At 44.0% G+C, this 72,089-nt stretch overlaps 2 protein-coding genes across 10 annotated transcripts; one reads left to right on the forward strand and one right to left on the reverse strand.

Moving 5' to 3' along the window:
* Positions 1-3,751: 3,751 nt before the first annotated feature.
* On the reverse strand, positions 3,752-16,927 carry HNRNPK (heterogeneous nuclear ribonucleoprotein K). Of its 5 annotated transcripts, none has more exons than XM_073670928.1 (15): positions 16,771-16,927; positions 14,020-14,104; positions 13,777-13,874; positions 13,603-13,659; positions 12,665-12,708; positions 11,768-11,840; positions 11,580-11,693; positions 11,369-11,497; positions 10,980-11,287; positions 10,825-10,882; positions 10,537-10,552; positions 10,369-10,433; positions 10,083-10,252; positions 9,327-9,405; positions 3,752-7,956 (listed from the first exon to the last, which is right to left on the reverse strand). In XM_073670928.1, the coding sequence occupies exons 2-14, from the start codon at positions 14,072-14,074 to the stop codon at positions 9,366-9,368; spliced, it is 1,227 nt and encodes a 408-aa protein (XP_073527029.1). In that variant the 5' UTR covers positions 14,075-14,104; positions 16,771-16,927; the 3' UTR covers positions 3,752-7,956; positions 9,327-9,365. The 5 variants fall into 5 exon arrangements, with proteins under 5 accessions (XP_073527029.1, XP_073527033.1, XP_073527030.1 ...); XM_073670932.1 differs by lacking the exon at positions 3,752-7,956 and adding an exon at positions 8,417-8,782 and having other exon boundaries at positions 10,825-10,861; positions 11,580-11,687; XM_073670929.1 differs by lacking the exon at positions 3,752-7,956 and adding an exon at positions 8,417-8,782 and having other exon boundaries at positions 11,580-11,687.
* A 111-nt stretch (positions 16,928-17,038) lies between these two features.
* Positions 17,039-55,407, forward strand: RMI1 (RecQ mediated genome instability 1). 5 transcript variants are annotated; one of them, XM_073670924.1, is made up of 4 exons: positions 17,039-17,328; positions 25,727-25,771; positions 29,194-29,520; positions 29,605-32,075. In XM_073670924.1, the coding sequence occupies exons 1-4, from the start codon at positions 17,144-17,146 to the stop codon at positions 30,473-30,475; spliced, it is 1,428 nt and encodes a 475-aa protein (XP_073527025.1). In that variant the 5' UTR covers positions 17,039-17,143; the 3' UTR covers positions 30,476-32,075. The 5 variants fall into 5 exon arrangements, with proteins under 5 accessions (XP_073527025.1, XP_073527026.1, XP_073527024.1 ...); XM_073670926.1 differs by having other exon boundaries at positions 17,290-17,328; positions 25,727-25,794; positions 29,605-32,074; XM_073670925.1 differs by lacking the exon at positions 25,727-25,771 and having other exon boundaries at positions 17,129-17,328; positions 29,605-32,073.
* Positions 55,408-72,089: the final 16,682 nt, after the last annotated feature.

The following is a 72,089-nucleotide window of genomic DNA, read 5'->3' on the forward strand; positions in this document are numbered from 1 at the left end:
GAGCACATGTGACAGATGTGACAGAGTCTGAAGACGCCGTGGAGAGCGATCTGCTGCCTGCAACATCCTTCAGCATGACCGGTTTGGCAGTGGGTCAGTAATGCTGTGGGGTGGCATTTCTTTGGAGGGCCGCACAGCCCTCCATGTGCTCACCAGAGGTAGCCTGACTGCTATTAGGTACCGAGATGAGATCTTCATACCCCTTGTGAGACCATATGCTTGTGCAGTTGGCCCTGGGTTCCTCCTAATGCAGGACAATGCCAGACCTCATGTGGCTGGAGTGTGTCAGCAGTTCCTGCAAGATGAAGGCATTGAAGCTATGGACTGGCCCGCCCGTTCCCCAGACCTGAATCCAATTGAGCACATCAGGGACATCATGTCTCGCTCCATCCACCAACGTCACGTTGCACCACAGACTGTCCAGGAGTTGGCGGATGCTTTAATCCAGGTCTGGGAGGAGATCCCACAGGAGACCATCCGCAACCTCATCAGGAGCATGCCCAGGCGTTGTAGGGAGGTCATACAGGCACGTGGAGGCCACACACAATACCGAGCCTCATTTTGACTTGTTTTAAGAACATTACATCAAAGTTGGATCAGCCTGTATTGTGTTTTTCCACTTTAATTTTGGGGGTGACTCCAAATCCAGGCCTCCATTGGTTAATAAATTTGATTTCCATTGATGATTTTTGTGTGATTTTGTTGTCAGCACATTCAACTTTGTACAGAACAAAGTATTCAATGAGAATATTTAATTCAGTCAGATCTAGGATGTGTTATTTGAGTGTTCCCTTTATTTTTTTGAGCAGTGTATGACAAGTGGTTTCTCCAAATTCAAAACAAAATACCATTTTTAACCCCTTTCCAACCCTTGCCGTATTAGTACGCACATTTGCGTACCCTCGGTTCAGTGAGGGCTCCGGCGCTGAGCCCGCACTGAACCGAGCACATGTCAGCTGATTCTTACAGCTGACATGTGCCCGCAACAGCCGTGGGTGGAATCGCGATCCACCCGCGGCTGTTAACATGTTAAATGCCGCTGTCAATCTCCGACAGCGACATTTATCGCGCGCTTCCGGGTTGCACGTCATAAGCCCCGCCCACCGGCGACCCCGTCACGTGATCGCGGGTCACCGATGGGCGTGCATGACAACCCAGGGTCTGCAGCAGACGCCTGTGGTTGTCATGATCTCGTCGCTATGAGCGCCACCTAGTGGTCGGCGCTCATAGCACAGGACCATTTCTGCTATATGCAGGGGATCTGCTGGTCCCCTGTATGTAGCAGAGACGATCAGACAACTGCTGCTTCTAGTCTCCTATGGAGACTATTGAAGCATGCAGTAAGTGGAAAAAAAAATGTTTTTAAAAATATAAAAAAAATATAAAAGTTTAAATCACCCCCCTTTCAAAATAAAATATAAAAAAAAAAAAACCACATACACATATTTGGTATCGCCACGTTCAGAATCGCCCCATCTATCAATATAAAAAAAGAATTAATCCGATCGGTAAACGGTGTAACGAGAAAAAAAATTCTAAACGCCAGAATAGTCTCCAAAATGGGGTCACTTGTGGTTTCCGTTGTTTAGGCACATCAGGGGCTCTCCAAAAAAGACATGGGGTCCGCTCTCAATTCCAGCTAATTTAGCGTTCAAAAAGTCAAACGGTGCTCCTTCCCTTCCGAGCCTTGTCGTGTGCCCAAACAGTGTTTTTCCCCACATACGGGGTTTCAGCGTACTCGGGAGAAATTGCACAACAACTTTTTCAGTCAATTTTCTCCTGTTATCCTTGTGAACATAAAAAATTGGGGCTAAAAGTTCATTTTTGTGAAAAAATTTGATTTTATTTTCATGGCTCTACGTTATAAACTTCTGTGAAGCACCTGGGGGTTCAAAGTGCTCTCCACACATCTAGATAAGTTTATTGTGGGGTGTAGTTTCCAAAATGGTGTCACTTGTGGGGGGGTTTCCACTGTTTAGGCACATCAGGGGCTCTCCAAATGCGACATGGCGTCCGCTAATTATTCTAGCAAATTTTGCATTCAAAAAGTCTAATGGCACTCCTTCCCTTCCAAACCCTGCCGTGCGCCCAAACACTGGTTTTCCGCCACATATTGGGTATAGGCATGCTCAAGATAAATTGCACAATACATTTTGGTGTCCATTTTTATCTGTTACCCTTGTGAAAATAAAAAAAATGGGTCTAAATGAATTTTTTTGTGAAATAAAGTTAAATGTTAATTTTTTTCTTCCTCATTGCTTCAGTTCCTGTGACGCACCTGAAGGGTTAATAAACTTCTTGAATGTGGTTTTGAGCTCCTTGAGGGGTGCAGTTTTTAGAAGGGTGTCATTTTTTGGGTATTTTCTGTCATAAAGGCCCCTCAAAGTAATTTCAAATGTGATGTGGTCCCTAAAAAAATGGTTTTGTAAATTATGTTGGAAAAATGAGAAATCACTGGTCAACTTTCAACCCTTATAGCTCCCTAACAAAAGAATTTTGTTTCCAAAATTGTGCTGATGTAAAGTAGACATGTGGGAAATATTACTTATTAACCATTTTGTGCGACATATCTCTCTGATTTAAGGGCATAACAATTTTTAAGTTTGAAAATTGCTAAATTTTCGCCAAATTTCAGTTTTTTTCATAAATAAACACAAGTCATATCGAATAAATTTTACCACAATCATGAAGTACAATATGTTAAGAAAAAACAATCTCAGAATCAGTTTGATCCGTTTAAGCGTTCCAGAGTAATTACCTCATAAAATGACAGTGGTCAGATTTAAAAAATAAGGCCTGGTCATTAACCTGCATAGTGGCTCGGTCGTTAATCAATGATTTACTTCAAAGAATCAGCTGCGGTCCCCTGCTGTAATGTCTGTATACTCTTTTGCTTCCACCCGTCCAGGAGCTGTGGTATGATCAGACCATGTTCTGTACACGGTCAGATGACAAACAATTCACTAAAATTCTTGGTTTGTGTGCTGCTACTGCCTTATTCAAATTCCACCAAAATTGTTTTTTTTCGGAGATTCACGTCAGATGACTGACCTAGAATCTTTCAGGACTTCTGAAACCAAGCCTTAATTGACTTTGGGGATCACTGTCCTATTGCAAGGTTCAACAATGTCCAAACTTCCTTAAAGAAGTCATGAAATCTTTTTCTAGGATTCCCAGGTACTTGATTGAATTCATCTCGACTTCCACATGTTGCAGATTTCCAGTGCTAGAGCAAAGCTCTAAAGCATCACCGAACCACTGACAACACTGTCCAGTAAGCAAAACCAAGCCATCATCATGATTCACTGTAGGCAGGGCACTCGTTTCAGAATAGTCTCCATTATACCTCCAGACATACTGCTAATCCATAGGCCTTATAAATTGCAGTAGTTTTATCGCAAACATATGCAGATTATTTAGATGTTTTTGTGCTCATCGGAACCGGTTTTTCTTATACTTTTGGTTTAAGTTTTGCCATGGAGATCTTCAGTGATTAGTATGCTACTTACACTTGTACAATCAAAACCTCAGTGCCTGCTGCCACCAAACCTTGCTGCAGGTCTCTGCAGTTACTTAAGGGTTACTGACCACCTCCTTGGTCAGGCTTCTGGTGGCAGTAAGTGATTGCTTCCTTTTTCTAACATGTCCAGGTAGTGTAACCATAGGAAAATAGTTGGCACTCTTAACATTTGGTGTTTTGTAGTCATAGTATGTAAATAATCATTGAGCACAGAGGACCATAGCTCTCAAATACATTCTAATGAATAGGATAGCTTTATTGACAGGTATGACATTAAAGTTATTCCACATGTCAAGAAAGTGGCAAATGCAAAGGTTTCAGATGATCCAAACCTTGGTAAAGGTCCAGTGTGTATTGTGGAGTAGTGGGCACGACAATGACTGACAGCACAATACAGCGTAGCTAATGTTCCTTTAGCATTCAATGTCTTTTTGTATCCTTTGCCTTGTTTGTGCATGGAAATGATCTAGACTAGTATTTCTCAACACAAGAGTTCAAGGCTCCCCACCTATGACTTGAGAATAACCTATGGATAGAAGCTGTAGCAGTTTCTGATGCCTTGCTAATAATTCCATCACCTGTGCAATAAGAAGGAAATCCTGAAACCATGAGCTATGTGAGGCCTTGAAGATTAAAATGGAGAAACACAGATCTAGACCACCATCTTGACCAAGCCATATTTCTATGCATTCAAACATGAGTCAGTAATCTCCAAGCTGCTTTTGATATTAATGTGTTTTATCTCGAGCACACCTGATGCAACAAAGCCTTTAATAGAGTTGCATGTGGTGTGCTCGAGACATCGCCTGATCTGTAAATGTGTGCTCTTACAATGAATTTTATTCACGGGGGTAGAAGAATTTGGAGACAGCAGTTGACATTAAAAGTTGCTATGAAATTTGGAGAAACCACTTGTTAAAAGCATTGAACTTTTTAATTGGCACTACAAATCCCATTCACATGTGGGTATGGGCTGATGTGCCCGTTCTCATGCTTGATTGGCAACAAGTCATCAAACCTCTACAGATCACAGGTTTATTTTTATGGCTGGATGATCAATGTTGTTGAGGGACCAAACAATATTTCTGAGACCAATTCATGTATTGAAGCATGTTCCTAATGGTTATTACGATTGTGGTTTGCATTAATAGGCAATATCTCAACAATGCAGTGCTACAGCAGTGAAATAAATGTTGCACAAGGAAAACCAAAACATACAATAGATTACCGTACTTTGTCTCCCAAAATATGCACAACCACTACACATTGTATTCTTATAACTAGTTCCTTTGATAATTACATTATAAACCTTATGGTAAAACAAATGTAATACACCCATTTTTTTTAGGCCTTTTTTCCACCTGCATCCAAGGTATTTAGCTAAAGAGGTCCCGTAACTGGGTTGTTTTTACGTTCACTAGACCCACAATTGTCAACTGTGTTACCTTCAATTCTTGTTCAGTGCTTTAAATGTATTTCTTTTTAAGGGGCTGGCTGAAATAATCACTTCTTTTAGTTGTAACAGTCACACTTTGTCAGTGTTCCCAAGTCATTCTTGTTCAGAGAACACTGACCTAGACCCTGACTGTCGCTAAGGCCACAGCCCCACTTATCAATATTTGGTCAGTATTTTTTGTGGGAGTCAAAACCAGATGAGGAACAATCAGAGAAAAGGTATAATAGAAACAAGTCACCAATTCTGCATTTATCACCCACTCCTGGTTTTGGCTCCCACTCCCGAGAAAAAATACTGACCCAATACTGATAGTGGGGCTGTGGCCTAATAGCAAGTATCCTGATAACTAAGCAGTTGGGAAAAAAAAAACTTGAAAAAGGGTCCTTTCCTGTGTCCAGGAAATAATGCTAAAACTACAAAGTGAGCTGGTGCTCCTGGTGATCAACTAAACACTTAATGAACCGGGTACTTCCAAGTCTACAACTCCCCAGCAGAAAGAATGAATTTTTTTTTTGGGTGGGGGTTTATAGCCTGTCGCTTCTCTGGCTAATTGATTAGGAAAGTATCAGCTCTAAGGGCTCGCTCATACTTGTGAATAAATCAGACAAAAAAATAAAAAAAATCAGATTGCACTTGGCCCAATGTTAAATTATGGGGCAGCTCACATCAGCGATTATTTTCTCATGCTGATGCAGCATGCTAAAACAATCAGAGCATGCTGAGAATGGCTGCAAGAACCAGATCGCACTCATACAGCTATGGGCGCGTGTGAAACATCGCATTACATTCAGATGTCCAAGTGCAGTGCAATTCCAGTGAACACCGGCAATAGAAGAGATGGAGAAATTACTGTGTTCTCAGCACCTGTGCTGCGATTCTCTGATGTTAGAGGATCAGAGCACTGACATTCGGCTCATGCTGGAAGCAGAGCAGGAGCCAAGGGTCATTAGCATATCTCATTCCATGCAATACGCTAGTGACTCCGGCCTAACACAGAATTCTCCATAAGTGCCCATATCCACAATGGTCAAATGAATGGTGAGACAACAGCTAACAGCTCGGTCAAATCCCCCAAATGGGTTCACTTGAATAATCATGTCTTTTTAATCGGGTGAGGGTAAAAAGCTGCTGCAAGCGGCTTATCGCTCCTGAAACCAAACAATTGGGCATCTAAAAACTATGTAAAACTGCCCCATCATGTCAGAAGATAAATAGGAAGCTTCCATACACATTTCATGGCCACTTAATGTGTATGGGCACTATTCATGTATTCAAAAATTAATCCTGCAAGGAAGCCTTTGGAGGCAGCCATTGTTCTGTAGGATGTGCTGCGCACTTTCCAAATGTGCTTTAAAAAGGGGGCGGTCAAAAACAAACTATTTACCAGGGATGGTGCAAGTCACTGCTTGACAGTCCAGCAGCCGGGTCATTAATCTATGGCCATCGGACACAGGCCCTGTGAACTGCCTTGCACCGAACAGCATCCAGAGCTCCTCTTTTGATTAGCCAGCCTAATGGCATCATCTTTGCGCTGTTACACGTGACATCATGCCAAGCAGGCTAAACAAAAAGATCCCAGGAATTCATGACGAGGCCACTACACCATCTCTACTTCTTACCCAATTGCAAGCAACATATTTAAATGGAACCCTAGGTTGAACTTGATGGACCTAGATTTTTTTTTCCAACATATGTAACCTTTCAAGATGAAAATTCAGTCGAATCTGCAGGCACCATGTTCTAGAGCAGCAGGAGCTGAACAGATTGATATATAATTTTATGAGTACCGTGTAATCTGGGTCTTCAGCATTCAGTAGGCGGTCTGATCAGTGACTGACAGCCAGCTCTGTATGCACACCTCTACAAAGAAAGCAGTCAGTCACTGATCAGCACAGTGGGTGGTCTGTTCTATTATACTGAATCTTCTCACAAAACCAAGTCAATGTACTCTGCTCCCCCTCCGTATAACATGCTGCCTGCAGATTGGACTGCATTTTCTTAGTAAAAGGTTCTCTTTAAAAGGAAATGGTTAATTGAAGAATAAAACCTATGAGGAGAGAGGGGGATTCTGCAAATGACAAAAGTATCTACTTTATTAAACATGAATGTGAAAATATGCAGGCAATGCCTTACAGTTTCTGAAGTGAGTTTTTATTTAGCCATTTGCTAAATCATTTTTTTTTTCCAGTTGCAATTAAAGAGATTGGTACAAATGCAAAATCTTTTATTTGCATACCAAATAAATGGGAACCTAGCAAGTTATGAAATAAGCACCCAGGTCTAACTTCTCGGAAGTAAAGCCTACACAAGACAATGGCCATTTCAAATGGGATATTTAGTTAAGTTTCACTACATCTAAAGAATGAAAAAAAAAAAAACTTTAAACTTTAATTATTGATAAAAACTGAGCGCACAGCTGGTCATCTCAATACACGAACACAAGTGACTAACTTCAATTACAACATACCAATGTAAAAGTGATAAAAACAGCAATGTGTACAATCGGCACATTGTTACAGTGAACACATTCCCCCAACTCTAAACAGACAATGCAGATAAAAGAAAACAGGCTTGAAATTAGGACATTTAGAATGTAAAAGAAAAAAAACAACTGAAAAACCCAGACGCATCAGTTTTTCAAATATTAACAATTAACCCAATAGGATTTGTACAGACATGCTTAAGGGGAGTTTTATTCTCCATGTAATAACTGAATCTAGAAAAGGGGGGGGAGGGGGGAATCTTTAACATAAAGCAGATCTATTTATTCATCTTTACTAATCCTGTACAATTCTCTTGGAGGTGGGGTATTCTCCGGTGTGTGCTGCTGGTTACTAATAAATGCATCCGGTGATCCAGATCTTGGTTTGTAATCCAAAAGCAACGAAAGAACGGGGGGGGAGGGGAAGAAAGCATTCCAGGTTTTTTTTTTTCCTCACTGGAGCTGTCCTAAACAAAATATTTTGGAATCCACTTATGCCTGAAAAAGAAATTCATATTTTGTTCCTCATATATAAAACAGTTAAAACATAGCAGCTGGCTGAACCCAAGCGGGACATGAAAGAACTTAAGACAAACTCTACTGTGCAGTTACCGATAAACCCTTCGAAGTGTAACATTATCACACTGCTGTTCTCATGCAGATTGCCAGAAAAAACACTACTGCTAACTCTGAAGAATAAAGCAAAAACTCCTAATTCAAGTTTAATAAGCTAAACTATTAACTAAAACTAGCCGTCTTCTACTAATCCTTCAGTGATCACTTGCATCATGCACACTATCCAGAGATGAAAGCTGTACCAGGGGCAGTGGCAAAAAAAGCGCTACTTGCACTTGAAAAAAGCTGAGCTTGTTTTTCACAAGTCCAAATGGGGAGATAAAAATTATAGGCTTTTAGGATTGTAAACTATAGACATAATAGTCAAGGAAGTGAGGTTGTGTAAGGGAAGAATTTTTTTTTTTTTTTTTATCAAATCCAGAGTATAACAAGAGATAAAGATATTAAATTTGAAAATGTACTAAAAGATCAGGGTGGAAAAAGTAAATAAATTGCTATTAATGAATACCTAAAGTCTGCTTTAGGACCACGCAATTGTCCAATTAAATACTAACCGAAATACCCATTTAGATTTGAAAACATTCGATAAAACACAACATGGAACCTAGTTTCCTTAAAAGTTTTTTTTTTTATTGTGAGAATAGAAATAAAATTGTAAAACAAGATCCAAGTGCAAAGGAGAACTAAGTTTCATCACTGCTCACTGTACACTTTCCTCTTCATCATTAATGTGGTCTGTTAAGGAGTCCTGGAAAAGAGAAACCAAAAATGGCGTTTGTGCTTTATTCAACTTAAAAAACACTAAACTTTATTAATAATAATAAAAAAAAAAGTGGTGAAGGTCCCAATTAAAGGAAATCAGTATAAAGTCTATAAATGGTGAATAATTATAATCAAACTCACTACATTAATAAAGTATATGTACAAACAGCAATTTCCACTGCTCATGGTGGATTGTGATAACCATTTGCCCTTCCTTAACACATAAGCATGTAAACCACCCACAAGTTTAATAAATGATAAAAGTACATCACTCCCCAAACTGCACTGCTATATAGCACACCTCTCATGGTAAAGAGCTAGAGCAATAAAGATCAACCACCAGTTACTTTCTACACCTTACAATGTATTACACCTATGAAGCAGAGGAAGGTTTTTATTATTTTGTTTTTCTTTTAATCAGAAGCAAAGATATAAAGAAAAAAAAAAGATGCAGGATTCCTTCATTCTTCACTAGTCTTAGAAAAACTTGCCAGAATACTGCTTCACACTATAAAAAAAGAGAACCTTACATTAGAACCCTTGAGCATGTGCCTCTCAATGTTTAGAAGTCAAAACCCATAAGCATAATCTTCAGAATACTGCTTCACACTATAAAAAAAAGAAAATCTCGCATTAGAACCTGGAAGCGCATAAACCTTACAGAAATAAAAAGTTATCAACCCAAAAGAAAAAAAAAAAAAAAAGGCTAGCACACAAGTTAATAAAAAGGCATGATTAATATGCAGGTTAGTAATAATTAGGAAACAAAAATCAAGACATGCTACAGCATTAAGCCGATTAAAGTAAAAATTAAAAGTAGTGGTTAGTAAATAGAAAAAGGTGTGAAACGCTGCATTATAGGAACCAATCAAAACGACTGTAACTTGTCCTGTAGAGGCATGGTCTGTGCCATATGGCAGACCGTGATTTGTTGTCAATGCTGTTATCTAAAAACAACAAAATCACTAGTCTTCCACACAGAACTAAACCAACATCCACTGATTTCTTCTAATATATCTACAGGCACATTAATACAAATGTTCTTTTTTTACAAATCGTTTGCAGTCGTTTCACGACAGAGTTGAGCTGTTAATTTCATGAGGAAGAATTAGTTTTTAAAGCACCTCAATATTTAGTAATATTAAAAAAGGACAGAGCTAAAATAAAAGCCAGAAAATCTGAAAAAGGGGAAAAAAGGAGTTAAAAGTAGTACACCGCTTACAGACACCTTTTGTAAGAGTTTAGTCTTAGACCCATGCATGATAAAGTACCAACCAACAACTTGCCTGTTCTGAAGCAAATATTGTGCATTCTGTATCTGGTCTTGGGTGCCTATAATTGTAATGATTCGATCATCTGACCCTTCCAAAGGTTCGTCAATTTTGATAGACGCACCCGATTCATGGCGAATTTGTTTGATCCTTTGACCTCCCTTTCCAATGATAGAGCCTGCCAACTATAAAAAAAACCAAACAAACATATGAATACCAAGTACTTATAAGGTAAAACAGATGTGACAGTCAAGTGTGGTAAGATTATAAAGATTTACAATATTAAATAGTGCGTACTTACATCTTTTGGAATAGTGACTTGAGTAGTTATGACAGGACCCCCTATATCTCCATAAGAACCCCGGCCTAGAAACAAAAAATACAATTGTTAACGATGTTACCCACACAAACGTAAGCAACATAAAAGGATTGTGCTTGAGGGGAGGATGGAAATATAAAACACACTTACCATATCCAGAGCCACCCTGGGAAAGAAGAACAGAAACAATGTCATTTAAGAAAGCAAACCAGTAAATAAGCTCTTACAACACGCAAGACTATACTACAGAACAGTAATTAAAATGTGTTTGTTTACATGTAAATAAGTAAAAAAGAGATTTATAAGATTTTTCTATCTACAAAATCTAGAAAGGGGGGAAAAAATGTAAAACATTTTTAAGGCAAAAAGGCTAGATTAAATTAAGATAGAACCTCCTGATCCCCAAAACTTGCAAGAGAAACTATACCATACACCTACCATCCCATCATAATGATCAGGTCTCCCTCGCCGGTCACTAGAATTAAAATCAAAAGTTCTAAGTATAAACAAAACAGAAGTCAGTAAGGCAGCCGGGGAAATCACAATAGAAAAACAGCAGTACAGAATCAGTCCCAACAATACACAGTTCTTACCCTCCTCTTGGTGGTGGGGGTGGTGGAAGTGGAAGATTACGAGCTCTACTGCCACCTCTACCTCCACGACCCGGAGGAGGTGGGAGAGGCCCCCTCCTTGGGCTCATATCATCATAATCTCTTCTTGACTGAGGCATTGGACGGCCACCCACTCCTGGAGGCATCCGATCAAAACCACCTCTAGCATGCATGGGGAAACCCATAGGACGCCCTCGTCTGTCATCAAACATCATTGTGAAGCCACCATAATCATAAGTTTCATCATAGAAGTTGGGATCATAGGGTTGTGCTCTTCCTTTGATTGGAGACTGAAAGTATGATAAATTGAGATTAAAAAGAAATCAGAAGTTATTTAAAACAAAAACATCCCAAAGACATGTTATGCTTACCTCAGATATGAGGTCGAGGATGACTTTGATGCACTCAACCACTCTATCTGGTTTTCCTCCAATAAGCACAACACGATCTGTAGAATGGGGGCAACACTCCTGGAATAGCTTAATTGTAGTCTGTGTGTTCTGGAAAAGTCAACTCTGAGTCAGTTTAGTAAAAAAAGACAAAAATACACGTACACACCCACCACAAAAAGCCACTATATACCTCTCGAAGTTCCTTGATCTTTGCACCTTTGACACCAATAATGCCTCCTGCCAGCGACTGATGGATAAGGAGCCTCAACTCACAGTCAAAGTCATTTCCCTTATAGTGCTGGTACTTCAAATAAAGTAACAATTTCACTAAAATTTCTATGAAAAAAGTTAATGATAGAACAAAAAGGCCAAACATACCTCTTCTAACGTAGGAATGATTTTCTTCAGGATTTCACCGATTGTTTCAATGTCTGCACTGATACTTAAAATACTGCATGACAGACACGACATAGGAAAAAAAGAAAGTGTTAGTAAATCTTTCACATCTATAGTGAGATAAGGATACTAATATGTACATATAACTGCTATTTAAAGATGTACACATGCATATGTGCTTTTATTTCCTTTTTATTTTAAAATTTCCTTCAGTTGAATGTGACTGGGCAGTAAACGTTTAGATGCTGGTGAGGGAAAGGGATTCTGGAAGGATTTAGAGAAAGCGGGCATAAAAGAGGCACAGAACTGGAAACAAGTGAACGATCACATCCCCCGTCACCACTAATTCAGGACACCCTCACTATCTGAATGAAACTGGTATACTACAGGGAGAGTTGGAAAATGCAATTGGTGGATACTGTATAGATGAAACACCTTCAGAAACTGGAAATATCAATGAGCTTTGAAGAGAAGAAAATTAAAATGACAATAAGCAACAGAAATGTGAAGTGAAAGTGATTAAGAGTTAGCGCCTAATTAGGAAAGGAATAGTAGACAATGAAACAAGCAATGCTGCAGGAATCAGGCGGGCCACAAAGACAGAAACCACTTAGAAAATAACTGTACAGTGTGGAAATATGCAACTCTTGAAGCGATGTTTGCTCCCTTGTATATGGAAATTAGTGGCTCCAAAGAATAACTTATGTAAAGAAGAAGATCAGTGAAAAAAAGATGAAAGGAAATACAAATAAAAAATAATCAATGGGAAAACAAGACAGAAAATAACACTATGGAGGGGAAACTAATCATATTAAAAGGCAGGTTATAACACATTTCTCTTTCTAATCAGGCAGTGAGGCATAAACTGTTGGGACATACCGCTCGGGGCCACTGCTGTCTGGGACTGAAACACTGGCATTGTACTGCATTGGTCATTGGCGTTCGTGGATGTTGGCATTGGGCATGGGCATTCAATCGGAAGATGTCAGGAATAATGCCCGTTGGGCAACGAGCACATTTTTGGGCATAGCCAACCAGGGTTTTCACATGGGCGTTCAGGGGTAGATGGGCCATCATGATGGGCAACGCAGGGGTAAGACGATCCAGTACATGGGCAACGGAGATATGTGGCCAAAAAAAACAAGGAGAGGGAAAAGGGGGGGAAAAGCAATACATTTTAATTTAATACAAACTAGACTCAATTTTCAATTAAAATAATGGTATTAAGGCATATTGAAATAACACTTAGGAACATATAAATGCTGACTGCAGTTCAACTCTACAGTAGGTAATCTGACATTAAACAACGGTAGCAGGCTGGCTCGTGGGTATAGACACATTCCCTCATAACATGAAGGACTTGAGCAGACTGAAAACAGCTCACGGATCAAGGCAAAAATGAACTAAGGCAACTAAGGGAAAATATACAAGTGAAAGCACTCCACTTTTACTTGGAAGGCAAGGCAAATTGCGATAAACCACTAAGGAAAAAAATACATGCTAAAGATTGTGAAAGGCAGATGGTGCCAGGTCAACTTGATGAAGGCACCAGTAGTATTATGCAAATGTCTAATCACGAGTCAACCCACGTAGGCATTGTACAAGCCATTAAAAGTTGTGTGTTATTAATCTACAGAAATTATCCCATTAAGCTATACTAATCATACTGAAAGCTAGACGTTCTATGGCTAAAGTGTCTAAAATCTAGTGTTTCTATAATACCCCTCCACAAGTCTAAAGTGGACTGTCTGGATGTTGTAGATGCCCTAATATTACAAAGCGGAAGCTGGAGCGGGGATTCGCTTAGAAACACTCACGTCTGTCCGAAGTGCCTTTATATTTTTTCCTCCTTTCCCAATAACTGCGCCAGCATTCTGAAGAGAGAAATACAAGACATTAGTGGCTACTATAGAAGCCAGCACCCAAGTCTTACAGCGGGATGTACATCCGCATAAGAGATCATCCGGCCGTCTGCTGGGTAGTGAACCTACTTTACTCTGGAGCAGAATACGCAATTCAACCATCATATCTGTGTTTCGGGATCTCTTGAAAGCCTGTTCTTCCTCCATGTCTTCAGCTGGACGTTTTCCTACATAAATGCAATAAATTTGATTAGAATCAGCAGGCAAATTACATTTTTATCTAGTACATGTAGGTAACATACAAAGGTTAACAGTCAAGCAGGTACCAATGCAAAAATACAAAGGGGCACACAGTGCAAGTCAGCCTCTCACCGTTGGTCTCTGTGTTAGTGAATTCAACCTCTTCCTGCTCTGTCTCCATCTTCATTCAATAGACTAATAAGGTGGTGGCAGCTATCTGTGTAGAGACAACAGTCAAAAGAGAAGATCATCATTGAGGTCCTGGTGACACACATACTGCTGTTGATCAAGGCGAGGAAAGCCAACAACAGAACCTAAGCAGGCCATCCAGGCTATAAGACACAAATGGGAGGAGGAGGGGCAAAGTGATGACTCCTCTCCAGCACACTGACCTATGAGAGCCTGCCTGAAGAAAACCACTCATTTGCAACTCTGACTGCTGCAGCCAATCAGTGCCACACACCAATAATTACAAGGGCACAGTGAGCCTAGAGGAAGCTGCCTATACAAGAGCTGCTAACATGGTGGGAAACCTAGAAGAAGCAGCTTATATAACAATTGCTGCTAACATGGTGGGGAACTTAGAAGTTGCTTATAAAAGAGGTGCTAACATGATCTGAAATTAGAGAGATCAAGCGATTGTTTGCCCATACACCTTAGAAAACTATTCCTTCAGCTCCCAAGAACACATGCAGGCTCGGTTCAGCCCAATGTGCATGTGTTCAATAGGAAAGGGGTTGCTGCAAGACACCATCTCTCCTGGGAACCAAAGGATCAATATGGCAGCATGGTAGTTCGCTATCAGCGCTGGGGTCCTGAGTTCAAATCCCACCAAGAATAACATTTTCAAGGAGTTTGTATGTTCTCCCAGTGATTGCATGAGTTTCCTCCCACACTGGGAATTTAGGTTGTGAGCCTCGATGTGGACACTGATGATAATGTCTGTTAAGAGTTTTAAACTAATGCCTCTATAAAGCAAAAGGATTGTTAAAATTAGTGTTGAGCGAGTATGTTCTGTCCGAGTATGCTCGGGCCGAGTATTTATAGCTGCTCGGTGATATGGTTGAATTGCTCCAAGGTGCATGATTTGCGACTGACAGTTTTATTACATGTGAGGAATGTGTAAGAAATAGACATTCCTCACATGTAATAAAGCTGTCAAACAGTTGCAAATCATGCACACGGGAGCGATTCAACCATATCACCGAGCAGCTGTAAATACTCGGAGCTCGGCCCGAGCATACTCGGACAGAACATACTCGCTCAACACTAGTTAAAATCCATCCAAAAACCTTAAACGCTTCCCCGGATGGGTTAGTCAGGACACCACCATACACATTAGTTGGTCAGGCAGCCTCACTAACACGACCAGCACAGCATGGAGGCTCAGTGGTTAGTACTGTAGCTTTGCAGCACTGGGGTCCTGGGTTCTCCTGTGTTTGTGTGGGATTAGTCTGGTTTCCTCTCACACTCCAAAGCCATGCTAATAGGGGATTGTGAGTCCTGATGGGACAGTGCCAATAATGTCTGTAAAGTGCTGTGGCATTAATACCGCTATAAGTGAGTAAAATAAATATCTATAGCCCCTTTTAGCTTTTACACCTGGCGCATTTGAAAGAATGACCTGTAACTTGCTTACATATTTCAGAGCGCATGGTGAATAGTCATAGTATGCCTAAGGACTGCATGTTAAAGGGTTTGTCACTAAAAAGCAACTGCTTATTGCCTGAACACCAGGACCACAAGAATAGGGCTCTGGAACCTAGAGATTCAGTGCCAAATTCATGGGACTTCTGGAAATACACAAGTACAGTAATCTGCTTTCTCCAGCCAATCCCATAGAGAATGAATGGAGCAGAGGTTGAGCATGTGCAATGTGGCTCTATACAAGACTTGTGTAGAGCATGGCTCCATGTAACAATGCCCCCCACCCAGTTATCAGCACATTATCCTCCATCCAACAACCAGGCGGCCATACAAAGCAGATCCGGGTCTGCTGATCACCACCTGCTGATGTATGGCGGAGGCCCGAGTCTCCTCCAATGAGGAGCACACGTAGGATTTTAACATCCCTGGTGCTTTGTTATTGGGGCTATAAGGCATCGGAGCTTACAGACACTAAGGTGGCATCTGGTCTCATGGACTAGCAAGAGTTGGGGGCTTTCCCCTTCCACCTTGGATGATCAGAGCCCTGATCAGGACATAGGAGTAAGAAGGGCTCATTGGGGAGGTCATGTGATCTCCGCGGGCTGATAACAGGGAGTAACAGCGCGTACACGGGCCCCCGCGGACACAAAGGCGAGGTCTCCATGGCTGCCCCCCCTCCCTCCCCTCCACACGCGCGGTGTCAGGCCGGCCGGGCACAATGCACGCCGCTCCGCTCCCTCCTTTGTCTCCAGGACACCGGGCGCCCCGCCCCTCGGCCGCGAGCTTCCGCCACCAGCCATTTTGTGAGTGAGAGAAGACGGGTAGACAGCATGGCGGCTGCGAGCACACAAAGCCCGCCTAGAACTGCCGGGCACTGCCCCCCCCCCCCCCGGTATAGTCCGTCCCCGTACCATAAACCGGCAGCACCGGAGCGGAGTATACACAGGCGGCACGGGGGGATGGGCTGGATACGCCTCGTAACGGCGGCACTGCACCCCCTGACGTCACCGCAGGCCCCGAGCACCCAACAGAAAACGCCCCGCCACGAAGCCTGTATAAGGGATAACGAGCAGGACCACTGCTGAATACCCGCCGCCCTACTCAGCGTACCGGCCACTACACCCGCATGAGCGTGACGCAGTCACTAATAAACCTCCCCCAGGCCCTTACTACGCCGTGTAAGACCACCATAGCGAGCCCTGCGGCCACACTGCGCCCCTGCCGTGCCCGCATTACCTCGCTCCTCCGCCGCTCCCGAGCTCCCTCCACTAGCGCGGCCGAAGCACAAGACGAAACCACACGGGGTGCAACCTACAGGACTGCTAAGTGTGCGGCTCTGCTCTCTCACTGCTATTGGACGCTCCCTAAGCGAACACACTGGATTGGCTGAGGAAGAAGCCAATCAATGGTAACCCCGCCCACCTCTTCCAACAGGGCACTGCATGATCCAAGCTTGGTTGGATTGAAATCCTGGCAAGACGAAGAAAATGAGAGCAGCGCCTAGTAATGTGGCGCACGTATACCACACACGGCGGGACGGGCAGTACTGGGCGACACGGCGGCCGAGGAGGGGCAATAACGGCCAGCACCGAGCGGCCCACTGTGTAATATGTGTGTGCACAATGTCAGCGCAGGAACAATACACAGCTCCTCTCCATATGGTCTAAAGCGCAGTCCAACGGGCCGGTTACCAAGACAATGGGTGGGGGAGGGGAGCAATCTCGCGATATTCCGCCGGTTCGTGCGCAGCCTGCGGCCCTGTGATGGTGTACTGGCGCCTCGTGTGAGCCGCGGGTGAGTGCTGTGCGGTCCCTGTGGATCTGGATGGGGGCGGGCGTCCTGCCGAGCATTGGCCTCATCCGCCGTCCTGATCTGTAGTGCAGCACCGTCCGCCATTACTGCCTATGTGAAGATAGGAGGGTTCAGCACACTGATCGTGAGCGATTATCGGCCATTTACCTGACCTCTCAGAGACCAGCAGATCGCCTCACTGGCGGACCTGACCAACTGATACAAGCCGGGATAAGGGTGGACTGCGGTGTCTGGGGCCCACCCTGCGGTGTCTGGGGCCCACCCTGCGGCTTGTTAGCCGTTATCCCTGTTATAATGGAGCGTCCACTGTAATCACAGGCGGCTCCTGCACATTTACTGTGCGCCTCCATAACTGGGATGTACAATTCCGGTAGGTTGCATTAGAGGGGCTCTGGTGAAAACAAGTCCTCACCTATCCACAGGTTAGGTAGGGCAGGGTTCCCCAACTCCAGTCCTCAAGGCCCACCAACAGGTCATGTTTTCAGGATTTCCTTACTATTAGGCTGCGTGCCCACGTAGCGTTTTACAAGCGTATATGCTGTGAATTTCCGCAGCATAAATGCTTGTGAAACGCTTGTTAATCCGCCCCCCATCGTCCCCAATGAGAATCCGCAATTTCTATGCCCATGCTGCGGATTTTTCCGCAGCGTTTTTGATGCACTCAAAAATCCGCAGCATGTCCATTAATTTTGCGTTTACGCATGCGGAATTGCCTTGTCAATGCAATAAAAAACGCAAGGCAATTCCGCATGTCCCAAACGCATCATAAACGCGTGAAAAACGCTTGCAAAATTCCGCAATCGTTTTTCCGGGAGAGGACATGCGGAAATGAAGCAGAAATTTTCTGCTTCATTTCTGCAACGTGGGCATATAGCCTTACACCGGTGATGGAATTATCCCCTGAGCAATCCTAAGGAAATCCTGAGAACATGATCTGTTGGGGAACCCTGAGGTAGGTGATAACTTATTGATCGTTTGGGTCTGACCATTGGAAACCGCATGTTCGGAAGAATTGGGACGTTTTATCCCTGACAAGGACACCTTTATCCCCATTTTAACCCCTTTACAGCCTGTGACGTATTAGTACACAGGCTGTAATCCCCCAGTTCAGTGAGGGCTCCAGCGCTGAGCCCGCACTGAACCGGGCACATGTCAGCTGATTATTACAGCTGACATGTGCCCGCAACAGCCGCGGGTGGAATCGCGATTCACTCGTGGCTGTTAACATGTTAAATGCCGCTGTCGATCTCTGACAGCGGCATTTAACAGCACCGCACCGGAAGCGCATCACTTACCCTGCCCATCGGTGACCCTGTCACGTGATCGCGGGTCACCGATGGGTGGTCATGACAACCCTGGGTCTGCAGCAGGCTCCAGTGGTTGTCATGTAATGATTGCTATGAGCACCACCTAGTGGTCGGCGCTCATAGCACAGGACCATTTCTGCTGCATGGAGGTGATCTGCTGATCATCTGTATGTAGCAGAGGTGATCGGACAGTTGCTGCTTCTAGTCTCCTATGGAGACTATAGAAGCAAGCAAAAAGTGAAAAATAAATGTTTTTTAAAAATATAAAAGTTTAAATCACCCCCTTTCGCCCCATTCAAAATAAAATAATAAAAAACACCTACATACACATATTTGGTATCGCCGCGTTCAGAATCGCCCGATCAATATAAAAAAAGAATCCGATCGGTAAACGGCGTAACGAGAAAAAAAATTCTAAATGACAGAATTACGTTTTTTGGTCGCCGCAACATTGCAATAAAATTCAATAACGGGCGATCAAAACATCGGATCTACCCCAAAGTGTTATAAATAAAAACTTCAGCTCGGTGCGCAAAAAATAAGCCCTCACCCGGCTCCAGAGCCCGAAAAATGGAGACGCTACAGGTCTTAGAAAATGGCACTATTTTTTTTTCTTTTTTTTTTTTACCAAACTTTGAAATATTTTTTCACCACTTAAATAAAAAAGATCCTATACATGTTTTGTGTCTACGAACTCGTAATGACCTGGAGAATAATAATGGCAGGTCAGTTTTACCATTCAGTGAACGTGGTAAAAAAAACATCTGTGGTATTGCACTTTTTTGCAATTTCACCGCACTTGGAATTTTTTTCCCGTTTTCCCGTACACGATATGGTAAAACTAGTAATGGTGTTGAAAAGTGCCGCAAAAAATAAGCCCTCACATGGCCATATTGACCCAAAAATAAAAACGCTATGGCTCTGGGAACAAGGGGAGCAAAAAACGAAAATGCAAAAACGGAAAATACCAGGGTTGCAAAAGTGTTAAAATGGAGGTGTAGGTGGGATGTCTGACCGCAGCTCCATTCAACCTCTTGGGGGCTTCCAGAAAAAACTAGAGCAGAGCTTGCAGCCACTGAGGGAGTGAATGGGTCAGTAGTCGAGTCGTACATGCCGCTCCAGTCTAGTGGGGATAAAAGCTCCACGTACTGCCCATCAGCCGGGTCAGAGCAGTTGGACCCCAACCAATCAATAACTCAAAACTTATAATAATAATTTTTATATATATTGCACCAACATATTCTGCAGCACTTTACGATTAAGCGGGGACATGTACAGACAATAAATTCAATGCAAGGTAAGACAGCCTAAACAGTTACATTAGGAGTGAGGGTCCTGTTCGCAAGCTTACAATCTACAAGGGAATAGGGGGGGGGGCACAATAGGTGAATTGTGCTTATCCTAAGGCCACGTTCACATTATTAGTAGTTGGTTTGTATTTTACATCAGCATTTGTAAGCCAAAACCAGGAGTGGAACAATCAGAGGAAAAGTATAATAGAAACACGTCACCACTTCTGTATTTATCACCCACTCCTGGTTTTGGCTTACAAATACTGAGGTAAAAAACTGACCAAATACTGATCGTGTGAACGTAGCCTTAGGATAGGCAATTACTTGTTTTCACCGGAGAACCTCTCTAAGTGCATATTTGCTACTTGGTAACACACAGGACAGGGAGGGGTTAAACATCCAAGTAATTAATCTCTATTGGAAATAAAGAATCTTCCCTGTATTGATATCAGAGCGAACAAGTGACCTTTATACACAACACAATCCACTATATCAACACCAATAATACCACATACAAGGGACAAATACTGCCACACCATGACTAGACCACATATTACCAGATACAAGGGACAAATACCGCCACACCATGACCAGATCACATATTACCACCACATAGTGACCGAATAATACCACATACAATGGATGAATACTGCCACACCATGACCAGACCTCATATTTCCACATACAAAGGACAAAAACCGTCACATTATGACCAGACCACATGTTACCACCACATAGAAGGAACAAACACTGTCACACCATGACCAGACCTCATATTACCACATACAAGGGACAAAAACCGCCACATTATGACCAGACCACATGTTACCACCACATAGTGACTGAATAATACCACATACAAGGGACAAATACTGACACATCGTGGCCAGACCTCATAATACCACCAAATAGTGACCAAATAATACCACATGCAAGGAACAAATATCGTCACACCATGACCAGGCCACATATTACCACCACATAGTGACCAAATAATACTACAATATATGATCATGAATAAAAACCACAATACTAATAATACGAATATTACCACTGACATTATACACAGGAACTCTGTATATAGTGTCAGGGTGCTTTCACATTGCGTTCTGTGTCCCCGTCGGGGCATACATCCTAAAATTCCCCGCAAAACGGGGTCCGGACGTATGCTGTGACGGGGGCCATAGACCGCAACGGTGATGGCAGAGTGAACGTGTGCTCTGCCGTGCACTTTTTCGGGAGTGTATGCCCACAGGAGGCGGACACTCAAACATAGCGTCCCCTGTGATCCCCTGTTGTAATGTCTGTATTCTCTTTTGCGTCCCCCCCCCTGCCCAGTTGATGTGGTATTTTCTGTACACGGTCAGACGCAATTTTTAAAATTAACTTTTGTTCTTGGGAAAACCCGTTTAACATCACTGCTATGCACTGCGCACTGACGTTCGCACCCGGCGCGTATCAGTGACGCGCGTGGCATTTGATTGGCCAGCGGCTTTTAAACGTCACGGCTATGCGCCACATGATGACATCTGCTCGCAGTGCATAGCAGTGACATTCCGGGTGGCCATCTTAACATTAGTAGTATGCGCCGCGTGCTTCAGTGCACAACCTCTGATAGGCCCTTGGTCGTTCTAATGACCACAGTTAACGGATGGCCCCCACTAAATCCGGCACTGGCCCACTGGAGGATCATCCGGTGTCCGGGCGGGCCAGTCTGACACTGTCTTTACCTGTCACTTGTATGTAAGACATGAGAACAGTGAAGCTCCTTCCTTCCAAACACATGGACACTCAGTTCATCCAGTCGTGCGTGCATGGTCTGAGAGGGGAAATAGCTGTCCACTCCTCTGTCCTCTCCAGATTAGGGGTGGACAATTACACTGCTCAAAAAAATAAGGGGAACACTCAAATAACACATCCTAGATCTGAATGAATGAAATATTCTCATTGAATACTTTGTTCTGTACAAAGTTGAATGTGCTGACAACAAAATCACACAAAAATCATCAATGGAAATCACATTTATTAACCAATGGAGGCCTGGATTTTGAGTCACCCCCAAAATTAAAGTGGAAAAACACAATACAGGCTGATCCAACTTTGATGTAATGTCCTTAAAACAAGTCAAAATGAGGCTCAGTATTGTGTGTGGCCTCCACGTGCCTGTATGACCTCCCTACAACGCCTGCGCATGCTCCTGATGAGGTTGTGGATGGTCTCCTATGGGATCTCCTCCCAGACCTGGACTAAAGCATTCGCCAACTCCTGGACAGTCTGTGGTGCAACGTGACGTTGGTGGATGGAGTGAGACATGATGTCCCAGATGTGCTCAATCGGATTCAGGTCTGGGGAAGGGGCGGGCCAGTCCATAGCTTCAATGCCTTCATCTTGCAGGAGCTGCTGACACACTCCAGCCACATGAGGTCTGGCATTGTCCTGCATTAGGAGGAACCCAGGGCCAACCGCACCAGCATATGGCCTCACAAGGGGTCTGAGGATCTCATCTCGGTACCTAATGGCAGTCAGGCTACCTCTGGCGAGCACATGGAGGGTTGTGCAGCCCTCCAAAGAAATGCCACCCCACACCATTACTGACCCACTGCCAAACCGGTCATGTTGAAGGATGTTGCAGGCAGCAGATCGCTCTCCATGGCTTCTCCAGACTCTGTCACATGTGCTCAGTGTGAACCTGCTTTCATCTGTGAAGAGCACAGGGTGCCAGTGGCGACTTTCAAATCCTGGTGTTCTGTGGCAAGTGCCAAGCGTCCTGCACGGTGTTGGGCTGTGAGCACAACCCCCATCTGTGGACGTCGGGCCCTCATACCACCCACATGGAGTCGGTTTCTAACCGTTTGTGCAGACACATGCACATTTGTGGCCTGCTGGAGGTCATTTTGCAGGACTCTGGCAGTGCTCCTCCTGTTCCTCCTTGCACAAAGGCGGAGGTAGCGGTCCTGCTGCTGGGTTGTTACCCTCCTACGGTCCCCTCCACATCTGCTGGTGTACTGGCCTGTCTCCTGGTAGCGCCTCCAGCCTCTGGACACTACGCTGACAGATACAGCAAACCTTGCCACAGCTCGCATTGATGTGCCATCCCCACCTGCAGAACCACTCCTTTATTAAGTGGGTCTTGATAATTGCCAATAATTTCCATCTATTGTCTATTCCATTTGCACAACAGCATGTGAAATTGATTGTCAATCAGTGTTGCTTCCTAAGTGGACAGTTTGATTTCACAGAAGTTTGATTTACTTGGAGTTATATTCTGTTGTTTAAGTACTCCCTTTATTTTTTTGAGCAGTGTACTTTTCTCTAGGGGCCACATGAGAGATTATGACTGTTGTGGAGCGCCGAACCAATAGGCTGAAATTAATTATTCTCAGTATATAAAGACATTATATAATTATTAAATATTAACATTAATTATAATTATTTAAAAATTGTATAATTTAGTATTGAGCAGAATTCAGTATACTGACATCCCCCTATGCACCGTAATAGCCCACACAGTGCATCCCCCTACATACAGTATGAGCCCCCACATAACACCTGTATATGAAGTGTGAGCTCCCACATAGCCCCTCTATATACAGTATGGGCCCTCACATAACCTCCTTATATACACCAAGAGCTCCCACATAGCACCATATATGCAGTATGAGCCCCCACATAGCCCCCTATATGCAGTATAAGCCCCCACATAGCCCACTATATGTAGTATGAGCCCCCCATAGCCCACTATATGTAGTATGAGCCCCCCATAACCCCCTATATGCAGTATGAGCCCCCACATAGCCCCCTATATGCAGTATGAGCCCCCACATAGCCCCCTATATGCAGTATGAGCCCCCACATAGCCCCCTATATGCAGTATGAGCCCCCACATAGCCCCCTATATGCAGTATGAGCCCCCACATAGCCCCCTATATGCAGTATGAGCCCCCACATAGCCCCCTATACGCAGTATGAGTCCCCACATAGCCCCCTATACGCAGTATGAGCCCCCACGTAGCCCCTATATACAGTATGAGCCCTCACATAGCCTCCTATATACATTGAGCTTTCACATAGCCCCGATAAACAGTATAAGCCCCCACATAGCCCCCTATATACAGTATGAGCCCCCGCATAGCCTCATATACAATGAGCCCTACATAGCCTCCATATTTACAGTATAAGCCCCTACATAGCTCTGCATATACACTGAGTAGCCTCCTATGTACAGTATGAGCCCTCACATAGCCTCCTATATACAGTATGAGCCCTCACATGGCCTCCTATATACAGTATGAGCCTCACATATCCTCCTATATACAGTATCAGTCCCACATAGCCTCCTATATACAGTATCAGCCCCACATAGCCTCCTATATACAGTATCAGCCCCACATAGCCTCCTATATACAGTATCAGCCCTCACATAGCCTCCTATATACAGTATCAGCCCTCACATAGCCTCCTATATACAGTATCAGCCCTCACATAGCCTCCTATATACAGTATCAGCCCTCACATAGACTCCTATATAAAGTATGAGCTCTCACCTAGTCTTCTATATACATGCAAACATCCCATACACATATGGGAAATAAACAAAACAAACTCTGCATACTCCTGTTTCCCCGGCGCTCGGCTCCGGTCTCCGGTGCATTGACTCTATACACAGCTGATGCAATCAGGTGACTTCTTCGCATCAGCTGGCTCAGAAGCTCATGTTGATTGGTGGAAGATGGAGCCGGCAGCCTTTCCTCAACCAATGTATTCACTGCTATCTGCATCCTGAGGATGCAGATAGCGGTGACGGCAGGCGAAGGCATGGTGCTTTCTCAGGCCACGGGTCGGACTGAAACAGCCAGAGGACCGGATGTGGCCCACGGGCCGCAGTTTGCCCAGCTCTGCTCCAGATGCTTCTGGTCAGTCTGTCCCTTGAGAGCAAAAAGATTAGGCTTTGAAATTTAAAGGGGTTGTTGTCAGGGCAAAATAAAACTTTCCCAGGTGACAGGATATGTAAAATATAACAAACTTAGTCATACGTCCCTGGATCCAGCTCAGGTCATTGCGAAGTCTGCTCAGAGACAGATGTCACCGTTCTACTAGCCGCCGGACCAATGCAGCCTGTGGTAGGCTGCATCGGTCAGGTGACTTTGAGCAGCATGTCATCATAAAACATCTGATGGGTGATTGAGTTTATAGATTTGTTTTCCTGCTCCAGGCCACCTGTAAACCCAAGCCCAATCCTTTTTTCCCTAGACATCATCTGTCTTGGGTGGGTCAGGAGATCCCCACATACATAAACAGTGGTTCTCATCTAAATGAATGGTTTCATTTGAGTTTAAGGGGCGTCATTAAATGTTTCTCTGATCCTGCGCTCTTTTAAGTCACCTGACTGCTGCAGACAATCACTTCTGCGACTTCCAAACGGATCAGACCCCACTTCCAGACCCGGAGCAGACCCCCAGAGCGGTCTACGCTGGACCCATATGGGCCCTGCAAGGTGAGTATGCCTCCGTTTATTAATTTCAACCAATCCATGCCTAAAAAAAACCCTCGCAGACATCCCACTTAAGGCTTTAAGTGTTTATTGCTTGTGGTATCTTTTCTCACTGGTAAAACAGTATTGAACGTATCACTATGTTTCTTGTTAAAACTACAGTCACCTCATCACATCCTGGTGGACTTTAAATCGATGAGGTTCAGTGGTGCTGCTTGCATCCATTGTGCATAAACTCCACCACCTGCTTGTCTTCCTTTGATTTTCACCCCCTTTTTATTGGTTGACAGGTCTGAACTTTCAGGAGTAAGAGGAGGATGGAGATGGGTGGAAAGGTACATGAGCTGCCACGGCAAGGGTACACCAAGCACCTCTTTAGTATATTTTAAAGAACGATTTCTGGGAAATGGAGCAACAGGTTTGGACACTATGGACCCGATTCATCAAATGTTTTACTCCAGAATTCTGGCTTAAGAAGCTTAGAAAAGTTTCAAAATTTTTGCGCTGTATGAGAGTTCATGCTTTTTCGCCCAGTTCCAAAAAAATGAATGGAGCTAGGGCGAGACAGGAGTGGCGACTCCCCGGCAAATGCATGATGAGTGGTGGCATTCCTTACGCCACATACAGTTGAAACCAGAAGTTTACCTACACTATATAAAAAGACACATATGAATGTTTTTCTCAATCTCTGACATGAAATCAAACTAAACTTTTCCCATTTTAGGTCAATTAGGATTACCATCATTTTTAATATTTGCCAAATGCCAGAATAATGAGAGAGAGAATGTTTTAAGGCATTTTTATTACTTACTGCAAAGTCAAAAGTTTACATTTCATTAGTATTTGGTACCATTGCCCTTAAACTGAATGACTTGGGTCAAACGTTTGGGATATCCTTCCACAAGCTTCTCACAATAGTTGGTCGGAATTTGGGTCCATTCCTCCTGACAAAACTGGTGTATCTGATCCAGGTTTGTAGGCCGCCTTGCTCGCACCTGCCTTTTCAGCTTTGCCCATAAATGTTTAATAGGATTGAGATCAGGGCTTTGTGGTGGCCACTCCGAAACATTGACTTTGTTATCCTTAAGCCACTTTATTACCATTTTGGCAATATGCTTCGGGTCATTGTCCATTTGGAAGACCCATTTCTGCCCAAGCTTTAACTTCCTGGCTGCTCTCTTGAGATGTTGATTCAGTATTGCCACATAATCTTCTTTTCTCATGATGCCATCTATTTTGTCAAGTGCTCCAGTCCCTCCTGCAAGAAAACAAACCCACAACATGATGCTGTCACCCCCGTGTTTCACAGTTGGGATGGTGTTCTTAAGCTTCCAAGCTTCTCCCTTTTTCCTCCAAACGTAATGATGGTCATTATGCCCAAAAAGTTACATTTTAGTTTCATCAGACCACAGGAAATGTCTCTAAAAATGAAGGTCTTTGTTCCTGTGTGAATTTGCAAACATTAATCTGGCTTTTTTATGTTTCTTTTGGAGTAATGGCTTCTTCCTGGCAGAGTGGCCTTTCAGCCCATGTTGATTCAGTACTCTTTTCACTGTGGATATTGACACAATCTTACCAGCTTCCGCCATCATCGTCACAAGGTCTTTGTCCTTGGGTTGATATGCACATGTCGAACCAAAGCACGTTCATCTCTGGGACACAGAACCCGCCTCCTTCCTGAGCAGTATGATGGCTGGACATTCCCATCTTGTTTGTACTTGCGTATAATTGTTTGTACAGATGAACGAGGCACCTTCAGTATCTTGAAATTGTATCTAAGGATGAGCCAGACCTGCGCAAGTCCACAATTCTCTTCCTGATTTCTTGGCTGATTTCTTTAGACTTTCCCATTATGCCACACAAGGAAGCAGTGTGTTTCAGGTGTGCATTAAAATACATCCACAGGTGTGTCTCTAATTAACTCAGATGTTGCCAAAAAAGCTATCAAAAGCTTCCAAACACATGACATCATCATATGGGCAGTCCAGAATTGTAATAGTGTATGTAAACTTTTGTCTTTGCAGTAAGTAATAAAAATGCCTTAAAGCATTATTTCTCTCTCATTATTCTGGCATTTGGCAAATATTAAAAATTATGGTAATCCTAACTGACCTAAAACGGGAAAGGTTTATTCTGATTTCATGTCAGATATTGAGAAAACATGCATGTGTTTTTTTATATAGTGTATGTAAACTTCTGGTTTCAACTGTATCTTACTCCACTCTCTGACTAAAGTAAATTTTTTGGTGAGGCTCACATTAGTTTGCACCTCACTTGGTTCATTAAGAGGCGTGCGCAACTTAAAGGGGTACCCCGGGGAGATTAACCTTTTTTTTAATGGATATGACTTCATAAACTATAAAGCTAACATAGTGGTGTTTTTAATCCTGATAGTACCTGAAATTCAGTGTGATGGAGAATCTGCTCCTCAGTGCTCCTCCTCCGTTCTGGGACGTTACATCACATATCCGAGTGCGTGGCTTGCTCCTGGCTGCTAATAAAAGCCAGTCCTATTACTGTTACTCCCTGTTGGTTGTGGTTCACCAACATTCCATCAGTTTGACCGAAATTGTCCATTTCACTCAATTAGACTGATGCGTCAGAGATCAGACGGCTGGCTTGCATTCTTGCTGCTTATGCAAGTTAACTAGCTGACTACTGACTTCGGCTATGTTCACACACGTTGTGTTTTGCTGTGTATTTTGCAGCAGATTTTCATGCAAATTTTCAGCTGCGTCTAGCAGTACCAGCAAAGTCTATGAGAACCCTGAATTCTCTGTTCACACGTTGCTTTTTGTTTGCTGCATATTTTCTGCCTTGCTTGCGTATTTGGAAAATAGAGCTTGTCACTTCTTTCAGCGTTTCTGTAGCAAAAAACGCACCTGCTTTTTTGCTGCGTTTTTACACCCATAGGAAGTAATGGGTGGTCAAAAATACGCAGCAAATACGCACATTTTTTACACAGCTGTTTTCCTGACAGAGAAAAGTCAGCAGCAGATTTGCAGCAGAAAAAAACACAACGTGTGTGAACATAGCCTAAGGCTTATCAAAATCTTTGTGCAGGTTTTTTTTGCCCCTCACTTTCATTTTGCACTGCCTGCACTTTCACAGCTGATCTATGACTGGTCTTTTCCCTCTTTGCTTCTCCACCTCTCTCTCTGCCCTCCTTGACAGGTTATACACAAGCTGTGAAGGTGCAGGCAGGCAGTGCCAAGTGAGGGAGAGGGAAGGCGTCAAACCCAGACTGCGATAAGCCTTGGTCAGTGGGCTGGCTTGCATAAGCATCTAGACAAAAGCCATGCCTGCTGATCTGACGTAGAGCCCCAGAAATGGAGCACTTGGCAACAGCAGCTGTGTGACGTGTGGTTGCAGTGAGAAGTAGTAAACGCACATGAAGTTATATATAAGAACAGGCAGAGGGATATGAGCCTTATTGTTTTAGAGGGAATGTAGATTGAAATGCATTTTAAGTCCCTAGAGTACGCCTGTCTAACCTAATGGCTATGGCCAGCTGTGTTGTTGGGCTATATACAGGTATGTCTATAGTCCTAGACTTTGTATACAGGAAAGAAGTAGGAGACCGAAACCTTTTTTTTTCTATCACACCAAAATGTATCCCCTGGCTTATCAGTATCTTTGGGCATGTACTTGAGGCACTGTTGCAGAAACCCTATGTGAGGTCACTAGCCAAGTGCCATTTGCTTGCTGCAGCTGTTGAGTTTTGCTGTTGCCCATAGCAGTTGCATTTTTATTACAGGATGGCTTTATCTATGACATCCAGAGATAGAGTGCTCCTGGCATGGCTTATAAGTAGAAGGTTCAGGAGACAGCGAGCCATTGAGGAGGAACAGAGGACCTCCACACTTCCGGTGTACCCTAATGTGTCCCAGAGGAGCCCAGAGTGTGACTTTGCTACCTTATACCAGGACCTCAGACGGAATCCTGAAAAGTTCTCCCAGTTCTGTAGAATTTCAATCCAGACGTTTGACAAGCTTCTGGAGGAGTTGTGCTCCGGTCTGACCCGGCAGGATACCAGCACTAAGCAAAACATACAGCCTGAGGAACAGCTCTTGGTCACCCTGCGGTAAGTACAGTTTATATTGTTTTTATTTTATATTTTACTTTTAACAATTTAGAGAAACAATTATATTTATTTTCTGCTCTGCAGATTCCTGGCAACGGGCAATTCTCTGGAGTCTCTTCATTTAGAATTTCTACTCCGCAAAATCACCATTGCGGAAATTATTGGAGCAACATGCGACCTGATTTGGGAAAGACTGCAACCGACCGTAATGCCCACTCCCACTACAGAGACCTGGCTGGACATTGCATCCCAGTTCGAAGCAACCACACAATTTCCTAATTGTGTGGGCTCCTTAGGTGGAAAGCACATTCAGGTCAGGCTGCCACCAAAAAAAGGGTCCAGATCATACAACCTTAAGAAATATTTTTCAGTCCTGTTCCTGGCATTGGTCGACAGTCGATACCATTTTGTAGCTGTTCATACCATGGCTGATGGTAGCACAACAGACGCTAGGATGTTAAGTGCAACTAGGAGTGGACAACAGATTTTGACGGCTCACTTGTCTCTGCCGAACCCCAGACCTCTACCTGGATCCGCGGGATTGCCAGTGCCCTTTGTCATTGTGGCAGATGAGGCCTTTGCAGTGACCAAAAATGTGCTGAGGCCCTTCTCTAAGCGAGGACTCGACACTAGAAGACGTATCTACAATAATAGACTCTCCCGGGCACGTCACCATGTTAACTGTACATTTGGCATTCTGAGCAGCAAATGGAGGGTGTTCCTAAGAGCATTACAGCTGGATGTTGATGTGGTAGAATCCATCATAAAGGCTTGCTGTATTCTACATAATTATCTGCGTCTCCATGAAGCTGTGGATGTTAAGGAGAACATGCCATCCATGGAAAGAGTCACGGAAAGAGTTAATGAAATGCCTGATATGTCTGCACTCCAGGTCAGGGACATATTTGCCGATTACTTCATGTCACCTGAGGGTGCAGTTCCCTGGCAAATTTAATCTGTATCAGATATAACCACAATTGCGAGTATCCTTTAATAAGTTCTTTATTTATGTTCTCTTTGTTCAATAAAGTTCAGCTACTGTATATATTACGCTTATGAGGTCTTTAGTTTTTGTGTATATACTATACAGCGGGTGAGAGAAGTATTGAACCCATCACCAATTTTCTAAGTGAATGTATTTCTAACGGTGCTATTAACATGAAATTCTCACCAGATGTCCGTAACAACCCATCCAATCCACACAGGCAAAGAAATCCAACCATAGATGTCCATAAATTAAGTTATGTGTAATAATGAGAAATGACAGGGAAAAAGTATTGAACACATGAAGAAAGAGAAGTGCAAAAAGCCATGGAAAGTCATAACACCAGCTGAAATCTATCAGTGATTACAAAGCAATCCTGCCACTTAGTGAAAAATAATATCAGCTGGTTCAACTGATGGCCTATAAAAAGGTGTCTCATTACCAAGTTGCACATAAGAAACATCTCGTGATGGGTAAAACCAGTGAGATGTCTCAAAACCTTCTCAACCTTATTGCTGTAAAACATACTGATGGCATTGGTTACAGAAGAATTTCTAAACTACTGAAGGTTCCAGTGAGCACTGTTGGGGCCATAATCTGGAAGTGGAAAGAACATCATTTCACCATAAACCAGCCATGACCACGTGCTTCCCACAACAATGCAGACAGAAGAGTAAAAAAAATTATGAGAAGAGTTGTCCAAGAGCCAAGGACTACCTGTGAAGAGCTACAGAAAGACCTGGAATCAACAGGTACAAATGTTTCAAAGAAAACTATAAGTAATGCACTCAACCTTCATGGCCTGTATGTATGCTCACCATGCAAGACTCCAATGCTAAACAAAAAGCATGTTCACGCGCGTTTACAGTTTGCTCAACAACATTTAGCTAAGTCCATGAAATACCGGGAGAGTATAGACTAGTCAGATGATATCAAAATTGTACTCTTTGGATGCCATAATACACACCTTGATTGGAGACCAAAAGGCACTGCATATCTCCCCAACAGTGAAGTTTGGAGGTGGGAACATGCTGTGGGGCTGTTTTTCAGCATACGGCACTGGCAAACTTCATATATTTGAAGGAAGGATGAATGGACAAATGTACTTAAACATTCTTGATAAAATACTTATGTCATATACCAGGATGATGAAGATTAAATGAGGGTGGACATTTCAGGAAGACAATGATCCCAAACCCACAGCCAAGGAAACTCTCCATTGGTTTCAGAGAAGGAGAATAAAGCTGCTAGAATGGCCCAGCCAATCACCGGACCTGAATCCTATAGAAAATTTATGGAAGGAACTAAAGCTCAGAGTTCATAGAAGGAGCTCACTGACACTTCATAATTTGAAAAATGTATGTGTGGAACAATGGGCCAAAATCACACCTGAGCAATGCATGCAATTAGTTTCTCCATACAGGAGGTGTCTTGAAGCTGTCATCACCAACAAAGGCTTTTGTATGAAGTATTAATATTTCAGTAAGCGTGTTCAATACTTTTTTGCTGTGTCATTTATTATTACACCTAACTTAATTTATGCACATCTATGGTTGGATTTCTTTGCCTGTGGGGATTGGAGGGGTTGTTGCCGACATCTGATGAGAATTTCATGTCAATTGCACCTTTAGAAATATATATTTAATTAGAAAATTGGTGACATGTTCAGTACTTATTTCACCTGCTATATAGGCCTGTTTGCACTCATTCAATGACACAAAATACAAATTACATCAATTAATTTTAGGTGTAAGGTGTGTCGACAGCATGTTATCAAAAAGGAGCTGAGCAGATTGATTTAGTTTTGTTTTCAAAGATTCAGTAGAACTTAGCGCAATATGGTGTATTTTATTAACGTCCCTGCTCGTTCTAGGTTTGAGTCCAGCAGGCGGTCTGTCCATGATTGATGCCCTCCTTGTATGAGTATACATACAAAGAGATTGATTAAGACCACCTCTTGGACTCCTAAACCAAGAATGAGGAGGGACTTCATTGTATGCAATACAATTTACACTGAATATTTCCTCACCTATATAGCAATTTGCTCAGCTCCTCCTGATCTATAACCTGCTGCTCACAGATCAGACTGCCATACCCCTTCAGGTAATGCTTGGCCTTGGCTGCATTTTGTTAAAAAATAAGCAGCTGTGTATTAATTGTCCTAGGGTTCACTGGTGAGTCTCAGCCACTGTTCCAGGTGTTTGGCATTGAGTACAATGATTGGCTGGCAGTCTGTCGACATGACGTAATCAGCGAGCTCATTGGCTCTGTCAGTGTAGGCAGAGCCGCTGATTGGTATTGTCCGACATGCTGTCGACGTGACGTCAGCATCGCATCCAATGCCAGACACCAGAAGCAGTGCCTCACCGGTGATCCCGGGGAAGATGACTACAGCGTGGTTTGTTATATTTTTTTCACAAACTGCTGCTGGGCCCGAACATGATCTATAAGTGAAATGTGAATTTAACAAATCCCAATCGCTTACAGCATAAAAAAATCTGCAGCTTATAGATGTATAGATTTTAAAATCCCCAGAATGGCATCTGTTGCTAAAATTCAGCAAATTTTCACTGCACTTTTCATCCATAGCAATCTGCACCAAAATCTGCATGTAACACGTGGAATTTGGTTCTGATTTCTAGGCTGATTCAAAAGCAGGATAATTCTACTATGGTATCTGTCATTACAGAACAACAATGAATTTTTTCCATTTACAAAAACGGAGGGATATTTAATTCTATAGTCTGCTGCTTGGTGCCTAAATTACTGGACACCTCTACAGTGTATTAGAGGTGGTTGACCGCCTAGTGAATGAGCGCACACTTACAAACTCTTTGCTGTAGATCTTGAAAGCGCTGCTCTAAAGCTAGCCGGATCTCTCCTCTGATGCTGCTCTAAAGCTACTGGATCACTCCTCCAATGTTTCTCTAAAGCTAACCGGGTCTCTCCTCCGATGCTGCTCGAAAGTTAGCCGGGTCTCTCCTCCGATGCCGCTCGAAAGCTAGCCGGGTCTCTCCTCCGATGCCGCTCGAAAGCTAGCCGGTTCTCTCCTCCGATGTCGCTCAAAAGCTAGCCGGTTCTCTCCTCCGATGTCGCTCAAAAGCTAGCCGGTTCTCTCCTCTGATGTCGCTCAAAAGCTAGCCGGTTCTCTCCTCCGATGCCGCTCGAAAGCTAGCCGGGTCTCTCTCCTCCGATGCCGCTCGAAAGCTAGCCGGGTCTCTCTCCTCCGATGCCGCTCAAAAGCTTGCCGGGTCTCTCCTCCGATTCCTACTCGAAAGCTAGCCGGGTCTCTCCTCCGATGCTGCAGAGGCCAGACTTTCTCTTCTAGCAGCAAGGAAGAGCGCACCGTTTTGGGTGCATTTTTGCTTATCCATACCACCAACCTGAACTGTCAATCTTCAGGAGCGCAAGCAGAAAGCTGGGAGGCAGAGGAGCGGTGTGCTCCAATAATAAGATGACCCTTTTAAATATCAGTATAAAGCTTTGTGTATTTGAATAAAGGGCCTGATTCATCAAAACGTTTAAGCTAGTATTTTGGCATAAAAGCGCTTTTAAAAGTCGCCACATTTTTGACGCGATTCAAGTCTTTGCTAAAAATTTAGCTTTCATGTAATTTTTGTCCTGCTCCGACAAAGTGGGTAGAGTTGAGATGGGGGTGTGGTGATCGCTGCTTGTCAAATTCATTCATTCCAGCAGGGACTGGAGTAGGACTTGTGTAGAGGTGTCAACCACTTACCCAACGCTCCTGAGTCATGAAAAGGTATATGCCTCTCCATGAATTAGGAGCGTCTGACTCCAGTACACCACCTAATCATGACCGGCATGACACCAGTCTTGGGCAATCATGGCTACAGTGTCCATAGCATGCACCTTTTATGGAGGTCGATAAGGGTGGCACTCCTCGGCACATGCTAGACTAATGGGGTGTTCCACCCTAGAAGCAATACGCTAGAGAAAAGTACAGTCCTCATGGAGGTATCACATGGCAACACACCGTACTAAAAGGTCCTTTGCATACGTCCGTAGGGGCTCTGTGTGAGCCAATATGACTCATGCACCAATATCTCAAGAAGGTTGTCCGGCAAGTAACCTTTTTTTTTTTTTTTTTTTTTTTTCAAAAGATTCATGTTTAAAAAAATGAAGCCATATTTTAATGCCCGGGTAACAAGAAAACATTTTCTATATTTCTAGTGATCAAATAATGCCCCATAATGTTACGACCTTAATCATCGCACCACCTGGTAGCTCCGAGTGAGGAAAGGCTGCCCTCCTCCCTCTGCCAGGCAGTTTGCCTTGGTTGCCATTGCAACAGGAATGCAGAACATTAATTGGTTGAGTAAAGTACTGCCGCAGTAGTCTTGGCTCTGGAAATGTGAAGAAACACCCTCATCTTGAGTCACAGAACAGTGAATCTTAGCAAATGTCACCCAAAAGGGTTTACAATGTGATAGAAAAATCATTCACACATTGCTGGCTTGCCTGACATTTCATCATTTAGTCATTTAGAATAAATTGTTGCTTAAAACATTCTCTCTTTATTGTGCCTCCCACACAAAGGTATTGTATAATCACCGATTCATAAAAGCCGTAGACGGGCACAATACACCTATTTGCATATTTACAAAATGCCTCCGACAACAGATGTTACAAAGGCAATGCTTGTGTATGCAAAAGATGCTTCTGTTTATTTAAAAAGCACAGAAAATGTATATTTGTATCATTGTAAACTCAGGAGCATATTCCTTCTGTATTTATATGGTACGTTCAAAGAAGACTACTGTCACGTCGTTTTTAGTGACTATTTGTATTTTCTATTTAATCAATAATTCTGTAACATCCTGTTTTTACAGTTTTCATTTTGTCCTTCCTCTGTTAGGCAATGTTCACATAGTGTTATAGCATATGTTCATTGTCTCCGTCAGTGCTTGTGTCCAAATCCTCTCAATGGGATTCAGGCGTATGCACTGATGGGGCCATTGACAGAAATGCTGCAAACGGAGTCACAGTGTGCTTTGTGTCATGCGTCTGGGTTCGAAACCTTGAGCCTTTACTTTGTGATCGGTTTCTCTGTCCGCTGAGATTCAGCAGATACACCTTTTACTCCGGGGGTTTAGTTCCTGCTATCCTTGGTTCAGTCTTTTTAGGATAACAGGTGTTTTCATTTACTCATTTATCTGTCCTATCACCTTTCAGGTGCGGCTTTATATACTTCCCCTGCTGGTATTTCCTGCTGGTGTATTCTCATTTCGATGTCCAGCCATACTATCTAGTTTAAGCTAGACAGTGAAAGACCAGCTAGGGCTTATCTCTCTGCTGTTTGTTCTTTACCTTGCACCTATCTTCTGTTTCTTTTTTGGAAGTAGGTGGCATATTTTCTGACAGCATGTACTTAATCCTTTATTTTGTATTTCGTGGTTTGTTTTGCTCACTCTGGGATCTCTTTCTATTTCAGCACACTTTCCCTTGTGTACATAATATGCACTCTGCTCTGCCCTCTGGTTCTTTAGGAGGAGCGTGAGGCGCTTGATGGCATTTCAGGCAGCATAGACATGAGTTGCCATCGTCTAGTCTGTGGTTAGTGTTACCTCTGCTCACACAGGAACCACTAGGGACTGCGGGCTCAGGATCTCTAGTCTGTACAGGAGCCGGCAGGGTTAGTTAAAATTTTTAGTGTTACCTATTTTTGCCAAGTGAGTTGCTACACTATCATAATACCTTGTTGGACATAATTTTAGACCGTATACTCCTACTGGAAGCGCCAACAAGACCTAGTCGACTACGTCTTGCTACCCACCTCCATAAGGCGTATATGGTGGATAATGATGTTCAGCAGAGCACACTGTGACTCCATCTGCGTCATTAATGTCCATTGCCCCATCAAAGCTTACCCCCAATTGCATGAAGCCCTGACAGAGCCACTGAACGTAGGAAGAAATGCTATGTAAACATAGCCTTATTCTCTAGAAAATTTAAAATGACAGCTGGGTATGACTAGTTTCTTTGTCTGCATTGATTGTTCAGTGTTTAGGGACATGTCCTCAAATGATTACACCCAGTTGACAATTTAGTCACCGTTTTCTGTTCTGAATAACAGAAGAACAACAAAACCCGGAGAAAAGATTCTCCAGAATTGTCAGATTACTGAGAATACAATTATTTCCTGAAACTGACAAGTTGACAGGCCAAGTATCATTACTATCATGAAGATAACAGGACAATGTGAAAGAAAATGATTGACTATTAACTACAGGACTCTAATTTATCGCTGATCTTTATTGATTGTACCACCATAAAATTACCTTAGTCTTGTCCACTGAAAACAAATTGTCACCTATCTACAGGAGAGGCGATAACTGGCTGATCACTGGGTGATCGGCAAATTTGGGAAATGGAGCACTCCATTCATTTTCAGTGGGGCTGTTGGAAAAAGCCGGACACCGAGCCCAGCAGCCCTATAAGTAATGAACGTATCAGTCACGCATGGGTATTGTGGCCCCATTCTACCGGGGAAAAAAGTTCCCCATTCTTCCGATAGTTCGTAGCGCCACTAACGAACAAGTTATTACCTATCCTGTGCATAGGTGAGAACTTGATTTTCCCAGACAACCCCTTTAACAATGGCATGATCAGTAAATGTCAGTAATGAGGGTCTTTGCACATGCGAATGGGATTTAGCACCAGATCCTTATTCACAGCTTGAAAAGTTGTGCCATATAAAGATGATGTTACACGTACCAATTTTTGTTAAATTTCCTTCCAATTAAATCAAAATCAGTCTAAGGTGTTCTGCATAAGTAGCTTAATGGTATGGCAGTAAGGCCACGTGCACACGTTCAGTATTTTGTGAGGTTTTTACCTCAGTATTTGGTGAGGTTTTTACTTCGGTATTTGTCACGTGTACACGTTCATTATTTGGTGAGGTTTTTACCTCCGTATTTGGGGAGGTTTTTACCTCAGTATTTGTCACGTGCACACGTTCAGTATTTGGGGAGGTTTTTACCTCAGTATTTGGGGAGGTTTTTGCCTCAGTATTTGTCACGTGCACACGTTCAGTATTTGGTGAGGTTTTTACCTCAGTATTTGGGGAGGTTTTTACTTCGGTATTTGTCACGTGTACACGTTCATTATCTTGTGAGGTTTTCACCTCAGTATTTGGTGAGGTTTTTACCTCGGTATTTGTCACGTGTACACGTTCATTATTTGGTGAGGTTTTTACCTCCGTATTTGGGGAGGTTTTTACCTCAGTATTTGTCACGTGCACACGTTCAGTATTTGGGGAGGTTTTTACCTCAGTATTTGGGGAGGTTTTTGCCTCAGTATTTGTCACGTGCACACGTTCAGTATTTGGTGAGGTTTTTACCTCAGTATTTGGGGAGGTTTTTACTTCGGTATTTGTCACGTGTACACGTTCATTATCTTGTGAGGTTTTTACCTCAGTATTTGGTGAGGTTTTTACCTCGGTATTTGTCACGTGTACATGTTCATTATTTGGTGAGGTTTTTACCTCCGTATTTGGGGAGGTTTTTACCTCAGTATTTGTCACGTGCACACGTTCAGTATTTGGGGAGGTTTTTACCTCAGTATTTGGGGAGGTTTTTGCCTCAGTATTTGTCACGTGCACACGTTCAGTATTTGGTGAGGTTTTTACCTCAGTATTTGGGGAGGTTTTTACTTCGGTATTTGTCACGTGCACACGTTCAGTATTTGGTGATTTTTTTACCTCCGTATTTGTAAGCCAAAACCAGGAGTGGGTGATAAATACTGAAGTGGTGACGAGTTTCTATTATACTTTTCCTCTGATTGTTCCACTCCTGGATTTGGCTTACAAATACTGAGGTAAAAAATTCCCCAAATACTCAATGTGTGCACGTGGCCTAATAGTCTTGCCTGCTAAGAATAAAATGATCTAGCATGTTTCCTGCCAGGGCTTTACTACAACTTAGTCTGCGATTATCGCACAAGGACTGCCGCTCATCAATTATCACACGTCACGACGATTATCACACATTGCATTGTGATATCACGGAGTTATAACTTATGTGAGCAGATGACATTTATGACATCTGCTCACATATGTTATTTTTTTGTAGACATGACATCTCGGCAATAGAGATAAGCGAACCCAAACTTTTACAGGTTTGGGGTTCGTATTGGACAGTTAGTGTCCGTTGCTAAACACTGAATACAGACTTGTCCTGGAAGTCCGTTGCAATGTTCAAGTTGGAGAGAGAGATACAGAGAGATAGATTCAGGAACTTATTGTTTTCAATGGGGTTCGGGTTATGGTTTAATGTCGGGTACAGTTCTGGTGCCCCAACCAAACTTTGGAATAAAGTTCGGGTCGTGTACCAGAACCTGAACTTCCACGGGACCGCTCATCCCTACTCAGCAGTGTTAGATTTTTTGTTTTTTCAGTCACTTTACAGATCACCCCTCCCCCCCACACACACACTTTAATGACATATACAGAATACATATCACATATAAGTTGACATAGTAATATAAGACATTAGAGACCTGGCCTAAAAAATGTGCGTCCTCTATTCTCTGTTATGTCCATGATTGTAGTCTGCAAACAACATCTGAGAGATTACTCTGTTATAAAGTAATAGAAAGTATTTTTTTGTGCATCTTTTCTATGTGTCACGTTCCCAGGATTGTCACTTTGGCATTTTTTTTTTACTTTTCTACATTTGTATATATTTGTAAAGCATAGCCAAATCTATTTTTCATTAGAAATGTTGGCATAAAATGTAGCTACAGAATATGGTGGTTTTTTTTTAATGGTTCTGTCTGGGCATAAATTGTTCTGATCCAATGGGTAGAAAAACAGAAGGGGAGAACCCCATTGTGTAACCCTCGCTAACAGGCCATAATACGTAACTTTTACTACTAATCAATAAATGAATCTGGTATTAATGGTCGAAGATTTTTAAAAAGAATCTGTTGCCATCTGCCAGTGTTGCATAGATTTTGTAAGCTCCATGCAGACATGGAGGATTTGTTTTGGATTTTTATGTGAATTTCTTGCTGAAAATTAAAACCCGATTGCCATACGATGCTACTGAATTAGGTACTCAAACCCCAGTTCACATATAGCCATAAGATTTGAAATGTAGAGGGACAAATCTCCATCTGTATTGACCCTTATAGTGACAATCAGATATTAATGTGAGTGATAGTGTTATTTTAGCACCAATGAAATTTGGTTATTGTTGCAAAATCAATATCGTTTGACATGTTAGATGGTCATTAGAGCTGAGAAAAAATATTCGTAGGACTCCAGCGACCACGTCGATACTCAGTGGCTGCCGGATCAGAGCCCTGCATCCTCTTCTGATTAGTAGGCCCGGTGCGACGTCATCAACCCTAGCGAGTATCGTCAGACGTGTCCTGTAGAACTGGTTCCTATAGAACAAATTTCAGTTAGAAATGCTCTCAAACGTGATGACGGTTGTAGTTTACTTGATCTTTTTGGGGGTAAGATAATAATTTTGCATCTGGGATCATTTGCAAGTAGTGCAGAAAAACACTATCACATTTGCCATGGTAATAAATATGATGGCACCTGTATGCATAGTTAATATTAACTAACAAGACTTAATATTAACTAACAGGCCAGACAGAATAACTGAGGTGCAGGTCGGGGGGCTCCTGAGAAATAGTGACCACAACATTATACAATTCCACATGTGCTTCAGTAGGGTGCCCAGCAAGGGAGTCACAAAAACACTGAACTTCAGGAGGGCAAAGTTTGATCAGCTAAGAGATGCCCTTCACCTTATAGACTGGGATAGTATCTTCAGTAATAGGAGCACGGATAGAAAATGGGAAATTTTCAAAACAGTCCTACATAGTCACTGTAGAAGGTACATACCTTATGGGAATAAAAGGGCGAGGAATAGGAGGAAGCCAATGTGGCTAAATAAGGAAGTCAAGAGGGCAATGAAAAACAAAAAAAGGGCTTTCGGTAAACTTAAACAAGAAGGCAGCGAGGAAGCGCTAATATCTTATAGGGAAAAAAACAAAATCTGTAAGAAACAAATAAGAATAGCAAAAGAGACAGAGAGACTAATTGCCAAGGAAAGTAAAACGAATCCCAAACTGTTCTTTAACTATATAAACAGTAAAAGGATTAAAACTGATGGAGTTGGCCCATTGAAAAATAACCTGGGTAAAATCATAGAGGGCGATGAGGGTAAAGCAAACCTACTCGGTAGCTTCTTCTCCACTGTTTTCACAAAAGAAAGCAATTTATCGGAGGAAATGCAGAGTGATAAAGTAAACCCTCCGCTAAATATCACCCACCTAACCCAGGAGGAAGTTCAGAAACGCCTAAATAATATCAAAATAGACAAGTCACCAGGCCCAGATGACATACACCCCCGGGTACTAAAAGAATTAAGTAATGTGATAGACAGGCCGCTGTATCTTATATTCAAGCACTCTTTATGGACAGGGACTGTCCCACTAGACTGGCGCCAAGCAAATGTGGTACCAATATTCAAAAAGGGGTCTAAAAGTGACCCTTTGAACTATAGACCAGTCAGCTTAACGTCTGTTGTGGGTAAATTGTTTGAAGGATTTCTTAGAGATGCTATTGTAGAATATCTTAATGATAATAACTGTCTAACTCCATATCAACATGGATTCATGAGAGATCGCTCCTGCCAAACAAACCTGATCGCCTTCTACGACGAGGTGAGCTCACAGCTGGACCGGGGAGAGTCAGTGGATGTTGTATACCTTGACTTCTCCAAAGCGTTTGATACCGTGCCACACAAAAGGTTGGTATATAAAATGAGAATGCTTGGTCTGGGGGATAATGTGTGCAAGTGGGTAAATAGCTGGCTGAGTGATAGAAAGCAGAGGGTGGTTATCAATGGAGTAAGCTCAGGGTGTGTCAGGGTTACTAGCGGGGTGCCTCAAGGGTCTGTCTTGGGCCCTATATTATTTAATATATTTATTAATGATCTAGTGGAAGGGTTGCATAGTAAAATAGCAATATTTGCAGATGATACTAAACTTTGTAAAGTAGTTAATACAGATGAGGATAGGGCACAGCTACAGGAGGATTTAGATAAATTGGGGAGTTGGGCCAAAAAATGGCAAATGGGGTTCAATGCCGATAAATGTAAGGTCATGCACATGGGAAAGAAAAACAGCAGTCACCCATACATATTAAATGGGAAACCGTTGGGGAAATCTGACATGGAGAAGGACCTGGGCTTCTTGGTTAATAGCAAATTAAATTGGAGTGCCCAGTGTCAGGCAGCAGCTGCGAAGGCAAATAGAGTCATGGCATGCATCAGAAGAGGAATAGGGGCATATGATGAGAACATTGTTCTTCCTCTGTATAAAGCGCTGGTAAGGCCGCACTTAGAATATTGTGCACAGTTCTGGGCTCCGGTGCTCAGGAAAGACATATTGGAGCTAGAGAGGGTACAAAGGAGGGCGACTAAGGTAATAAAGGGAATGGAGGGACTAGAATACCCAGAGAGGTTGTCAAAATTAGGCCTATTTACGTTGGAAAAGAGAAGGCTTAGGGGAGACCTCATAAACATGTATAAATACATCAGGGGGCAGTACAGAGATCTCTCCCATGACCTGTTTATACCAAGGATGGTGACAAAGACGAGGGGGCACACTATGCGTCTGGAGGAAAGGAGGTTCCTGCACCAGCATAGAAGGGGATTCTTTACGGTCAGAGCTGTGAGACTCTGGAACTCTCTGGGAGAGGAAGTGGTGATGTCCAACTCACTTAAAGAGTTCAAGAGAGGCCTGGACGCCTTTCTTGAGAACAATAAAATTACATCTTATGCTTAGTGATAGTTAATTAATCCAGGGATTTAATCTGACTGCCAGATTGGTGTCGAGAAGTGAATTTTTCCTCAGTGATGTAAATTGGCCTATACCGCATGTTTTTTTGTTGCCTTCCCCTGGATCAACGCTGCGGAATAGCTGCAGTGCACAAGAAATAGGCTGAACTGGACGGACGCTTGTCTTTTTTCGGCCTTATAAACTATGTAACTATGTAACTATGCCATCATTTGTAAAGTTAACATGGAGATTAAATGCCCAGAGCTTAAAGGGAATCGGTCACTGGGTTTTTGTCTCCTTGTCTGAGAGCTGCATGATATAGGAGCTGAGACCCTGATTCCAGCGATGTATAATTTATTTACCAAGTTGGATGCTGTAGTTTTTCTAAAATCAGTTTTATAAGCAGGAGATTATTACTAGAAGACTAGTAAACCTGCTGCCAGGTAGTCCTCTATGTTCATGAGTTCTGTATAACCGCACCCCTTCCACTAATTGGCAGCTTTCTGCCTATGCACAGTGTACACAGAAAGCTGCCAATCAGTGGTGCTCAACATTCAGATATTTGATGTATCTGCAGTAGAGAAAACAGATTTTATTAAAATGACAGCAAGCAGCCCAGTAAGTGATACATCGCTAGAATCAGAGTCTCTGCTCTTACATCCTGCAGCTCTCGGATGGGGTAGCAAAAACTTGGTGACAGATTCCAAGATTTGAACAGTATCTTCTGTTTTTGATGGGAACAAGCATACTAAAGTTAGCTGAAGACGTTTTTTTTTTGCTGCCAGTACCTTTAAGACCAATAGTGTAAAGAATTTGTCATAAAGTTTAAGAAAGGTGTTCCCTATGTCTGACTTTGGACCTTATATAATTAATAGTATAAGGGATTTGTAAATTAGATTGTTAACAGATTTTAGTTCATGTCATTTTCCTTGTATTTTGCTTTTTAACAGTGTTGCAGTTTAGTAGAAGATTTTTTTTTGTTTTTTTATCCTCACATTTTTTTTTTACTAGTGAGGATTTCAGTTTACTAAATGCTGTTTAACTCCCTGCACAGCCTGTTTTGCTTGCTGTTTTATTTTGATTTGCTGTCGCTGATTTGCATCTTCATAGTAAAGACAATTGGCAACAATGGTGAAGTGAAATGCTTTGCTTTTGTAGAGTCAAATGCATGTAAATATAATCTGTTATGGTGCAGACACATGGATGGGATAAATCGGATCGAGATCGGAACGCAGGACTGGCAAGCGGTGTGACCGCTGCATAAAAATACATGAAGTTGTCACGCTCGGGTCGGGAGAGCCGTCTGCCTATCCGCGCATTACTTTCTGATCTCAGTCCGATATATAAGGCCGTCTGACTGTGATCTTATAGTAATGCCTCCGCTGGAGATTGGGGTCAATTATTTCTGTAGTGCATACAGCTAAATATTTCCAGTTTAACTACCTGTTACACATGCAATTTCAAGGACGCTCCATACTGCAGTCTACTGTGATTGCAAAGTGCAATAATCCCAATAAATAAAATGTGTGTGAAATATTGGCCTACATGTAGGTGCATTGTACATCAACAGCAACATAAAATTCTTCTTTTGTTTAACCCCTTCGCGACCTTGGGATTTTCTGTTTTTGCATTTTCGTTTTTTGCTCCCCTTGTTCCCAGAGCCATAGCGTTTTTATTTTTTGGTCAATATGGCCATGTGAGGGCTTATTTTTTGCGGGACGAGTTGTACTTTTAAACGCCATTACTAGTTTTACCATATCATGTACTGGAAAACGGGAAAAAAATTCCAAGTGCAGTGAAATTGCAAAAAAAGTGCAATACCACAGATGTTTTTTTTTTTTTACCACGTTCACTGAATGCTAAAACTGACCTGCCATTATTATTCTCCAGGTCATTACGAGTTCGTAGACACCAAACGTATAGGTTCTTTTTTTTATTTAAGTGGTGAAAAAAAATCCAAAGTTTGCTAAAAAAAATTTTTAAAAGGCGCCATTTTCTGAGACCTGTAGCGTCTCCATTTTTCGGGATCTGGGACCGGGTGAGGGCTTATTTTTTGTGCGCCGAGCTGACTTTTATTAATACCATTTTGGGGTAAGATCCGATGTTTTGATTGCCCGTTATTGCATTTTATTGCATTGTTGCGGTGACCAAAAAAACCTAATTCTGGCGTTTAGAATTTTTTTCTCTCATTACGCCGTTTACCGATCGGATTAATTCTTTTTTTTATATTGATCGAGCGATTCTGAACGCGGCGATACCAAATATGTGTATGTGGGGTTTATTTTTTATTATTTTATTTCGAATGGGGCAAAAGGGGGTGATTTAAACTTTTATATTTTTAAATTTTTTTAATATTTTTAAAAACATTTTTTTAAAAACTTTTTGCTTGCTTCTATAGTCTCCATAGGAGACTAGAAGCAGCAACTGTCCGATCGCCTCTGCTACATACGGATGACCAGCAGATCACCTGTATGTAGCAGAAATGGTCCTGTGCTATGAGTTCCGACCACTAGGTATCGCTCATAGTAATCTTTACATGACAACCACTGGTGTCTGCTGCAGACCCAGGGTTGTCATGACCACCCATCGGTGACCCGCGATCACGTGACGGGGTCACTGACGGGCGGGGCTAATGCCGCGCCTCTGGCGTGGCGATGTTAAATGCTGCTGTCAGAGATTGACAGCGGCATTTAACATGTTAACAGCCGCGGGTGGATCGCGATTCCACCCGCGGCTGTTGCGGGCACATGTCAGCTGTAATAATCAGCTGACATGTGCCCGGTTCAGTGTGGGCTCAGTGCCGGAGCCCTCACTGAACCGGGGGTGCTGGCCTGGGGCGTACTAATACGCCCTGGGCCAGTAAGGGGTTAAAGGAGCATTAAGACTGGGGCTAGATGTACAGGGTGAGCCATTTATATGGATACACCTAAATTAAATGGGAATGGTTGGTGATATAAACTTCCTGTTTGTGGCACATTAGTATATGGGAGGGGGGAAACTTTTCCAGATGGGTGGTGACCATGGCGGCCATTTTGAAGTTGGCCATTTTGGATCCAACTTTATTTTTTTTCAATGGGAAGAGGGTCATGTGACACATCAAACTTATTGAGAATTTCATAAGAAAAACAATGGTATGCTTGGTTTTAACGTAACTTTATTCTTTCATGAGTTTTTTACAAGTTTATGACTACTTATAAAATGTGTTCAAAGTGCTACCCATTGTGATGGGTTGTCAATGCAACCCTCTTCTCCCACTCTTGACACACTGATTGTAACGGGTCTGGGAGGCGGAACCTCTGGGCTACTATACAAGGGAGCGGTCCTTGTAAGGGAGCGGGTGGCGACCAGGCAGGCAGTCACAGCAGGTGACCGGGACAGTCTCTGGGTGTACGGGCAGGAGGTCACGGCAAGTGATCAGGGCAGTCTCTGGAAGAACGGGCTGGAGGTCACGGCAAATGACCGGGGCAGTCTCTGGAAGAACGGGCTGGAGGTCACGGCAAGTGACCGGGGCAGTCTCTAGGTAAGGGGTAGGTACGACCTGTGATGGCTGAACCTCCAGGTAGGCTAGCAAGGCAGATGGAGGATGTGTGCTCCCAGGTGAGCAAGCGAGAGTCTCTGGAATAGCAGGTGGTCACAGCACGTGACGGCGGAGCCTCCAGGTAGGCAAGCAGGCAGGTAGCGGAGAAGCGCTCCCAGGTGAGCGGGCAAGAGTCTGGAATAGCTGGTGGTCACAGCACGTGACAGCGGAGCCTCCGGGCAGGCAAGCAGGCAGGTAGCGGAGAAGCGCTCCCAGGTGAGCGGGCAAGCTGGTCCATAGACAGACTGACCGGAGTTGTAAGGCAGACCGTCGGACCTCAGGCAAGCAGGCAGGTAGCTGATGTGCGCTCCCAGGTGAGCGGGCAAGTTGGTCCTTAGACAGACTGACCGGAGTTGTAAGGCAGACCGTCGGACCTCAGGCAGGCAGGCAGGTAACAGGAAACCAGGCAGGATTAGGACAGCAAGCTGGCAGGAATCTGGCAGGTAACTGGCAATGGGACCTGAGGGCTGAAGCAGAGTAGAACGGTGCAACAACATTGCTCGGGCACCTCCATTTTGGAGGAGGTGCCTTATATATGGTAAAGTCCTCCGGCCATTGGCCGGGGACTCCTTAGGACGGCGCGCGCGGCCCCTTTAAGAGGGAGGGCGCGCGCGCGCGCCCTAAGCACAGTGGCCGGGAAGGAGCGCGCGCTGCCAGCAGAGCGGGAGAGGGACGCCGGGCACGGAGCAGAGCGGTGAGGGGAACAGCGTCCCTGCCTAGCAGAGGGCAGGGACGCCGGCACTACAGTACCCCCCCTTTAGGCCCCCCCTTTTTTAGGCCAGATAGAAATTTAGCTAGGATGAGAGGGGCATGGATGTTCTCCCGGGGCTCCCATGTTCTCTCCTCAGGACCAAACCCCTTCCAATCTACCAGAAAAAAGGTCTTTCCTCTTACCCTTTTGGTGGCAAGAATGTTCTCTACCTCAAACTCGTCCTCAGCAGAAACCGGAGCAGGAGGCGTACCTGTAGACTTGGAAAAAGAGTTAAGCACCACGGGTTTGAGGAGAGATACATGGAAGGAGTTAGGGATCCGTAAGTTGGCCGGGAGTTTCAATTTATAGGCCACCGGGTTGATCTGACTGATGACCTCCAGAGGACCGATGAACCGAGGCCCTAACTTGTAAGAAGGTATCTTGAGTCGAACATATTTAGATGAGAGCCAGACTTTATCTCCTGGACGAAATTGTGGAGGATCCAGGCGTTTTTTGTCAGCGTGTCTTTTCATACGCTCGGATGACAGAAGGAGTGCGGACCGGGTACTCTCCCATATGGAGGAAAATTTGCTAACGAGAGATTCCGCAGCCGGGTTGTCCACAGAGGTGGAGACAGGAAAAGGAATCCGAGGATGCTGACCAAAGACTACAAAAAACGGGGATTTGGAGGAGGATTCGCTCTCGTGATTATTATAAGAGAACTCGGCCCATGGTAGGAGATCCACCCAGTCAGAATGGTGGGCATTAACGAAGTGCCGGAGGTAACTGGTCAGGTTCTGATTGATCCGCTCCACTTGACCATTGGACTGTGGGTGGTAAGCGGAAGAGAAGTCCAGGGTGACGTCTAGTAGTTTACAAGTGGCTCTCCAGAAACGTGAGGTGAACTGTACCCCACGATCCGACACGATGTGGAGGGGCAGGCCATGAAGACGGATGATGTGGCGGATAAAGTCTTTAGCCAGCTCGGGTGCAGACGGAAGGCCTGGCAGGGGAATAAAGTGAGCCATCTTGGAAAAGCGGTCAGCGACCACCCAAATGACCGTACAACCGGCAGAGACGGGGAGATCAGTTATAAAGTCCATTGCTATATGCTGCCAGGGGGCAGCAGGTACAGGAAGCGGAAGGAGGCGTCCGGCTGGCAGATGTCTCGGGACTTTGTTGCGGGCGCAGGACACACAGGCAGAAACAAAGTCTATTATGTCCTTGTGCAGGGTAGGCCACCAATAGTGCCGGGCAATAAGCTGGAGGGTCTTTTTCTGACCGGCGTGGCCAGCTAGTTTAGACGAATGGCCCCAGTGTAGGATCTTCTCCCGATCAGGTACTGAAACAAACGTCTTACCGGGAGGGAGACGATTTAGACTCACGGGAGCCACCTGCATTACTCTGGCGGGATCGATGATATGTTTAGGTTCTTCCTCGAGATCGGACACCAGAAAGGATCGGGACAAGGCGTCTGCTTTGACGTTTTTGTCAGCCGGGCGAAAATGAAGAACAAAATCAAAGCGAGCAAAAAACAAGGACCACCGGGCTTGGCGCGGGTTAAGTCTCTGGGCATGCTGGAGGTAAGCCAAGTTCTTGTGGTCAGTGTAAATTATTACCGGATGAAGAGCCCCCTCGAGTAGGTAACGCCACTCCTCCAACGCCAGCTTGATGGCCAATAACTCTCGGTCTCCTATGGAATAGTTGCGCTCAGAAGAGGAGAAGAGTTTGGAGAAGAAGCCACAAGTTACCATTCTCCCGGAAGATGATTTTTGAGTAAGTACCGCTCCGGCTCCAGAGGAGGAAGCGTCAACTTCCAGGAAGAACTGCTTGTTGCCGTCCGGGCGATGCAGCACCGGGGCGGAAGAGAAGGCCTGTTTTAGGGAAAGAAAGGCCTCCTCTGCTTCGGGCGGCCACTCTTTGGGATTAGTACCCTTACGGGTGAGCGCGGAAATTGGGGCAGTCCGGGAAGAGAAGTGCGGGATGAAGAGGCGGTAATAGTTGGCGAAGCCCAGGAACCGTTGAATAGCCTTCAACCCCTCTGGTCGGGGCCATTTCTCGATGGCAGACAGTTTCTCAGGATCCATTTGTAGGCCGGTCTGAGAGATAATGTAGCCCAGAAACGGAAGCGAGGTCTGCTCAAAGAGGCACTTCTCATATTTAGCGTAGAGATGGTTCTGCCTGAGCCTGAGCAGGACCTGACGAACATCCCTCCGGTGAGTCTGGAGATCCGGAGAGAAGACCAAGATGTCGTCCAGGTACACCACTACGCAGGAGTAGAGAAGGTCCCGGAAGATGTCATTGACCAACTCTTGAAAGACGGCAGGAGCGTTACAGAGGCCAAAGGGCATTACCAGATATTCATAGTGGCCGTCCCGGGTGTTGAATGCCGTCCTCCATTCATCCCCCTGACGGATACGAACCAGGTTGTACGCCCCACGGAGGTCCAGTTTGGTGAAGATTCTAGCCCCCCTCAGACGATCAAATAACTCCGGAATGAGCGGAAGGGGGTACTTATTCTTCACCGTGATCTGGTTAAGGCCTCTATAGTCTATACAGGGACGGAGAGAGCCGTCCTTCTTTTTGACGAAAAAGAAGCCTGCTCCCGCCGGGGAGGTAGATTTCCGGATGAATCCCCTGGCCAGATTCTCCTCAATATATTCGGACATCGACCGGGTCTCAGCAGCGGATAATGGATAAATACGCCCACGGGGAGGAGAAGTACCAGGTAACAGGTCGATAGGGCAGTCGTATGGTCTATGAGGGGGTAGTGTCTCTGCCTCCTTTTTATTAAAGACATCAGCATAAGACCAATAAGGAATCGGAAGTCCAGGTAGATTAGCTGGGGTAGGAGAAGGACGGACGGGATGAACGGGAACCAGACAGGTCTTATGGCAGCCCTGTCCCCAGCGAAGGACTTCTCCGGTCTGCCAGTCAAGAATGGGTGCATGTTTCTGGAGCCAAGGTAGGCCTAGCAAGAGGGCGTGAGAGAGTCCAGGCAGAACATGGAAGGAGATACTTTCAGAATGCAGCATTCCCACCTGCAGAGTAATGGATTCGGTGATGAGTTGGATGGGGCGTGGTAAGAGCCCCCCATCCACGGCAGCAACAGACAAGGGTACAGCCAGAGGTTTGGTGGGGATGCGGTATTTCTCTACCAGGGACTGTGAAATAAGATTCCCGGCTGCTCCAGAGTCCAGTTGGGCTAGTTCGAAATAACGGTTCTCCCCGTAGACGATTGAAACTGACAACAGCAGGGATGGAGAGGATTTATTCTTGTCTAGGTGGACCTCTCTGAGCGAACCTAGACACAGGCGTTTCCCGACCTCTCCGGGCAGGCACGGATCCGGTGCTCCTTACTGCCACAGTAGAAGCAGGTCCCCTCGGCACGGCGTAAGTCCTGACGGGTCTTGACCATCTTGGTCTGGTCGACCTGCATAGGCTCAGGAGGGTGTACCTGGTTAGAGACAGAAGGAGTGACGGGTTTCTGAAAAGTAGGAGCTAGACGTGGTAACCTCCTCTCACGGGTGACCTCTCTGGCACGCTCCTGGAACCGTAGGTCAATCCGGGTGGCAAGAGTTATTAAGTCATCGAGAGTGGTAGGAATGTCCCGACCGGCAAGTTCATCTTTAATACGGCCGGACAGACCCTCCCAGAAGACGGAAACCAGAGCGTCGTTATCCCAGGCCAGCTCCGAGGCAAGGGTACGGAACCGTATGGCATATTGGCCCACGGTGAGACTTTCCTGACGGAGGCGTAGCAACGATGATGCGGATGAGGTCTTCCGTCCGGGTTCGTCGAAGACTTTCCGGAAAGCCGTGAGAAAAGCAGGCAAGTTGGACACCAGGGGGTCTCCTCTCTCCCATAGAGGATTTAGCCAGGCCAGGGCCTCCCCGGTGAGATGGGACATGATGAATGCAATTTTGGCTCGGTCGGAGTTAAACTGGTGGGACAATAGTTCAAAGTGCAGGGTGCACTGATTTATGAAGCCCCGAGCCTGGGCTGAGTCGCCTCCGAAGCGAGGAGGTGCAGAAAGCCGAGGTCCGGGGTAGGATATCATGGTGTTAGTGGACAGCGGAGCTGCCGGATTGCGAGACATGGCACTGGCGGAGGTTGTTGGTGGAACAGTCAGAGTGTCCAGGCGAGTATTGACATTCCGCAGGTGACCCAGGATGGACTCCTGTTGGGACCTTTGACGGGACAGTTCATGACACAGGTCCGAGAGCGAGGGAGCTTGGGTGCCACCGGGTTCCATGGCCCGAGCAAACTGTAACGGGTCTGGGAGGCGGAACCTCTGGGCTACTATACAAGGGAGCGGTCCTTGTAAGGGAGCGGGTGGCGACCAGGCAGGCAGTCACAGCAGGTGACCGGGACAGTCTCTGGGTGTACGGGCAGGAGGTCACGGCAAGTGATCAGGGCAGTCTCTGGAAGAACGGGCTGGAGGTCACGGCAAATGACCGGGGCAGTCTCTGGAAGAACGGGCTGGAGGTCACGGCAAGTGACCGGGGCAGTCTCTAGGTAAGGGGTAGGTACGACCTGTGATGGCTGAACCTCCAGGTAGGCTAGCAAGGCAGATGGAGGATGTGTGCTCCCAGGTGAGCAAGCGAGAGTCTCTGGAATAGCAGGTGGTCACAGCACGTGACGGCGGAGCCTCCAGGTAGGCAAGCAGGCAGGTAGCGGAGAAGCGCTCCCAGGTGAGCGGGCAAGAGTCTGGAATAGCTGGTGGTCACAGCACGTGACAGCGGAGCCTCCGGGCAGGCAAGCAGGCAGGTAGCGGAGAAGCGCTCCCAGGTGAGCGGGCAAGCTGGTCCATAGACAGACTGACCGGAGTTGTAAGGCAGACCGTCGGACCTCAGGCAAGCAGGCAGGTAGCTGATGTGCGCTCCCAGGTGAGCGGGCAAGTTGGTCCTTAGACAGACTGACCGGAGTTGTAAGGCAGACCGTCGGACCTCAGGCAGGCAGGCAGGTAACAGGAAATCAGGCAGGATTAGGACAGCAAGCTGGCAGGAATCTGGCAGGTAACTGGCAGGTAACTGGCAACGGGACCTGAGGGCTGAAGCAGAGTAGAACGGTGCAACAACATTGCTCGGGCACCTCCATTTTGGAGGAGGTGCCTTATATATGGTAAAGTCCTCCGGCCATTGGCCGGGGACTCCTTAGGACGGCGCGCGTGGCCCCTTTAAGAGGGAGGGAGGGCGCGCGCGCGCGCCCTAAGCACAGTGGCCGGGAAGGAGCGCGCGCTGCCAGCAGAGCGGGAGAGGGACGCCGGGCACGGAGCAGAGCGGTGAGGGGAACAGCGTCCCTGCCTAGCAGAGGGCAGGGACGCCGGCACTACACTGATAGCAACACCGCAGAAGAAATGCTAGCACAGGCTTCCAGTATCCATTGTTTCAGATGCTGCACATCTCGTATCTTAACAGCATAGACAATTGCCTTCAGATGGCCCCAAAGATAAGTCTAAGGGGGTCAGATCGGGAGACCTTGGTGGCCATTCAACTGGCCCACGACGACTAATCCACTTTCCAGGAAACTGTTCATGTAGGAATGAAGCATCCTGAAGAATGAGCAAGTCACTTGTTTTACTCACGGTTTCCGAACCTGAAGTAGTTAGTAGAGACTTCATGTGCACATACCCTAATATAGTGACTATTGTTAAAATCAATCAGGAAAGCTAGTTTTTAAGGCGTTGTTGATTAGAAACACAGTTGTTTTCTTTCAGAAATGGCGTCACTCCCGACAATGGGTTGCATGTGGTATTGCAGCTCCGCTACATTTAATTCAGTTGTATTGAGTTGCAATACCAGACACAATCTATGGTCATAGAATCCTAGAATGTTGGCGTTATAAGGGACCTCCAGGGTCATCGTGTCCATCCCCCTGCTCAATGCAGGATTCACCAAATCATCTCAGACAGATGTCTGTCCACCCTCTGTTGGAAGACTTCCATTGAAGAAGAACTCACCACCTCTCATGGCAGCCTGTTCCATTCAATCATCAGTGGTGGCTCTGTTTTTGAAAAGTCTCCATATACATTAAAGTTGGCTGAACCCATTGATTTTGGTGGGAATGGATGACTAATGTGTAGGGAAGCCTCCTGACTCTCCCTCCAATCATGGACACCATCAGAATGACTATAGTTTTGAAATCTTGTTTTTCAGATAAAAGTGCTCATAGTATTTTTTTTTTTTTATCCTAGGTTTCAAAATGAACACCTGTGCGAATAGAGTGAAGACATGGCTGTCATCAACCTGGCATATTAAAGTTCCAGATCCATGGTTAGAAGCTTGCATTAGTTGGATTCAGGAAGAAAATGGAGGTTCTTCTCTGTCTCAGGCTGTAATCAATAAACAAGTTTTTGAACAATGGCTACTTACTGATCTAAGAGACTTGGAACAGCAAGTCCTACCAACAGGTGTATTGGATTCCCTAAAATCTGAACTAAGTGGGTTTTATGCAATACAGATAGATTCCTTAGTTGACGTCAGCCAGCCTGCATACTCTCAACTGCAGAAATTGAGAGGAAGGGAAAATGCGAATGACCAGGTTACAGCTACAACACAAGCTACTCAACATTCCTGGCAATCAAAACCATCTCGAATGCTCATGCTACAGTTAACGGATGGTATTCAGAACGTTCAGGGAATGGAGTACCAAACTGTACAAGCGCTTCATGCTGGACTTCCACCGGGATCAAAAATTCTGTTACAGGGTACTATATCTTGCCGTCTAGGTGTACTTCTCCTTAAATCAGAAAATGTGAAAGTTCTTGGAGGAGAAGTGGAAGCTCTGGTGGGAGAATATGCACAAGATAAAGTTCTTTCAAGACTGATTGGTATGGAAGAAGATCCTGTACCCCAACGAACGCCAGTGCACAATCAAGTTACAGCAAGGCCACAAGAGGCAATTGTGGAAGCATTAGACTTATCAGATGAAGATCTCCTGGCAGGTCTTGATGAGAATGAGGAATTCTCAATTAATAATAATACAGTTCCTGACAGTGGCTATTGCAGTAGACATGAAAATTCAAGTCACACTGCAAGGATCTCCTTTGTGGATCGCCAACGGACACAAGTATCCGATATTAGTCGCGCAAGTGTCACAGCTTCCAATGAAACCATTCCAGCTGCAAATACTTTGGACGATCCTTATGATTTAGATGATGATTTATTTTTAGAGGAAGAAATTCAAAGGGAATTAGAAGAGATGGCAGTGAGGCAGCATGAGATCACGAGCCGTTCATCTCCAGAAATAGTTGCTTCTACAGCAATCACTTCCAGTACTCCATCAACTAATCAAACATCAATACCTGAAGTAGTCCCTTGTCAACTAGATGTTCCACCATTTACCTACTTGTCAGCTGTATTGTCTTACCCAAGTGCTACTGTCAAATGTGTAAAGTTAAAGGCCTTTATTGTGACTTTAAATGGAAATCTTACCAGCGCTAGTGGCATCTGGAGTATAAAAGCCAAGATATCTGATGGCACTGGATACCTAGATGTTGAGTTTAGCAATGAAGTCCTCACAAAACTTATAGGGTTTTCAGTGCCTGAAATGAAAAGGCTTAAACGGGATTCTAGCCAGCAGCATAAACTGTTAGATGGCCTTCAGAAGTGTCAGATGACACTGACTGATTTCTGTGGGATAATGACCATCTCCTACAACCCTACAACATCTGAAGCATGTATGCTCGCTTTACAGGATGTCAGTGAAGAAATGAGTGCAAGTTTGAGAAGAAGGTTAAATCCGTAAGAACATAAAGACGTTGATATGACTAGGTATTTCCACATGTAAATCATATTAACTGACCGTAATAAGCCATAAGAAAGTGCTCATATTGTTAAAAAAAGAACTATTGTAAGACTTTGGAAATGACCATATTGGGTAATTTTCATTTAGGTTTGGTACTAGCTAGCCATTAATGCGTACCTGATATCTTCCATGTTTCCTTTTACAGTAAAATAGCCCTTGTTATGCAAAGACTTAAAAGATCACTAGGAAGATGGCCTCTTGGAGTGAGGCTGAAGAGGGTAAATGTTTTTATATTTCTGTTTCTCAACTATGTGTAATATACAAAATATAGATTTAGTATTTCACAGTTGGTTGTTTTAATGTTGGTGTAGTTTTTCCATGTGGTAGGGTGCATTTACACTGAAAGATTATCATGAATGTGCGTTCTTAAAATGCTTATTTCATGATCATCTTTCTGATCACCCGATGAACAAGCAAAACACTTGTTCATCGGGTGATTGGCAGCTTGTTTACACAGAAAGATTATTGTGTAACGATCTTTTGTGCAGCGCAAAAGATCGTCGTTCTCGGCAGTGCATCATCCTGTGTAAAAAGGATTCACACTGCCGAGAACAATGGCAGCCTATGTGCACTGAGCGATCTATCACCGATTGCTCAGTGCGCTTTGGGCTGCCTGTGTAAACAGGTTATTAAACAACTGTCGATCGGTGAACTTTTAACGGATCAGCAGTTGTTTATCAAATGAACCCTTATACTTAAATACTTACATGACACAAGTACACAGAGATCTTGCCACTTAAATGCAAAGAAGCCAAACAGGTTTGGCAAGACGAGCGTTCTGGATCATTGTTAAGAGCAATGTGCATAAAAGAACAATGCATTAAGTTAATAGGAAATGTCAATAATGTGAGTTTTTTACTGCACCAACTAAATCTAGTTTGTCCTTCAGGCATTTGCTATTCATGTATATTATGCAGATTCCTATTGGTTGCTTGTTTTATAATGCCTTTGTTTTTGCACTTTCTGTATTTTTTAATGTTTTCCCTATTAAAATATTTTATAGCATTTCAAGTTTTTCTTTTAGTCTCTCCTAAACTTGAAGAGTTCATTCTTTATGTAGCTAGCCCTAGCACCTGTACACAACCTACCTGGTTATCATCTACTGCAGATTCTTTTCACAAAATGGCCTAGTACTTACTACCCATAACCCTAGCGGTTATTTCACATTGCAATGACCACATAGTAAAGTGGTGCTAGCACAGTAATAAGCGCACAAATTTACACATACTTATCCTCCTACAATTCATATCATTGTGTCTGCCAAATAGGTGTGACTATAAAAAAAAAATCACATGGTAGAGTCGACAGGAATTAATGCTACTGCTCTGCCCATTCAAATGTACCAGGTGACAGTACTCCTATAATACCTGTTTCCTTGGTCTTGCGCTATCCTCTATACCACTCGATCAAATGTAGCAAACTCCAGATTAACAAGAGAGAACTCTGTTGGGGTAAAGTGATCTATGATTGTGGAAGATATGCAACATTGCTGAAAGTGGCAGAAAATTCTCGATGGATCCTAGACACTTGTAAGGCTGGGTAGTTAGGAACTGCTAAAAGGAGACTAGTGACGTATATACATTCTTCAACATTGAAATTGTAACACTAAGAAGGAAAAATTGTGGAACTATGGATTTCACATGATCAATAGACGTGTTAAAGGTATGTAAATGGTGAAAAAATGGAAGCAAAATTTTAACATCTTGATTTATTCAGTATTGTGTATTAACGCCATGCACAGAAATACACAGCTTTACTGCTTTAAAGAGATTGTTAATGGTTGTTGTTCTGCCACAATGAATGCACTTGGGCACACAAATCATCAAGATCTGCTGCTGCCAGCTCTCTTTGCAGTTGCCGACCAATGACATACTAGATGTGCTCTATGGGAGACAAGTCTGACATTCGTTAAAAGCGAGCATTTTGGTTGAAATGCATCTTATGTTTGGGTAGCTTTAGATACAGGGCAGAAATACTATTCCAAGGGTCCATTTACAAGGGCTGACTTAGCTTACTAAACGCCTGCTGATCTACTTGTTTTCTGATCGATGGTTGTTTTGTAGCCCATTTACACAGGCCAACCCTGTTTTAAGATTCTCACTGAACAATCTGTAATAGATCATCAAATGTGTATAGGCTGCACAATAAATATATAAATATACGGATGCATCTTAGTAAATTAGAATATCATCAAAAAGTTAATTAATTTCAGTTCTTCAATACAAAAAGTGAAACTCATATATAGAGTCATTACAAACAGAGTGATCTATTTCAAGTGTTTATGTTAATGTTGATGATTATGGCTTACAGCCAATTAATATCTCAGTAAATTAAAATAATTAACAAAAAACACCTGCAAAGGCTTCCTAAGTGTTTAAAAAGGTCCCTTAGTCTGTTTCAGTAGGCTCTACAATCACGGGGAATACTGCTGACTTGACAGATGTCCAGAAGGCAGTCATTGACACTCCACAAGGTCCCAGAGTTCCAATTTTCATTTAGAAATCAAGGTCCCAGAGTCTGGAGGAAGAGTGGAGAGGCACACAATCCAAAATGCTTGAGGTCTAGTGTGAAGTTTCCACAATCAGTGATGGTTTCGGGAGCCATGTCATCTTCTGGTGTAGGTCCACTGTATTTTATCAAGATCAAAGTCAGTGCACCCGTCTACCAGGAAATTTTAGAGCACTTTATGCTTCCCTCTGCTGACAAGCTTTTTGGAGATGCAAATTTCATTCTCCAGCAGGACTTGGCATCTGTCCACACTGCCAAAAGTATCAATACCTGGTTTAAAAACAACAGTATCACTGTGCTTGATTGGCCAGCAAACTCACCTGATCTTAACCCCATAGAGAATCTATGGGGTATTGTCAAGAGAAAGATGAGACATCAGACCCAACAATGCAGACGAGCTGAAGGCTGCTATCAAAGCAACCTGGGCTTCCATAACACCTCAGCAGTGCCACAGGCTGATCACCTCCATGCCACGCCGCATTGATGCAGTAATTGGTACAAAAGGAGTCCCGACCAAGTATTGAGTGCATTTACTGAACATACATTGCAGTAGACCAACATTTCGGATTTTAAAAACATTTTTCAAGCCGTTGTTATAAAGTATTCTAATTTACTGATATAATGACTTTTGTGTTTTCATTGGCTGTAAGCCATAATCATCAACATTAACAGAAATAAACACTTGAAATAGATCACTCTGTTTGTAATGACTCTATATAATGTATGAGCTTTACTTTTTGTATTAAAGAACTGAAATAAATTAAGTTTTTGATGATATTCTAATTTAGTGAAATGCACCTGTACATGACCTTTTAGCAATACCAACAATATGCATGCAAGATAATGTAATAGTAATCATAGACAATGATGGCCATCACAAATAAGTTATCCTATCATTGAAGAGCCAGGCGCCCAATAAAAATAGCACATAGTCATCCCAGAAATGGTCACACTCATGAGTCAAAAAAGGAGGTACATGTCATATATAAAGTGTCAAGGTAGTCCCAGTTCCCCAAAAAATGCTACTGACCAGTAAACAATGCATTATCAGTACATGGTAATAAGAGGAATATCATGAGTCTAATGATGGTGCCAGGCAAGATATTTATAGATGGACAGAGCTTAAAGGCTACTCCCCCAAAGGCTGTGCTAAAGAGCACCAGTAAGGAAGCTATGGGGATACAACCTGCTGAGGTATAAGTGGGGACCATGGGAAAGAAGCTGCAAAAGCATATACAGTTAGGTCCATATATATTTGGACAGAGACAACATTTTTCTAATTTTGGTTCTAGACATTACCACAATGAATTTTAAACAAAGCAATTCAGATGCAGTTGAAGTTGAGACTTTCAGCTTTCATTTGAGGGTATCCACATTAAAATTGGATGAAGGGTTTAGGAGTTTCAGCTCCTTAACATGTGCCACCCTGTTTTTAAAGGGACCAAAAGTAATTGGACAGATTAAATAACTGTAAATAAAATGTTCATTTCTAGTACTTGCTTGAAAACCCTTTGTTGGCAATGACTGCCTGAAGTCTTGAACTCATGGAGATCACCAGTCGCTGTGTTTCCTCCTTTTGATGCTCTGCCAGGCCTTCACTGCGGTGGTTTTCAGTTGCTGTTTGTTTGTGGGCCTTTCTGTCTGAAGTTTAGTCTTTAACAAGTGAAATGCATGCTCAATTGGGTTGAGATCAGGTGACTGACTTGGCCATTCAAGAATATTCCACTTCTTTGCTTTAATAAACTCCTGGCTTGCTTTGGCTTTATGTTTTGGGTCATTGTCCATCTGTAGTATGAAACGACGACCAGTTTGGCTGCATTTGGCTGGATCTGAGCACACAGTTTGGCTCTGAATACATCAGAATTCATTCGGCTGCTTCTGTCCTGTGTCACATCATCAATAAACACTAGTGACCCAGTGCCACTGGCAGCCATGCATGCCCAAGCCATCACACTGCCTCCACCGTGTTTTACAGATGATGTTGTATGCTTTGGATCATGAGCTGTACCACGCCTTCGCCATACTTTTCTCTTTCCATCATTCTGGTAGAGGTTGATATTGGTTTCATCTGTCCAAAGAATGTTCTTCCAGAACTGTGCTGGCTTTTTTAGATGTTTTTTAGCAAAGTCCAGTCTAGCCTTTTTATTCTTGATGCTTATGAGTGGCTTGCACCGTGCAGTGAACCCTCTGTATTTACTTTCATGCAGTCTTCTCTTTATGGTAGATTTGGATATTGATACCCCTACCTCCTGGAGAGTGTTGTTCACTTGGTTGGCTGTTGTGAAGGGGTTTCTCTTCACCATGGAGATTATTCTGCGATCATCCACCACTGTTGTCTTCTGTGGGCGCCCAGGTCTTTTTGCATTGATGAGTTCACCAGTGCTTTCTTTCTTTCTCAGGATGTACCAAACTGTAGATTTTGCCACTCCTAATATTGTAGCAATTTCTCGGATGGGTTTTTTCTGCTTTTGCAGCTTAAGGATGGCTTGTTTCACCTGCATGGAGAGCTCCTTTGGCCGCATGTTTACTTCACAGTAAAACCTTCCAAATGCAAGCACCACACCTCAAATCAACTCCAGGCCTTTTATCTGCTTAACTGAGAATGACATAACGAAGGGATTGCCCACACCTGTCCATGAAATAGCCTTGGAGTCAATTGTCCAATTACTTTTGGTCCCCTTAAAACAGGGTGGCACATGTTAAGGAGCTGAAACTCCTAAACCCTTCATCCAGTTTTAATGTGGATACCCTCAAATGAAAGCTGAAAGTCTGAACTTCAACTGCATCTGAATTGTTTTGTTTAAAATTCATTGTGGTAATGTCTAGAACCAAAATTAGAAAAATGTTGTCTCTGTCCAAATATATATGGACCTAACTGTAATATGTGCAATATTAATTGAATAAAGTACCCACTGGTGAGCATTGCGCGTGGTGAGTAACCGAGGACTGGAAGTCAAAAGCAGTGACGTGATCGTGGTCACATAGATGTAGGGTGGAGCTAGGAACTATAAGCAGGACGGTAGCCTGAGGGGGTTGAGGCAGAGGACGACCCAAGTCTGCTATTGCGCGTGCGCAGTCCACGGTGAAAACATAGTATTCCCTTAGTGGACAGCGCATCCACAAGAGCCAGACAGGATAGTGCCTGTCTGGAGCCTGTGTGGCCGCACATATGTCATAAAGCATAAGGGGCTCCCCCTTGTGGTCAACCGGGCTCCATGGCTCTTATGAAAAGAATTAAAGGCCTGCAGCACGGGCATAAATAGACCAGAGAGGGCATACATAAATACTGTGTGCATTTGATGCCCATAAATAACTTGTTAGCACAGTAACCTAATTATGCTTTAGTATAATGCCTTAGCAAATGGAAGTATCCAAAGATGACTTATTCTCCCTTTTGTACTGCACCTTGAAGTGGGCTAGTATTTGAAAAAACAAGGGTTGTCATCTACAAATACACTATTTTTCTATGAACTAAACATACCCCTTGTCTGTAGAGTATTTATATTGTTAATATTTGTAATTGATTTATTTTCAAGAATCCATAACAAATAAGCAAATAATCGGCAATGCTTCAGGTTTGAAGACAAAGCTGTTAATTTAAGTTGAGAATATAATTATGGCTGGTTGCTGCATTTCTTTATAAGGTTATAGAGTAATTACTCAGCAGGTCCTCAGTTCCTGCTAATGTAGAAGTGACAGAACATAATATGGCTAAATTACAGCATCACAGCTGGCAATAATATTGTGAAAAGGCTGGAATATTCTAATACATTGTTTAAAAATCATCAGGGAAGCAGAAAAGTGAAGATCTGGTTTAGAGCTACTGTCAAAATATATGGAATAGCGGTTCCCCAATCTATTGTTATTGACTGGATTGCTCCAGTTCAGTGTGACCATACAGCATGGCAGCCAAGGGGTATATACTGTGAGAATAAAGGCTGCCATAAAGGGTAGCATAAATCCTGCCGTTATCGCCCAGCTGTTGGACAGCAGGGGGCGTATGAACTTTCCTTTATACCTATGAATATCATTAGATTGCTCCTCTTGTAAAGGAACTGTTTGCAAACCTAAGAAATGCTCTTCTGTTTTTGCATCTTACAAAATACACTAATAACTATTCCAATATCATGGGAAGACATGAGTGTGGATGCATGAGCTTGGTGATTCCCATGTGGTTGCATGGAGCCTGTGTATGAATTGGCTCTTCTTCAGAAGACTCTCCCCTATCCAACCACTTTGTACTCACGAGGGGCGAGAACCCCAAAACTGCTGTCTATAGATGGGTGTCTTTTCCTTTTGGAAGAGTCTCTGAGTTGGCTAATTTCTTTAGTCATGGGACTGAAAATGCGAGTGGTTTGATACAGGATGCTGCTCCTCTTGCCTAGTGCCCTGATAAGGTCATGCGTGTGGATCACGTGTGTTGTTTGGCATAGCATGCTTCCGTGTTCTGCTCTTGTCCTCTGGTGCTGAGGTTGTGTGGTGAGCGCTAAGGAAGACTGGACACCTTCGCTGCCAGATTGTGCCCCTTGGCGTTAGCTGATATGGAGGAGAATTCTGTGGAGGTGTATGTGTGTGTGTATATATATAATATACAGTACTGACCAAAAGTTTGGACACACCTCATTTAAAGATTTTTCTGTATTTTCATGACTTTGAAAATTGTACATTCACACTGAAGGCATCAAAACTATGAATTAACACATGTGGAATTATATACTTAACAAAAAAGTGTGAAACAACTGAAAATTAGTGTTGAGCATTCCGATACTGTAATATCGGGTATCGGCCGATATTCGCGGTATCGGAATTCCGATACTTAATTCCGATACTTTTACAATATCGGATACCGGAATCGGAAGTTCCCATAATGCCTGCGCTCTGCAGTGTCTGTGAAGGATGACAAGTTGGATGGCAGCGCGATCCAGCCTGTCATCAGAATGCCATCCCAGCGGGGGAGAATTCTCCTGATTGTTTAAAAGCCGGCGCGCGGTAAAAAGCCGCCGGCTTTTAAACAATCACACAGCCCCATACTGCTTCCCCGCAGCCTCCCACCCCGATCCTCCGCTCCCCTCGCCACCTCCCATCCCGATCGTAAGTTAGGACCGGGCGGGGAGCGCAGCACCAAGGAGCGGGGAGTGAAGGACCCGGGCGGGGAAGCCGGCAGTGAAAAGACTTCACCGCCGGCTTTCCCGTTCTGTGCTGCGCTTTCCCGCCGGTTATTTCAAATGAACAGCTGAGGTATCAGGTGATGCCGATCAGCTGTTCATTTGAAGTTGCCGCGTTGCCCTCAGAGGGTTCATGTGAGTTCATGCTTGACTGCATGAACTCACATGAACTTTCCCACGGCCGCACAGGTCAGCCTCACCTCCCAGACCCGTCATGATTAGTGTGTGTGCGGGTGTGCGCGGTGTCTGTGCGATGTGTGCGGGTGTGTGCGGTGTGTGTGCGTGCAGGCAGACATAGGCCGATGTGACACTACTACTCCCATCGGCCTATGTCTGTCCCCCGTCCACTCCTGCCAGCAGGATCAGCTCGATGGGAGCAGTAGTTCCCATCAGCCTGATCCTGCTATTTAAACTGCCCTACTGTGTCCCCAATAAATGTTAAATACATGTCATTGGTGGCCAGTGGTTGCCTATAATAAATTAGTTCATACATTACCTGTCCCCGCCGATCGCCACCTAAAATAAAGTAAAAAATAAAAAACGACACCTATACTCACCAAGACACCTAATTCCCCGAAGCCATCGATCTCCTGTAATAAAATTTAAAATAATAAACCACAACCTTATCCTTACCCCTCCGTAGCAGTCCACGAGTGTCCCACGAAGATCTCCAGTTCAGAGCAGCCACATAGAATGTGACCGCTCTGAACCGCTGCCGCCGCTAGAATGACGGGGCCGTAAGGGTTCACCGGAGTTCAGGCAGCGCTGCTCCGGTTAGCTCCTTTACGGCCCTGCTGTATCGTGAGAAATTCCCACGGTACAGCAGTGCCATAAAGGAGGTCTCCGGAGCTGCGCTGCCTGAATGCACTCCGGTGACCTCAGTCAGTGGCTCCCGCTGCCGGGAGCGGACGTGTTCCCGGCAGCGTGAGCTTACAGCAGCCATGCACAGCTGTCACCATCTCCAGATGTGACAGCTGTGCATGGGAGATCAGCGCAGGAACGTGGACAGGTAACTATTATTTTTAGTAAACTAAGAATTAAATAAAATTGTGTGTTTTATTTCAAATAAAAATTTCATCATTACTAACCTGGGCTTCATGGCAGCTGGCGCTGACATGAACCCCACCACTATTACCCCCTGCCACCGCACCAGGGCAGCGTGGAAGAGCGAGGCTAAGTGCCAGAGTTGGCGCATCCTATGGATGCGCCATTTCTGGGGCGGCTGACGACTGGTGTTTCTAGCCTGGGAGGGGGCCAATATTCATGGCACCCTTCCTGGGCTATTAATATCAGCCCCCAGCTGTCTGCCTAGCCTTTGCTAGCTATTAAAATAGGGGGGACCCCACGTCATTTTTTTTGGGGGGGTCCCCCATTTTAATAGCTAGTAAAGGCTAGGTATTCAGCTGGGGGCTGATATTAGTAGCCTGGGAAGCTCCGTGGGTTTTACCCCCTTCCCAGGCTTCAAACATCTGCCCCAGCCGTCTGCTTAACCTCCGCTAGAGACTAAAATTATGGGGGATCCCACGCCATTTTTTTTTTAAATAAATCCTTTATTTTAACACTAAATGACATTTGAGGAGTTAATAAAGATGCAGTCCCTAAATTATTATTTATTTTTTAATTAATTTTTCCCAAAACTTTTGACGTGGGCTTCGCCATATTTTTGTATGCCAGCCAGGTACAGCATCCAGCTTCTATGAACGCGCCATTTTCCGGGGCGGCTGCGGACTGCAATTTTCAGCGGGGGGGGGGGCAGAAAGCTTGGGCCTCCCTGCGCTGCAGATTCCATCCCCCAGCTGCCTAGTTGTACCTGGCTGGACACAAAAATAGGGAGAAGCTCCACGTTTTTTTTTTTTTAATTATTTCATGAAATTCATGGAATAATTAAGAAAAAAAGGGCTTCCCTATATTGTTGTGTCCAACCAGGTACAAATAGGCAGCTGGTGGTTGGGGGCAGCCCGTTCCTGCCTGCTGTACCTGGCTGGACCCAAATATAGTGCAAAGCCCCACGTCAATTTTTTTTTAATTATTTCAGGAAATTCATGAAATAATTAAAAAAAAATTATGTGGGGCTTCGCCCTATATTTGTGTCCAGTCAGGTACAGCAGGCAGGAACGGGCTGCCCCCAACCACCAGCTGCCTATTTGTACCTAGCCGGACACAACAATATAGGGAAGCCCTTTTTTTCTTAATTATTCCATGAATTTCATGAAATAATTAAAAAAAAAAATACGTGGGGCTTCGCCCTATTTTTGTGTCCAGCCAGGTACAACAAGGCAGCTGGGGGCTGGAATCCGCAGCGCAGGGAGGCCCAAGCTTTCTGGGCCCCACCCGCTGCAAATTGCAGTCCGCAGCCGCCCCGGAAAATGGCGCGTTCATAGAAGCGCCATCTTCTGGCGCTGTACCCAACTCATCCAGGGCCCTGGTGCGGTGGCTCACTGGGTAATAAAGGGGTTAAGGCCAGCTTGGCATTATCAGCTGGCCCTAAGCCCGAAATTCATGGGGTCACGCCAATATTAGACATGACCACCATGAATTTCTAGTAAAGTATTTAAAAAAAACACAAACACCCAGAAAAAAAGTCCTTTAATTGAAATAAAGACACAATTCTTTATTGTTCTAAATTAAACCATACTTACAGTCACGCCCATTCCAGCTGAAGCCAACGATCTCCTGCAATAAAAGTAAAATAATAAAGCAACCTCATCCTTACCTTTCCATGGTTCCCAGGACAGCTTCAGCTCTGCTACATCGAGATGACAGGCTGGACCGCAGCAGAACGCTGCCATCCAGCCTGTCATCCCGCAGACACTGAGAAGCGCAGGCATGCTTGCGCTCCTCAGTGTCTCGCTGTGACGGCATAAAGATGAGCCGAGGTCATGTCCAATGAACTCAGCTCACCTCATGCACGTCACTGACAGCGTGGGAAAATTCTCCTGCACTCAGCGCTTCAGCGTGAGAATTCTCCCACGCTGTCAGTGACGTGCATGAGGTGCGCCGAGTTCATTGGACATGACCTCACCTCATGCACGTCACTGACAGCGTGGGAAAATTCTCACGCTGAAGCGCTGAGTGCAGGAGAATTCTCCCACGCTGTCAGTGACGTACATGAGGTGAGCCGAGTTCATTGTCGGCTCATCTGGATGCCGTCACAGCCAGACACTGAGGAGCACAAGCAAGCCTGCGCTTCTCAGTGTCTGCGGGATAACAGGCTGGATGGCAGCGTTCTGCTGTGGTCCAGCCTGTCATCTCGATGTAGCAGAGCTGAAGCTGTCCTGGGAACCATGGAAAGGTAAGGATGAGGTTTCTTTATTATTTTTCTTTTATTGCAGGAGATCGTTGGCTTCAGCTGGAATGGGCGTGATGGTAAGTATAGTTTAATTTAGAACAATAAAGAATTGTGTCTTTATTTCAATTAAAGGACTTTACTCTGGGTGTTTGTGTTTTCTTTTAACTTTGACTATGGAGTTAGTAATGGGGGTGTCTTATAGACGCCTCTCCATTACTAACCTGGGCTTGATGTCAGCTGGCATTATAAGCTGACATCAACCCCAACCCTATTACCCCCTGCCACCGCACCAGGGCAGCGTGGAAGAGCGAGGCTAAGTGCCAGAATTGGCGCATCCTATGGATGCGCCATTTCTGGGGCGGCTGACGGCTGGTGTTTCTAGCCTGGGAGGGGGCCAATATTCATGGCACCCTTCCTGGGCTATTAATATCAGCCCCCAGCTGTCTGCCTAGCCTGTGCTAGCTATTAAATTAGGGGGGACCCCACGTTATTTTTTTGGGGGGGTTCCCCATTTTAATAGCTAGTAAAGGCTAGGTATTCAGCTGGGGGCTGATATTAGTAGCCTGGGAAGCTCCGTGGGTATTACCCCCTTCCCAGGCTTCAAACATTTGCCCCAGCTGTCTGCTTAACCTCCGCTAGAGCCTAAAATTAAGGGGAACCCCACGCCAATTTTTTTTTAAATAAATCCTTTATTTTAACACTAAATGACAAGTACAGTAATCAACACTGTCACTGTACTTCATATATATGTGACTGACATGTTTCTATCTATCTAATCTATGTGTGAAGCTCTATTCTGTCTGTTATAAATTGTCGGGTACCGCTGCTGAATTGCCGGCCGGCTTTCTTAAAGAGACGGTGCATGAAAACACTATTATTTTTTTAAATAAATCCTTTACACTAAATGACAAGTACAGTAAGCAACACTGTCACTGTACTTCATATATATGTGACTGACATGTTTTATCTATCTAATCTATGTGTGAAGCTCTATTCTTTCTGTTATAAATTGTCGGGTACCGCTGCTGAATTGCCGGCCGGCTTTTTTAAAGAGACGGTGCACGAAAACACTAATATTTTTTTTAATAAATCCTTTACACTAAATGACAAGTACAGTAAGCAACACTGTCACTGTACTTCATATATATGTGACTGACATGTTTCTATCTATCTAATCTATGTGTGAAGCTCTATTCTGTCTGTTATAAACTGTCGGGTACAGATGCTGAATTGCCGGCCGGCTTTTTTAAAGAGACGGTGCACGAAAACACTAATATTTTTTTTAATAAATCCTTTACACTAAATGACAAGTTCTGTAAGCAACACTGTCACTGTACTTCTTATATATGTGACTGACATGTTTCTATCTATCTAATCTATGTGTGAAGCTCTATTCTGTCTGTTATAAATTGTCGGGTACCGCTGCTGAATTGCCGGCCGGCTTTTTTAAAAAGACGGTGCACGAAAACACTAATATTTTTTTTAATAAATCCTGTACAGTAAGCAACACTGTCACTGTACTTCATATATATGTGACTGACATGTTTCTATCTATCTAATCTATGTGTGAAGCTCTATTCTTTCTGTTGTAAATTGTCGGGTACCGGTGTATGCCGCTGATGAATTGCCGGCTTTTCATGTCATTCTACATTATTCTTAGTTGTTTTACTTCATGTAGAATTAACCTACAAGGAAAGAAAGGGTTTATTTTCATTCCGATATTTGTGTCCCATTGACTTGCATTGGTTTCCGGTATCGGAATCGGCGATATCCGATACTTTTTGGGTATCGGCCCGATCCAATCCGATACGATATTTCCTGATATCGGAAGGTATCACTCAACACTACTGAAAATATGTCTTATATTCTAGGTTCTTCAAAGTAGCCACCTTTTGCTTTGATGACTGCTTTGCACACTCTTGGCATTCTCTTGATGAGCTTCAAGAGGTAGTCACCGGAAATGGTCTTCCAATATTCTTGAAGGAGTTCCCAGAGATGCTTAGCACTTGTTGGCCCTTTTGCCTTCACTCTGCGGTCCAGCTAATCCCAAACCATCTCGATTCGGTTCAGGTCTGGTGACTGTGGAGGCCAGGTCATCTGGCGTAGCACCCCATCACTCTCCTTCTTGGTCAAATAGCCTTACACAGCCTGGAGGTGTGTTTGGGGTCATTGTCCTGTTGAAAAATAAATGATGGTCCAACTAAATGCAAACCGGATGGAATAGCATGCCGCTGCAAGATGCTGTGGTAGCCATGCTGGTTCAGTATGCCTTCAATTTTAAATAAATCCCCAACAGTATCACCAGCAAAGCACCCCCACACCATCACACCTCCTCCTCCATGCTTCACGGTGGGAACCAGGCATGTAGAGTCCATCCGTTCACCTTTTCTGCGTCGCACAAAAACACGGTGGTTGCAACCAAAGATCTCAAATTTGGACTCATCAGACAAAAGCACAGTTTTCCACTGGTCTAATGTCCATTCCTTGTGTTCTTTAGCCCAAACTTGTCTCTTCTGCTTGTTGCCTTTCCTTAGCAGTGGTTTCCTAGCAGCTATTTTACCATGAAGGCCTGCTGCACAAAGTCTCTTCTTAACAGTTGTTGAAGAGATGTGTCTGCTGCTAGAACTCTGTGTGGCATTGACCTGGTCTCTAATCTGAGCTGCTGTTAACCTGCGATTTCTGAGGCTGGTGACTCGGATAAACGTATCCTCAGAAGCAGAGGTGGTCTTCCTTTCCTGGGGCGGTCCTCATGTGAGCCAGTTTCTTTGTAGCGCTTGATGGTTTTTGCAACTGCACTTGGGGACACTTTCAAAGTTTGCCCAATTTTTCGGACTGACTGACCTTCATTTCTTTAAAGTAATGATGGCCACTCGTTTTTCTTTACTTAGCTGCTTTTTTCTTGCGATAATACAAATTCTAAGTAAAGACAAACGAGTGTTCATTATTACTTTAAGAAATGAAGGTCAGTCAGTCCGAAAAATTGGGCAAACTTTGAAAGGGTCCCCAATTGCAGTTGCAAAAACCATCAAGTGCTACAAAGAAACTGGCTGACATGAGGACCGCCCCAGGAAAGGAAGACCAAGAGTCACCTCTGCTTCTGAGGATAAGTTTATCCGAGTCACCAGCCTCAGAAATCACAGGTTAACAGCAGCTCAGATTAGAGACCAGGTCAATGCCACACAGAGTTCTAGCAGCAGACACATCTCTTCAAAAACTGTTAAGAGAAGACTTTGTGCAGCAAGCCTTCATGGTAAAATAGCTGCTAGGAAACCACTGCTAAGGACAGGCAACAAGCAGAAGAGACTTGTTTGGGCTAAAGAACACAAGGAATGGACATTAGACCAGTAGAAATCTGTGCTTTGGTCTGATGAGTCCAAATTTGAGGTCTTTGGTTCCAACCACCGTGTCTTTGTGCGACGCAGAAAAGGTGAACGGATGGACTCTACATGCCTGGTTCCCACCGTGAAGCATGGAGGAGGAGGTGTGATGGTGTGGGGGTGCTTTGCTGGTGACACTGTTGGAGATTTATTCAAAATTGAAGGCATACTGAACCAGCATGGCTACCACAGCATCTTGCAGCGGCATGCTGTTCCATCCGGTTTGCGTTTAGTTGGACCATCATTTATTTTTCAACAGGACAATGACCCCAAACACACCTCCAGGCTGTGTAAGGGCTATTTGACCAAGAAGGAGAGTGATGGGGTGCTACGCCAGATGACCTGGCCTCCACAGTCACCAGACCTGAACCCAATCAAGATGGTTTGGGGTGAGCTGGACCGCAGAGTGAAAGCAAAAGTGCCAACAAGTACTAAGCATCTCTGGGAACTCCTTCAAGAATATTGGAAGACCATTTCCGGTGACTACCTCTTGAAGCTCATCAAGAGAATGCCAAGAGTGTGCAAAGCAGTCATCAAAGCAAAAGGTGGCTACTTTGAAGAACCTAGAATATAAGACATATTTTCAGTTGTTTCACACTTTTTTGTTAAGTATATAATTCCACATGTGTTAATTCTTAGTTTTGATGCCTTCAGTGTGAATGTACAATTTTCAAAGTCATGAAAATACTGAAAAATCTTTAAATAAGAAGGTGTGTCCAAACTTTTGGTCTGTACTGTATGTAATATATTTTTTGCTGCTCCTCAGGTGAATGAGATGAAGAAGCGTTGATTGGACTCCTGGGGCAGTGTTAAATAGACCAGAAAAAGAGCTACATTTCTAGTATTTGATTGGTATTCAATTGTAGGGATACTAAATATGTCCATGTTTTTTGCTGATTGGTGATATTTATTTTTTGTACCCCACTCTGGCCACCATTTAGTATTAATCCCCATTCTGACCCCACGTAGTAATTGCATTCCCCATTCTAGCCCCCATATAGTGATAATGTCCCCCATTCTAGCTCCCATATAATAGTAATGTTCCCCATTGTGGCCCCCATAGATGAATATTGTTCCCCATTATAGTTCTCTTTCATTAATAATGTTCCCCATTGTGGCCCCCTTATATTAATAATGTTCCCATTGTGGCCCCCATATAGTAATTAAGTCCTTTATTCTGGCCCTCGTATGGTAATAAAGTTCCCCATTATGGCCTCCATATCCTTGGGGGTGTAATGTCTCCCTCTGACGCTCTCATACAGCTCCCCTCAATGGACCATACCACAATACTTATGCCTCCGCTCATAGGCCCACTGAGTGATTCTCTAGTCCCCCAGTGTGCTCATCCAAGTCTGATCCTTGGGGGAGTATCTCATTGTATCCCCATTGTATCTCCTATACAGCAACAATGTCCTCCAAACTGGCCCAATACATTAATAATGTCCCATATTATGGCCCCAATATAGTAATAATTTCTCCCATTCTGGCCTTTATACAGTATAAGCTCCCCTATTCTGGTCCTCTTCACATAGCAATTTAAAAGAATATATAAGACTCACCTATTCCCACTGTAACAATGAGCAACTCCTTTTCACTCCATCGCTCGGTGCATGTGGCACAATGCAATGACATCAGGACGCCGACATCACCTGCTGCTGTACAGCTAGTGGCTCTCTGCTCCACAATACTTTTCAACTGCATGTGTGTCTGACACCAGCGGGGGTCCACTGCACTGGGCCTGGTCGTAGGCTCATTGACCACAGAAGTTACACCCCCGCTTAGGGGGGTCCTCTGATAGACCAGTCCGAGTCTGATCTTTGGGGGGAGTAATGGAACTCTTTTGTGAATTTGGTCATCAGAAGTATTCAATTGGGATAAATCTGTTTTACTCACACTAGATTATAACCCAGTTAAATTGCAAAAGCCGCTCGTAACCCACGTCAAGGGTCTTCATTGTCTTGCGAGTCCCTGCACTAAAATCAAAAGCAATTTACCAAAAAGGACATCAAATTCAAAAACATAACCTTGTCTTTGTGGGGGTGCACTTATATAGTGCTGAACAGCCCTCCTGATCTAATATTATGAGCATCACTAATAGGCTGTAAGCCTGACACTGCATTGCACGTACCAGTGTGACTGGCGTCCTATACAAGCCTCATCTGTGTGCATTTATAATACTAGGCATCCACCCCCACCATGGATGGTAGGTTTGTGAGTGCTTGTTTCTTCAGTATTTTGCACCTGCGTTGTCTCTGCCTTTAACCGGTTCCCGACCGCCCACTGTAGATAAACGTCGGCGCTGCCTGGGCTCTGTGCAGCGCCGACGTTTAAAAACGGTGGGAGGTCTCGCAGTGCTCAGGACCCCCAGGGTCCTGCAAGCACTGCGATTCCGGTGCAGAGCGTTAGCTCTGACAGGGTACATCATCGGGACCTGATTAGATCAGGTCCCAGTGATGTTAACCCTTTGCTGTCTTCTATATGCTGCGATCTATAGTGATCGCGGCATATAGGAGACAGCAGGAAGAGAGGGGGTCGTCTTACTTACCTCCGAAGACCTCCGTTTCGTTTGAGGACCTGGGGTTGCTATGGCAGCTGGATGTCACATGACCGCCTCCAGCTCTGCCATATATGGTGTCCTTCCTGTCTGGCTTCAGCCTGTATGTAGCTGATGCCAGACAGGAGACTGACTGAAACAGTCAGTGAAGATCTCATGTAATGTAATATATGTCTATTACATTACATGAGATCAGTGATCAGAAAAATAAAAATTAATGTCCTATACAGGGACTAAGTAAAAATGTAAAAAAAAGTAAAAAAAAAGTTTTTAAACTATTAAAAAAAAAAATCACAAAATAAATAAATAAAATATTAAACCAATAAATCCGTATATTATTACAAAACCAAAAAAGTACACATATTTGGTATCGCCGCGTCCAAAACAACCCGAGCTATAAAACTGTCACACTAATTAACTCCTTCTGTGCACACCGTAATAAAAATAAATAAAAAATGGAGCAAAAAAATATGCTTTTTCATCATATCGCCAAACAAAAAGTGGAAAAAAATGCGATCAAAAAGCAGAATAGAAATAAAAATGGTACCACTGAAAACTTCATCTTGTTCCGCAAAAAAAAGCCGCCATACAGCTCCATCAGCCGAAAAATAAAAAAGTTATAGCGCTCAGAATAAAGCAATGCAAAAAAAATATATTTTTTTCTATAAAATTGTTTTATTGTGTAAAAGCGCCAAAACATAAAAAAAATACAGTAAGTGTAGTATCGCTGTAAACGTACTGACCTGAAGAATAACGCTGCCTGATCCCTTTTACCACACGCAGAACGGCATAAA

Source organism: Phyllobates terribilis, unplaced genomic scaffold, assembly GCF_046119375.1.
Source record: "Phyllobates terribilis strain yellow unplaced genomic scaffold, ASM4611937v1 Scaffold_1__5_contigs__length_1240528914, whole genome shotgun sequence".
NCBI classification, from domain to species: domain Eukaryota; kingdom Metazoa; phylum Chordata; class Amphibia; order Anura; family Dendrobatidae; genus Phyllobates; species Phyllobates terribilis.

What these genes read in the sequence shown, in the direction of transcription:
- HNRNPK (XM_073670928.1), bottom strand. Translation starts at nt 14,074, where the DNA reads ATGAAGATGGAGACAGAGCAGGAAGAGGTTGAATTCACTAACACAGAG. An exon ending in TCATTCCTACGTTAGAAGAG is followed by an intron (nt 11,694 to 11,767) that starts GTATGTTTGGCC and finishes CTTTATTTGAAG; the next exon opens with TACCAGCACTATAAGGGAAA. An exon ending in AGATCAAGGAACTTCGAGAG is followed by an intron (nt 11,498 to 11,579) that starts GTATATAGTGGC and finishes TGACTTTTCCAG; the next exon opens with AACACACAGACTACAATTAA.
- RMI1 (XM_073670922.1), top strand. Translation starts at nt 52,798, where the DNA reads ATGAACACCTGTGCGAATAGAGTGAAGACATGGCTGTCATCAACCTGG.